General features: G+C 42.6%; 1 protein-coding gene across 1 annotated transcript; it reads right to left on the bottom strand.

The window, feature by feature from the left end:
- Positions 1-19,470: 19,470 nt before the first annotated feature.
- On the bottom strand, positions 19,471-23,261 carry LOC147434088 (uncharacterized). The gene is made up of 2 exons (XM_086490701.1): positions 21,121-23,261; positions 19,471-21,045 (listed from the first exon to the last, which is right to left on the bottom strand). Exons 1-2 carry the CDS (start codon positions 21,363-21,365, stop codon positions 20,958-20,960), a joined length of 333 nt encoding a protein of 110 aa, XP_086346827.1. The 5' UTR covers positions 21,366-23,261; the 3' UTR covers positions 19,471-20,957.
- Between the last annotated feature and the right edge of the window lie 48,828 nt (positions 23,262-72,089).

The raw sequence follows: 72,089 nt of genomic DNA, 5'->3' as shown, positions 1-72,089 counted from the left end.
TTTGTGCATGCTTTCCTTGTTTTTGTTTTGGTGTTGGATCTTATGATTTGTCATTAGAGATCTTTGTCTTCTTGATCCATATCTGTTTTTGGCTGATCTGGCTTTTTGGTATCCAGATTTGTTGAGCTTTTTGGCTTTGACTTGTTGTCCTTTTCTTTTGACCTGTCATGGTTGTTGCTGAAGGGGTTGGTGATAGTGATGGCCTGAGTTGATGATAGGGGATGTCGTAAGATTCATCACTATCGCTACTATCCTCAGCAAGGTTGACTTCTTGTACTTTCCCTTGATTTTTTGGCTGGTAGTGGAAAGTTACTATCTACTTGCTCGTGGGTGGTAGTTTCTTGGAGGACTTCTCTAGCCCATTGATTAGAGCATTTTTAGCTCGTTTCTCTGGTCGTATTCCTCCTAGCTGAGTCTTTTCATCCTTATTAGGAGCCATGTATGAGGATGCTTGTGGTGGCTGTGTCTTCACCGAGGACTTTGGAATCCACTTTTGATGCACTTTATTCGTGTAGCGATGACATTATTCCTGGGTCGTTGATCTTCTTGAAGCTCGAAGTGTTCTACAGAGTCATAGAACTCGTTGTCTTCTTCATCTTTTGATTCTCCACATTTCTTTGTTTGCTCCTTATTTTGAGAGCTTGTTGAGGTCTGGATCTCTTCGTTTTCCTGGATTACACTCACTGCAAAATAAGAAACGACATCATAGCCATTTTCATCACAAAACTTTGTTGTGGGAGCATCCTCCACGGCGCACACGTCCAGAGTAGCCAAGATGTGTTCCCATCCAAAAGGCTCTAACTCTTCTTCAGGAAATGGTTCTGGGATATAGTCCCTATCCTCTATAACCCGCTCTAGGATACATTCCTCACGTTTCAAGCTACCACATTGTGAAGCTCCACACATCCACAGTTCTTTAGGCTTACCTAACCAAGCTGAAAGTTCTGATCCTGCTACTGTGGCGGAATCAAACTCCTCAACCGGTGTTCTCGTCACATCCCTATAGCTATGGTCCCTCAAGTTTACCTTTGTTATGGTTTCCATATGTCTCAGGTATATATGGTTATAACCCCAATCTTGGACCATTTTCAATTGTCGCATGAATGGTCTTCCTAGAATGATTTCATAGTTGTTCCTCTTTCCAAAGTCAACAACAGCAAAAGTTTGTTCATATTCAATGCCACAAGAAGTAACAAGTACTTTTTCTAGCAGTCCTAGGGGCTTTTCCTTGTGTCCGTCTGCAAGCTGCAGGGTCATTCGTGTGGATCTCAAGGCAGTTTTTCCCCACTTTTTCCAAACCTCTTTGGTTGCAATGGCCACACCAACTCCACTATCAAGGATTGCCATGGTTTTTACACCATTGAATTCCAAAGGAAGGGTGGTGTTTCCATCTTCTCCCTCGTAATACTCGCCTACCTTGTTTAATGGCACTGGCCTAGTATTTGGTTGAGGCATTTCAAGCTCTTTGATGCCTTTCTCGATTTGAGTCATTGAGGTTTTTACACCAAATTTCTCTAGACATTTACCCACATGTTTGGTCTTATTCTGAGCAACTCGACTAATATTATTGTACAAGTGACTGGGGTAGATAGAATATCTACTAGCCCCTTTGAATCGATGGCCTTGTTGGGAGACAGTCTCTGTGATGGGACTGCAACCACATCTGACTTGGTCTCGTACTCTCCCATGTAGGACGGTAGTGTTCTTAGCGAATGGGGTTGACTATCCATAGATTGTACAGATCCTTTCTCGTCCCAATACGATTGCACGTCTAGATTCATTTGAGATCCAGTCTCAAATTCCTCTATTGGTGGTAGAAACACTCCTCGTTCATCACCAGTCTTGTCTACTCGTCTTCTTAGGCCATCGGCTTCATTGGCCTCTCTGACTTGTTTCCACAATTCGTCAAGACCATCTATCTCTTTACAATCCTCAGGTATAGCTTGGTGAAATCCCTCAGAAGAGTTATCCGTGGTATTCAGTACTATCCTTGGTTCTAATGCTAGTTCTTTGAGGTTTGGTATGTGCTTATGACTAGAATCTGGCTCTTTTAGTTCCTGGTTTGGTGGGATTACTTGTTTAAGCATGACACGAATCACATCCTCAGGTTTTGCAACTGGTGGTTCTAGTAAAGCTTGGGTTGTTTGAATCATTATATGGCACATTTCAAACCTTTGCTTTTCTAGTTCCGTATAGGGATATGTCATCCACCTGTGTTCTTGGGTTTGGTTGTTTTTGAGCCTCGCATCATAGGCTTTCAAGAGGGCATCTAATGTCTCATTAACCTTCTCTACCAACACAGATCCTCCTGAACTAGCACTTCTCGATTTCTCATCCGTGGATGGTTCTTCTAGAGGTTTAACCATCTGTGTAAGAGAAGGTGCCTCCTTTTCCTCATGTTGTTTTATCTTCTCCTCAGCTTTGGTAAGCTTCTCAGCTAGGGATTTTTGCTCTCGTTCCCTGCGTGCTTTCATCCTAGTCTTTCTAGCTTTCCAACTATTTCGTTTACTCTTGGTTTTCTGACTAGGTGCGTCTGTCTTTGGTCCATCATCTGTCTTTGGATTCGTGTCACTTTCCGTGTTCTTTGTCTCTAGATTCTCATCAGTTTTCTTTTGAGCTTGTGCTCTCGTAACCACTTGAACTGGTACGACATTTTCATTTTCTGAGCTACTAGGGAGCTGAACAATCCCTGATACATTTGTCATGATTTTCCTGATTTGGTTTGGTTTTTTCGGGCAATCGGGGATCAAGTGAGTGATCTGTAGAGCCGCTCTCAGGCTACGTTTTGATATAAAAACTTTTCCAATCCGATACAGTTTGTAAAAGTTATGGCCAAAATAGTGAAATGCACTTTAGACTGGTCAAAATGAGTCCAAATTCAATTTTGAAAAAAAGATTTGGGATCTCTGTGACACTGTGAACACTTATGTATGGTCAAAAGTACAATTGGACCCTAAAACTGGCCTAGAGACATGCTACGCGTAAGATGTCTATATGCTCAGAATTTAACAAAATTTGGTTCATAGACTCCCCTTAAGTCCAGCAACACAATGGTATGCTCAGAATTTCATTTGGACCTAAAAATGGCCTTGAGACATCCTACGCATAGGATGTCCTTTTGCTCAGAATGACTTGAAATTTTCACCCCAGCTTCTCCTTGATGTGCTAAACTCACAGCTATTTTTACTTTTTGATTCTGACACCTATAGGTTGGTCAAATGATCAAGAATCTGTTCCAAAAGCTTGATGTCTGTTCTGATGAATTCCTAAGTCAAGTCAACTCCAAATTGGACCAAAATTGACTAGGAGGCTTGCCTAAGTCTATATGACAGCATGGTATGGTCACAGTAGAATTTTAGTTTCAGAATTATGCATTAGACATCCTACGCGTAGGATGTCTAACTGCTCAGAATTGCCCCAAATTTGAACAACAGACTCTCCTTAAGGTGCCGATCACTGTGGTATGCTCATAATTGTGTTTAGAGTCCAAAATCACACAGAAGACATCCTACGCATAGGATGTCTTTTTGGCCCGTTTGACCCCAGACTTGTCCCACAGCTTCCCCTTGATGTCAGCAACCCAATGCTATGCTTAGATTTGAGTTTGGATGTCAAAAGACTCCCAAAACTAGCTATTCTTGCCTTTTTCAATCAAAAATGCTAAAGTCTGTTCAATCTTCCCTTTCACTGACCCAAATGAGATGAAATTTATCACATGCACTCAAAACCCTATGGTTTGGTCTCAAAAATTATGCCTTAGGTACAATTTGGGTAGGATGTCTGGCACTTCTCGTCTTTTGGCTTTGATCTGTCAAAATTTGGTCAAATTTCCACTTTCCAGGTGAAAATAGGGTAAAACCTACCTTCTAAACACACTGGTAACCTCAGAATTTCAAAAAAGTGCCCAGATCACCCTGTAGACATCCTACGCGTAGGATCTCTACTGCTGATTTTTTGAGACTGAAGTGTCCCTGATGCTTCCTTATGCTCTCAGTAAGTGCAAGTATGCTTCACAATTGCAAAAACATGCAAAAATCACTCAATTTAAGCCTTTTCTGAAATTTTACGTTTTCTGACTCCGCCTTTTGGCTTTTGGTCAACAAAATTAGGGAAAAACACCCAAGTCAATATGTTACTAGGGTAAAACCTACCCTCTGAACCCACTAGTGCAGTCAAAATTTTTAAATTTGGTCTCCAGAACCCCCTTGAGACATCCTACGCGTAGGATGTCTATGTTTATAGAATTGCAGGTTTTCTTCACAGAATCCTTGCAAATGCTCTTTTATATGCACAGCATCAGTCAGTCATACTAAAATATCCACAAAGCTTGTTTAATGCATTTTTACCCTCAAAAGCACACTTTTCCGTGATTTCAAATGCAATCAAGCACTTTAGCAAATAATTCAGTGTTGAATAGCTCTAGATCATAATCGGATCACTTACCTAAAGCTACTCCTACAAATCATATGGGGTTTTGCATCTATGAGTAGAAAAACGCTTCAATGCCACACACGGACTAGTAAACGCTTTTATCCCCTCACAAATCACTCGACCACCAACAACTACTCTAATCCACAGATCCTAACTAAACCTATCTAGTCGCAAACCCTCGGCAAGACACACGCTTCCTGGCTATCCACTTGATCGTGGAATATCCTCTTTCGGATCCACTTAAGAAAAACACTTTCTTTAGCCGAAACTAAATCAAGCAACCATCACACGAGTGTTAGTGGGAAACCTACTTAGGTCTTTGTGTCCCCGACAGCGGCGCCAATGTTGGACGGGAAGCGACTCACACACCCATGAAGTGCATGCAACACTACCTAGATCAACATAATGTCAATCGAGAAACAGATGACACGATAGGCACACGGAGGAAATCTCTTTAGCTTTTCAGGCTGAGACCATCCTACACATACAACACTCAGGAAGGCCAACTAAACCACAATCAAGAACCTCACTGCTCTCAACTACACCACCTAACCACATACACACATGCGGAAGGTAACTCACCTAATCATGCCAGATTCATACGAAACTTAAGGAACACCATCCCCTCACTAGGATACACCTGTCCCTAAGCTTCTACACTCAAAACCCTCACTCTAAACCCATCTGCGGAAAACGCGTAGGACGACAGAGCCGAATTTTGAAAGTGCCCGAAACTGAAATTTATGAGTACCTATGCGTAGCTTATGTTGCCACGATTCTATAGACTACTAGCACGCAGAAAACAGACATCGTTTGATACACTTACGGCCACAAATAGCTCGTAGATGCGTCGGCGTGTGCGCTTCGTCTCGCGTGGAATGCTTGGCGTCGTCACGTAGCTCTCCTCGAGCCTACAACAATGGTGCAGTCGGATTTCCAATGTGTTGAGCGAGCCGGGTGTAGCGAGAGGATGAAGCTCACGCTCGCTCTCTTTCTCTCTCACACACAGTAGACGGCAGCGCTAAAGTTTTGATTATGATAAAAGTCTTTTTACAAAATGACCTAGGTACCTTATATACTAAGGCTACCTTAGGTTTAACCAAAAATGGGGTTGAATGGGTCAAATGGCTTTGTATTTACAATCTGGAAGTGCCATTGCACCCCGGCTTCTGAAACTAGAATAACTACTCATTACAAATGACGTTTATATCCATAATCCGAAGCATTTCATAACTCGCAAAAGATAAGACTTTGGTACGAAACTTGAGTTATGTTGTGTTGTTGACCTAGCGGTCAACAGCATACCTCTATGTAGATGGCTGAGACAACTTCACTAAGTGGGAACGTTTTCTTATGAGACGGGCAGCAAATTAGTTAGTAATTACTATGGTAAACCCAAGGTGTATAAATAGGGCCCGTTACATTGTAATCGGGTTAGCATTTGGTTGGCATTTGGGTTAGCATTTTGGCAGCATTTGTACTTGAGTTGTCAATCATTGGCAGTTGTTGTCGGCTGTATTCTCTCTGTAAATCAAATCATACTCACTATAATCTTTTATCTGTAATTCCAATCACGGAAAATATTCTAGTTACACTTACTCTGTGTCTAGTACTCTGAATATTATTCTCAGTACATAGTCTGATTCTCATTCCAATAGATAAATTCCAGTTTAGTTTCTAATTCTCTGTCTAGTCGACTGTCTAAACTAACACATCATCAGTAGCCGAAATCTTCTAACACTCGAATTAGCTATCTCAAGAGATCAGCTCCAATTCCATTTTGGCGATCACGGTGGCTTGAGCTGAAGCTCGTTGACTAAAAGCCTCTTCTCCCAGTTGGAAGTTTTCAGCAATGGTACCCATATCCAGTCGTGGCTGGAATTCCACCATCCGTGTTGATCCTATTCATGAGGAGTCAGGAAGAGAGTCTGACCCTAAGCAAGAGAAGATGACTGACACTGAGGCTCAGGAGGAGCATAGTCAGGCTGATGAGGCGCAGGACTCACAGCAGTCCAATCATTCCCGACGTAGACTAGCAGAAAGGGAAGCACAGAAATCCAAGAGTTCTCGGTCCCGGCAGGGGGATGAGGGTACCAAGGGAAGTAAAGGCAGTCACCGCACTTCTAGCAGACAGGCCAAAGAGGAAACTGACACCGAGACAGAGACAAAGATTGATTGAGATGCTAACACTGACAATTGCAAGAAGACTTCCAAGCGCCGTTCTGAATCCAAGAAGAGAAGCGGCAGGATCAGTGGTAATCGGAATGATTACACAGCTTCCCTGAAAATTTCTTTTCCAATATTCAAGGGAGGCAAGAAGGATGATCCAGACGTTCACATACAAGCTTTTGAGCAGTATGCTGAACTGAAAAATATTGATGAAGATGATTGGGGGGAATACTTCCAGCAAACCTTGAAGGAGGCAGCGAGGAAATGGTATTACCATTACCCCGCCTGTCAGCTCAGATCATACAAAAAATTGCTTAAAGCCTTCAGACTGGAATATTCCGACAATAGGGGTGATGAAGATATCCTCTGTGAACTGGATAAGATCAAGCAACGGAATCTATCAGTTCGAAGTTATGTGGAAAAAATCAAGGAGCTAACTAGGCAGTTTTTATAGGAAATGCCATCTGAGAAGAGGTTGAGGGCATGGTTTCTGAATGGTTTCAAAAGCAAAAAGCTTAGGGAGCAGAAGGTACGAGCTCCTACCAAGAAATTCAATGATCTGGTCCAACGGGCACTGAAGCTAGAACAACAGTCCAAGAAGGAAAAGAGCCACAAAAAGAGAAGGTCCAGTAGCAGTAGCTCTGCTACTGAGAGTTCTGATTCCAGTGAAGTGTCCAGAAGCTCTGAAAGAAGCTCTAATGAATGATCCAAGGAGAAGTCAAAGAAGGGATCTTGGACCAAGAAAATTGAAGAAATGGCTAGACAGATTGCCGAGATTAGCCACACTAGACAGCCAGTTCGGAAGATGGAGACTTGGTGTTCGAAATGCAAATCCAAGGACCATATCTCCAACGAGTGCCCACAATGTACCTACTGTAAGGCTTTTGGTCATTTATGGAACAATTGTGGTATTAGGATTCATCACTTTAAGAAGGGCAAAGACCTGTCAATGGTCGCCTATACTGAACATGTGAAGGTAGAACCCGCTAAAGTATCTCAAGAGGAGAGACCAGGTACCAGTGGTACTGGTCAAGGATGTGGCCGATTCCAAACGGGTATGGGCTGAGGTAGAGGGTGTGGAAACTTCCAGAATCGGAGTATGAATTGCTACACTTGTGGGAAGTATGGCCATTTTGCAGCCCAATGCCCAGACGCACCTGCAAACTACTACTACTCAGGCTAAGGCACCAGAGCCAGTCCCAGTACGGGTAGTCACAAGAAGCAAGGGCATAGTAATTGAAGAAATTCAAGATACTTCAGAAACACCAGTCACTACTAACAACAACAAGTGGGATCAACAAAGAGAAATTTGGAAGGCCAAGGGGAAAGAGAAGGTGGTAGATGAATGGCAAGAGTAGAGAGAACTAGCGGCTAAAATCACGGAGGATTTAGCCAAGAACCTGCCAGAGCAGCCAGAAAGTTCTGAAGCCTGAGTCATTCAGAAGATACCAGCCCAATCAACTGATAAAAATCAGTCAATACCAGGCATACTTGAGACCTTGCTGGCTGCGGTACAAGGAATGGCTTATGAACTGAGAGTTGATGGAAGGATTGGAAGCACTGGAAGAGAGGAATGGTAGTGTGAAGATACAACTAGCTCTTCGGGTTCTGACAATCAGTCTGACCAAGAGAAAGAAGAAATCCAAGTTAAAATTTATGATAGAATCCAGAAGTTGACTGTAGAGCTAATCATATCATACTCACTGTAATCTTTTATCTGTAATTCCAATCACGGCAGATATTCGAGTTACACTTACTCTGTGTCCAGTACTCTGAATCTGAATCTGAATATTATTCTCAGTACATAGTCTGATTCTCATTCCAGTAGATAAATTCTAGTTCAGTTTATGATTCTCTGTCCAGTCGACTGTCTAAACTAACACACCATCAATAGCCGAAATCTTCTAACACTAGAATTAGCTATCTCAAGAGATCAGCTCCAATTCCGCTCTAGCCTGCTCATTTTCAGCCCTTTCCTCATCAAGTACATCATGTACATCTACATCAGTAATAGGCTGATCTGTAACATTTTCAGAAACCCCCAAAGGCTGTACATTTGCCTCATTGGAATTTACATTCGAACTTCCACCACTGAAAAGAGGTAACAAAGTGTCATAAATGTCTTGTGAGCTGACACTACTATCTCTAGTACATGACGGCAAGGGCTAAAATAAATCTTCCACAAACACAACATCCCGTGAGACCAAGATACACTTTGTTTGCGGATGATACAACCTCTAACATTTACTTTCAGAACTATAACCAACAAAAATACATTTGATAGACTTATCATCCAATTTTCTGCGCTGTGTTTGTGGCACCAAAGCATATACCAAACAGCCAAAAACACGTTGCATGTGCTCAATAGAAGGCTTTCTATCATGCCATGCTTCATATGGAGTAATAGACTGCAAGGATTTCGTAGGACACCTGTTTAGTACAGAAGTGGTACACATGATGGCCTCAAGCACAAAAGAATGTGGCAAATCTTGACTTTTGACCATACATCGTGCCTTTTCTATAAGTCACCTATTTTTCCTCTCAGCACACCATTTTGCTGAGGCATATAAGGCATTGTACATTGGTGTTTTATCCCATGACTAGCCAGAAATGCATTAAATTCATCAGATATATACTCTCCCCCTCGATTGGAACGGAGGGTGCCCATAGTACATTTTGAGACATTTTCAGCCATAGCCAGAAATTGTTTGAATCACATAAAAACATCAGACTTTTCTTTAAGCGGAAATACCCATGCATGCCTGGAGTAATCATCAATGAAAGTCACGAAGTAAATGTAATTTCCCAAGGACGGAGTTTGCATGGGCCCACAAACATCACTATGCATAAGCTGCAACCTGCCATCCTTTGAAAACTTAGAACACTCCATCTTACCCAAAATACAGCCTTCACAAACGTGTTTGACAGTACTTCAATAGGTGGCAAAGAAGCAACCATATCAGATTTTTGTAAACGCAGCAAACTGGTAAAATTCAGATACCCAAAATGTGCATGCCAAAGTTTTGCATCTAAAATAGCCTTAGAATTCACAACTACATTTGCAAAATTCTACCCACACTTGTCATACAAAGTGAGCTTATACAACCCACAACGTAATATGCTAGATGTAACAATTTCATCACCAAAACTAAGATCATGTACTGTACATCTGTCATCCACAAACTTGACTACAAGTCCAAGTCTAGCAAGTGTAGATACTGACAAAAGATTCTTCTTGATCCCAGGTACATAAAGTGCATCAACAAGTGTGAAAGAACTGCCATTTGCAGCAGTAAGCACAATCTTTCCAACTCCCTGAACCGGATAAGAGGCATTGTTGACAGAAGTGATTGAATTCCCATGAGGGACAAACTCGAGAGAGGTGAATAATTCACGATGTGAGGTAATGTGCAACACCACTGTCGAAATACCACACATGTGAATCTGCAGCAACTAACATGCATGCATCATGGGTAGCAGGATTATAGGTACACTCTACACTAAAATCCCATTCTGCATCAACATCAACATCAACATCACAATCTCCTTTCACAGAAGACTCAACAATAGCTGCATTTGTAGTGGATCCAACATTTGCAGTGGAACCACCCTCTTTCTTCTTAGCCTCTTTGGCCTTCAACTTAGGACACCGCTTGATCAAGTGATCATTAGCTTTACAATAATGGCCACGCATCTTCTTTTTCCCGTTATCACCAGAATTCCAGACGAATTGTTGCCTGTAGAAGCATTAGGAACATGTGATTTTCCACTCGCAGAAGAACCATAAGAAGTGGATGCATTGTTGTTACCACCCTTTCTTTGAGAAGCAATAAAGGCCTATTCAACTGCACGCTGTCTAGTCTTGTTTTTTTTGGAAAGTGATTCTTACAACAGCAATGTGTATAATGCATCAAACTTGACAACTTTAGGATTTCCTTGGGTCATAAGTCTCCAAGTACTAGCAAAAGTCTGGTAAGAATCTGGTAAGGCATCAAGAACAGTCTGCACAAGGAACTGTCTAAAAGACTTCACCTGCAGAAATAAGTTTCTCATTGATATTCTTGACACCAGCAAGGAAAGTGTCCATATCATCTTCCTCATGCATAATCTTCGACCCCAGCTCTTTACGTGCAGCAATGCAATTTTTGCCTCATTGCGGCTTGCATAAAGACCAACCAAAATATCCCAAGTCTATTTTGCAGATTTCTCTAAATGAATGTGAGGAGTAATGGTGCGCTTCACAGGCAACACAATCAATGCATGAGCCTACGCATCCTTTACATCCCAACGAGCTTGTTCTACCGTAGGCAAAACAACTCTGACAGCAGCAATCCTTGCAGTAAGACCTGCAACATCCTCAACATCACCTTCATCCTCAGAACCAAGATGTACATCAATGCCCTGCACAATATTCCAGACGCCCTTTGACACAAGAACATGTTGCATCATGTAAGCCCACATAGGGTAATTGTCCCCATCCAATCTATCCTCGGCAACAAACATCTTGAACACATGTGGGGTAAATGTTGCACCTGATGTGAAGACTGCCCGAAAAGAGGAGAAATGAAGCGGGAACAACACGTGCTATATAGCACAAAACGTAGAAGATTGTAAGGGACCTGTTATGCAAAAAATGGCACTAATAAAATTTTTGCATAAAATGATGAAATAGCCTGTGCAAACTGCTTGTAGTGGAAACGGAGGCCGAAATGAGCCTGAATTAGAATTTTTTGTCAACCTACGAATGCTCGCCAAAGCTCATTGAAATTGGACAAAGTGAGCAGGCGTATGCTGGAACTAAGCCCGAGACGATGCAACCTAGTCTAATACCAATTGTTGGAATTAGGGTTGCAGGAAAACACACACAGCTTGGAGAAGATGAAGGAAGCTCAAGGCACACAATAGAGAGTGTATTACTTAGTGTGCAATGGAAAGATAGATAGCCCTAGAATGAATGGGTGTATATACAATGCATGGGGGAGGAAACTTCCTAAAGAGGGAAAACATGTCGTGGCGGTCCTAAGTATATTCACACACATCACTACCACATGTATATGGTAATACCTCACATATCCTCGGGGGGTGCACATGTTATCATGTTAATGTATAACGTGAGTTCGAAAGGAGGGGTTTTAAAATGCAAAAAAATTAGGCAATTTAACAGAGATACATTAAAATAAGAGGTTTTTAAATTCAATTTTAGAAAAAAAATCCTAAAATGAGGGGTCATTTTATTCATTTAGACATGTTAAAAGAGGGGTTTTTTTAATACCCCGCGAACGCACGTTATATAGGGGGGTACTGAATGGTGAACCCCCCGAGCACATATCATTAATCTTAAAGCATAGCATGGCATAGTAATGGGGATGAAGAAGATGGTAAGCATTGCTTTGAAACATGGCTCTTGGTTGGATTTACATTCCATAGCCAAGAGGAGTTTGTGTAGGCTCTCTACTTCTTGAAGGAGATGAAGTACTTGCTCAACACTTGAGAGAGTATATGAGTGTGTGTAAGAATGTGCAAAAAGGAGGGCTCCCCCTTGCCTTGGTCGACCCCTCTCCCTCTTTACTCTAGCTTGTACCCTATTCTTCCATGCCAGGCTTGGCCAATCACAAGCTATGGTCATATCAAGCAATAGGGGTAGCATTTGGACAAGTGTCCTTCTTTCCTCCTTTGACAGAGAGAGCTTTATTAATTAATTAAATGCATCTAAAATCTCATTGGACCTCCCTAAAGGCCATCCAATAGGATTCAGGCACACTATGAGGAAAATAGGGCTAGGGGCTTGACATATTTCCTTTATGCCTCTTGAGTTTTGGAGTGAGTGTGTGTCACTGTGTGTTCTCTCTCATCCCCTACTCTTAGGGATCTCCCCCTTCTTTATAGGAGTCATGATTGACTTGAACACCACAAGCACCTTGGTCATCAAGCACCTCAAGCACCTTAGTCATCAAGCACCTCAAGAACCTTAGTCATTAAGAATCTCAAGCACCTTAGTCAGCTCAAGCATGACAAGCACCTCAAGCACCTTAGATAGCTCAAGCAGAACAAGCACCTCAAGCACATGCCTAGATCGCCTAAGGTGTTAGACAAGGGGAACTAGAACCTAGGAGTCCACCTCCCAACCACCCACTATATAGCATGGCTCCTAGCCCTTTGCCCTAGTTGGACTCCATTTCCACACTCTCTAGCCCGGCCTTGCCCTTATCTAGTCCGGCCTTGCCGTTGTCCTGACATTACTCCCTCCTTAGAGAAGAGTTTTCGTCCTCAAAAACAAAAGTGGGGAACTTCTTCTTAAGAACACTAATGTTTTCCCAAGTGGCCCCTTCCTCAGGTCGATCTTTCCACTTGATTAAGGCTTGTTGACGTACATGATGACGCGTACGTAAATCATGATAGTCGAGAATATGTTCAGGTTCATGCGGTAAGGTAGGAGGTTCAACGAAATCAACCAAAATCTGTTGGTCAATGACATCATTAGGAAAATTTTGAACTCATTTTTGGGCCTTTTAAGAGTGCCACATCATCAAAGTTGTACAAAAGAAAGCAACCCGGTAGACCCCTCTAAATATTGCTTAGAACCCTATGATATGACCTATCATTGGAAAGTTCTTGAAAAATGGATTCTAAAGAGCCAAGGGCCGAAAAGTTTGGATGACTTCTATGAAAGTTATGCCATTTTTTTTCAATCAGCCAGGTTTTGTTACCGTTATGGTAATCTAAAATCACCTTTTTCTAGATCTACATGAAGGCAATGTCCGATACATGCATGCTATATATCAATAGATAGCATTTGAAGAGTAGATTCTAAATATCCAACCTCCGACAAGTTTGGATCTTATTTGCAAAAATTTTACCGATCCCCACTTTTTGAAAGCTATGCCACATCAACAATTCTTACAAAGCCCATTTTTTAGTCCAAACTTTTCCTAATGTTGTCGTCCCCATGTAACCGCTTACGTAAACAGAAACACCGGATGAATACAAAAATGTGTAGGTAGCAATAATTTGTAGGCATGATCACCTACTCGCTTGAGTATTTTGGAAGGCCCACAATATCGTGGAGATAATTTAGGGGTTGGCCCAGTTTTCAGACTTTTTGAATGTTCTGGCACACGTAAAAATACTTCCTCCCCTTCCTCGAAGGTAACTTGTTGACGTTTCTCATCAGCGTACTTCTTATACCGATCCTGCGCTTGTCGTACATTCTGACGAGAGAGTTTTTGCATATCCATGTGGTCTTGGAGAAAATCCTTAACCCGTTGGAGCTTTTTGGTTGCCAATCCCACCATAACAGGTGATGTAGGTTGAAACCCATACATGAGCATGAAAGGACTAAATCCAATTGTGACATGCTTAGCACTATTGTAGGCAAACTCGAGAAAAGGTAAATATTCTTCCCAGTCTGACTGTTTCTTGCTAACGTATTCTCTTAGCATATCCTCTAGCACTTGGTTAACTCGTTAAGTCTGACCATCTATTTCTGGATGATCGGTTGTACTGAGGTTTAGTTGTGTACCCAATCGTTTGAACACAGCCCTCCAAAAATGACTATTAAACTTGGGATCATGATCACTGACAATGTTACTTGGCAAACCATACAACTTGTATAGATTATCCACAAATAACTTGGCTAGTTCTGGAGTGTTAACTGTTGATTTGGCTGGAATAAACTTACATAGTTTAGTTAACCGGTCTACGACCACCCATACCGAGTCATGACCTCGTACAGTGGTTGGTAAACCCACAATAAAGTCCATAGAGATACTTTTCCATTTTCCATTGGGAATCTCCAAAGGATGTAAGAGTCCTCCTAGTTTCAGGCGCTCTGCTTTGTTAACTTGGCATTTTTGGCAATGCAAGACATAAGCTTGAAAAAAGCCATGTAGACCTAGCCAGTAAAATTGTCGTCGTACGAGAGTGTAAGTCTTTCTAATACCCGGGTGCCCTGCACTTGGACTATCATGACATTCATAAAGAATTTGGCGCCGAATGTCTGTGTCCATCGGTACACAAACTCTACCCATTGCCGATGGTGAAATGCTTCCATCGTTGTAGTTCATCACTCGATAGAGGATAACTATGTGTGGAGGTTAATGTTACACTATCATCATTGGAGTGAGAAGGATCCCTCATTTGTACATGGCTCCACACTTTGGAATATGCTTCATCATGCTCATATTTTCCCTTTAGAGAATCCAAAAATTCACTACGAAGTTCCGTGAACAAGAGAGAATTGATCTCCGCCATACGACTTAGAGCATCAGCCACCACATTGTATCGTCCTTTACGATACCGGAGCTTGGCGTCATATTCTTGAAGAATCTTGGCCCACCTGGCTTTCTGACCCTTCAAATCCGTTTGTTGTGTAAACCATTTAATGCTTTCATGGTCAAACACAATCTCAAATTGAGCACCATACAAATAATGCCGCCATGTTTTTAAGGCAGACACTATTGCATAGAGTTCACGCTCATAAGCAGAGTAGCTCTGCTGAGCTGCATCAAGATTCTTGCTTTCAAATGCAGTTGGTCGTCCGTCTTGTAACAGGACTGCTCCAATAGCACGGTCACTGGCATCCGTTTCCAAAACAAATGGTTTCAAAGGATCTACAATAGCTAGTATGGGAGCTGTAGCTAATGCATCCTTGAGCGTATCGAAATTGTGCTGTTGAGCGGGTTTCCACTGAAAATCTTTTCCTTTGCCTTTCAGTTGATCCATCATGGGAACAACAATATTAACATAGTTGTTAACGAACCGTCGGTAAAAACTTGCAAATCCTAAAAAAATCTGTAACTCTTCAATATGTTTAGGAGAAGGCCACTGCCGGATTGTATCCACTTTGGATTGATCCATAAATAGCCCATTAGCTGAAATAACATGCCCAAGATAGTGAATTTCTTCTTTCAAAAAATCACGCTTAGATTCCTTGGCATATAATATATTTGTTCGTAACAATTCGAACACCTGCCTCAGATGTTGTACATGTTCTTCTTCAGAAGCACTGTAGACTAGAATGTCATCGAGAAAAACAATGAAAAATTTACCCAAATACACTATCCATAAGTGTCATGAATGTTGCGGACGCATTGGTTAGCTCAAAGAACATAACCAAAAACTTGTAGTGTCCACACCTTGTTCAGAATGCAGTTTTGGGTATATCAGCCAGTCGAATACGGACTTGGTGATAGCCTGACCGCAAGTCTATTTTCGTAAAAATGTGAGCATGAGTGAGTTTGTCGAACAACTCATCCACTTGTGGCAATGGGTACTTGTTCTTAACAGTAACCGCATTTAAGCCACGGTAGTCTACGCACATGCGCATACTGCCGTCTTTTTTCTTCACTAATAGGATAGGAGAAGCCCATGGTGAAGAACTGGATTGGATAAACCCTATGCTAAGGTAGTAAGCAAGCTGACGTTCCACCTCAACAGCTTCAGAGTAACACATATAGTATGGCGGTTTACCGCGACAGGTTTACTACCTACAACCACATCGATGCTATGTTGCACCGATCGTGTCAGCGGTAATCCTGGTGGCAAATCATTAGGAAAAACATCTTGAAATTTCTTTAATAATTTTTGTAACTCACTAACAACATTTGCTTGTTTGGAAGTAGCCATTGGTGGAAGAGATGAGAGAGAAGCATGCGGCGTTGAGGAATGTTCAACGGATTCAATGTTAGAGAGAAAATGAGACAATGAGTAACACAATAAAACTTGATCTATTTCATTATCAGAAACGAGATGCATAAGCTCAGTTGTACATATCAATGGTGAAGAAGGTACATCCTTCTCTCCTAACAACAACACATATGCGCCATGGGATTCAAGCATCAAGTTGTTGTGCTCATAGCTACACTTCAGTGATGGTCCTAGGCTATGCAAACATTCCCTACCAAGGACCACATCTGCCCTCTCCATGTTCATAACCTGAAAATCCAAAGATGTGGAGTAACCTTGTACTTCCAATGGAACAGCTCTGACTTGAGTATCCCAGATTTCGGTATCATGTCCATTCATCATTGCTACCTTGTAGCGGTGGGTATTCGGAGTTTGAGGCAATTTGAGTTTTTTCACCGATCCGTAATTGATAAAATTATGAGTAGCACCATCATCTACCAGGATGCGCACCTTGTGTCCTTGCAGAGATCCGTGCATACGTACTAACTCATGTGGTCCGAAGGTCTGTTGCCACATGGAAGCTATGAGACAGCATTCCTGCACCACCTCGGTGTGTGTTACGTCCACTGTATAGAAGCGTGAGGAAGACTCAAGAGGCAGTAGTTGCACCGTGTGCACTGCTTTCTCCTTGCCATGAGCAGCACATTTTCCCTTGGGACAATCCTTTTTCCTTCTCTTTCTTAGCTTTATCAAAGTCCTCAGGAGAGAGAGGACCTCTGGACCCCTTTGGTTTTTTAGATGCTTCTGAATTGGCTACTATAAATTTCCTTTTATTGTGCCCATATTGTGTACGTGTATTACCATGTGTATTAGTAGCAGGCACGTGATTATGATGTGATTTCTTTTCATCTGGGTCATCATAAATATGTGCTTTCACTATGGCTTCCTCAAGTGTTTTAGGGTCTTGGGTCTTGACGTGCTTCTTAAGCTCTAGTGTCAGACCACATATAAACCCCCGTACTTGCTGAAAGTTATCGAGGCCTTCCAACTTGAGGATAACATCCTGATAGTGAGATATATATTCAAGTAATGATGGGTATTGGCGCATGAAACACGTATCCCAAGCCGTCCAATTCCGATCTGCCTCATTTGTAGGAAAAAATTCTTTGAGAAACATAGCTTCAAAAACTCCCAACTCTGTGGTATGATATTCTTCTCCTTGAGAGACATCCACCAATTGTAGGCCTTGCCTTCCAGAGTTCAACTTGTTTGCAGTGCTCTGACTGCGTCCGGAGTACGCCATAAGGCATGAATTCCCTCCCACTTGCTAAGAAAGATATTCACTGCATCCTTATTACGATCGCGGTCCTCTCCCTTAAAAGTCGGTGGTTTGGTGTTTTTCAACAACTCATCCACCTCTTTTGAAGTGAGAGTGTGCAAAGTATCAGCAGATGGACCTTGTCTCTGATTAGAAGGGCCTTGCCCCTGTGTTGCAACATGCTCATGCATGTGCGTGTCAGCAGGACCCTTGGACTGCTGTTGCATTAATTGGAAATTTAGTGACGTTTTCATTTAAAGATTTAAAATTTCCTTCCATGACTGATATGTGTGTCTGAAGTGCACGAAATTTTTGAATGTCGAGCAATTCATAAGTGTCGTCACCTGCCGTAGCGTCGTGGGCACTCTCCGTGAGAGCATCCAGTCGCGAGCCATCATGGACAAGATCAGGCGTATTTTGCTCGAAATCAAAAGTCATATTGATATCTAAATCCATGGCGACATAGTGCAGTGAAAGGACTAGCAAGAAAAATACATGATGTCGAGTAGATGTAGGATGTATCGCAATCGGTAAATATCGATTAACAATCCCATTGATACCGGTAATTAGCCTTGCTAATTTCATTCGTGCTCCAATTGCCGCTGAGGATGTAATCTTGCTCCTGGTTCCAAGAAAACAATCTGATAGTGTAGGTGTGCTTGCCTTGAGCACCCGTACTGCACTCATCTTTGTAGTTTGGATAACTTGAAGACGACTTGAATGAAGTTTTGAAAAATTATATGCAGTATACGCAGCAGAACATGAACTTCTGCTTGGTATTTTCCCGGCCTTGCCCTTGCTTGGCCCTGTCAGTATGGCAAGCCTTGCCCGAAGCTTCACAAGAGGAAGGGGGGGTACCCTGCTATGGGCACCGTCTCTTGGTTGGGAAAAAAAATATTGTAGCCACTAACCCCAAAGGGTTGGGCACCCACTGGGTGTGAAAAAAGAACTCAACACAGCGATGGCGAGCTCGCAGGCAGCGTGAGGTGAGAGCTTTTGCTCACCCCGCCTCGTGTGGCGGTGGAGATCACCTGCCACCACAGGCACGGGACTTGCTCAGAGGGGTCGCGCGATGCCGACAAGCCCGCGAGGAGGCAATTTGGTGCAGACCCCGTGTCGGCCCCTTCCCCTCGCAAGCGGTGTTGTCCACTCCGTCTTCTTTGTCGTCCTCCTCACAGGGGGTGAGCTCCACGGTCCTCTTGACCCCGATATGCAAAGCACGCAAAGTTTTGTGTGACTCTCCAACACCACGCCTGTCCCTTCCCAAAAATAAGAACCTTGCTCCTGATACCAATGTTAAATAAGGGGAACTAGAACCTAAGAGTCCACCTCCCAACCACCCACTATTTAGCATGGCTCCTAACCCTTTGCCCTAGTTGGACTCCCTTTCCACATTGCCTAGCCCAACCTTTCCCTTGTCTAATCCGACCTTCCCGTTGTCCTGACATAAGGTCTAAAGTTCCTAAAGGTCCTAAGTCTAAGGACTTTTAATACTTAACCTTTGGAGGTCTTTAATAAAGCTAACCCTAAGGTCTTTTAAGCTCCATTATCTACTCATTGCTCTTTGGTAGACCATCTCCTTTTTGAACCCTCAATGAGATGTAGCCTTCTCTTCCTTTGGTCCCATGCTGAGATAGATCTAAAAACACATATCTATATTCTAACTCTTGTTCCCATTCATTTTTGCACATTAAATGATTAGTTCAATATGAGAAAATCATTTGGGATAGGTAGATATTAGGTTTTAAGAATTGTACTTAATTCTATGCTCAAAAGAAAATTCTTGGGCGTATATATTAACTAGAGTGCTTCGTTAGCCATATTTGTAGTGAATTGAAGTGGGTCCAAGGGTAAGAGAAAGCAAGAACCTAGAAGAGAAATGCTGTGAGAGAGAGAGAGAGAGAGAGAGAGAGAGAGAGAGAGACATGTTTGACGATGCACACGTTAGTGATAGCATATGGAGAAAGGTTGGAGAAAGGCCCTTGCTTTGCATGTGCTAAAAAAAGCCCAGACCTTGCTGGCCCGACCATTGTTGGGCATACCCTGCAATCATTGCGTTCCAAAAGATGACATCTCTCACAAGAGCACCACATCTAGCATACATATCGACCAAGTCATTGCCAAACATGGCAATTATTTGCGACAGCCCCTTACTAAAGTTTTGTGCTTTTTGAAGTGCACCACATTCAGCATACATATTGACCAAGCCATTGCCAAGCACGGCAATTTTATGAAAAAGCCCTAGTGAAAGTGTCCCACAGTTGGCGTACGTATCAACAAAGGCAGTGCCAAGCACGCTATCTCTTTTAGAGAGCCTCTTGCATAGAGCCACAACCCTACAAGATGCACACGTAGGTGGTAGCACATGGAGAAGGCCCTCGCTTCACATATGTTCAAAACAGTCCATAGCTTCCTGGCCCGGCCATTGTCGAGCATATATTGCAATCAGTGCATTTCAAAAGATAACATCCCGCACAGGAGCACCATGTTTGGCGCACAAATATCAACCAAGGCATTTCCAGGCGCTACAGTTTTTTGAAGCAACCCATGACTAACATCAGAGTGAATTTTTAAGCCCATATTGAGATCTTGCGTATAGACACATGCCTTGTAGATGAACGCGTATGTGATTGCATTCGGAGAGAGGCCCTCACTTTGGATCTGATAAAAACAGCCAAGAGTTTTGTGCTCCTATTGCACGTATCCTGCAATCAATGAATTCCAAGAGACAGCAGTGGGAATAGGAAGCTCCTTTTGTGCTTTATGAATTGCACCACATTTAGCATATGTATCAACCAAGGCATTGCCAAGCATGAAAGGTCGGAGAAAGGCCCTCGCTTTGCATGTGCTAAAAAAAACCCAGACCTTGCTGGCCCGGCCATGGTTGGGCATACCCTGCAATCAGTGCGTTCCAAAAGGCGACATCCCACATAGGAGTACCACATCTGGAATACATATCAACCAAGGCATTGCTAAGCATGGCCATTGTTTGCAACAACCCCTTACTAACAATATCAGAGTTTTCCAAGCACGATAATTTTTTGTTGAAGTGTCCCACAATTGGCATACATTACCGCAGTCAATGCACTCGAAGAGACGGCATTCGGGACATGAAGCTCCTCAAGCACGTTTTGTGCTTTTTGAAGTGCACCACATTCATCACACGTATCGACCAAGCCATTGCCAAGCACAACAATTTTAAGAAAAAGCCCTAGTGAAAGTGTCCCACATTTGGAGTACGTATCAACAAGGCAGTGCCAAACATGCCATCTCTTTTAGAGAGCCTCTTCCATAGAGCCACATGCCTTCAAAGATGCACACGTAGGTGATAGCATCTGGAGAAGGCCCTCACTTCACACCTGATCAAAACAACCCATAGATTCGTGGCATGGCCGTTGTCAGGCATATCTTGCAATCAATGCATTTCAAAAGACCACATCCCGCACAAGAGCACCACATTTGGTGTACATATCAACCAAGGCATTGCCAGGCACAACAGTTTTCTGTAGCAACCCATGACTAACAACATTAGAGTGAATCTTTAAGCCCATATCGACATCTTGCGTACAGACACATACCTTGTAGATGAACGAGTATGTGATTGCATTTGGAGAGAGGCCCTCGCTTTGGATCCGATGAAACAGCCGAGCTTTCTGTCCCTGCTTTGGATTCGATGAAACAGTCGAGCTTTCTGTCCCTCGCTTTGGATCCGATGAAACAGCTGAGCTTTCTGTCCCTCGCTTTGGATCCGATGAAACAGCCGAGCTTTCTGTTTCTGCCACAACCCCTGACTAACAATATCATAGCAAAATTTTAAGCCCATATCGACATCTTGTGTAGACACACATGGCTTCAAGATGCACGCGTATGTGACTGCTTCTGGAGAGAGGCCCTTGCTTCGGATCCTGTGAAAACAGCCGAGAGATTTCTGGCCCGGCTCCTGCTGCACTTATCCCACAATCAATGCATTGGGCCAAGAAGCTCCTCAAGCTCGTTTTGGCTTTCTGAAGTGCACCACATTCAGCATACGTATCGACCAAGGCATTCCCAAGCACAACAAGTTTTATAAAAAACCCTTGCTGAAGTGTCCCACATTTGTCATACATAATGACCAAGGCAATGCCAAGCACGCCATCTCTTTTTGAGAGCAATTTTCATAGAGCGACATGCCTGCAAGATGCACACGTAGGTGACAGCGTCTAGAAAAAGGTCTTCGCTTTGCACCTCTTGAAAACAGTCTCGAGAGCTTGCTAGCCCAGCTGTTGTTGGACATATCTTGCAATCAGTGCGTTCCAAAAGACGACATCCCGCATAGGAGCATCACATCTAGCATACATATTGACCAAGGAATTGCTAAGCATGGCAGTTTTTTGCAACATCCCCTTACTAACAATATTCGAGTGAATTTTTAAGCCCAAACCAGTGTCTTGTGTGCTTTCAAGATGCACGAGTATGTGATTGCATCTAGAGAGAGGCCCTTGCTCTCCATCCGTACTGAAAACAGTTGAGAGCTTTCTGGCTTTGCTCCTGTTGCGCGTATCCTGTAATCAATGCACTCCAAGGGACAACATTCGGGACAAGAAGCTCCAAAGGCACGTTTTGTGCTTTGTGAAGTGCACCACATTTAGCATACATCTCAACCAAGTCATTGCCAAGCATGGCATTTTTTTGCAACAGTCCCTAACTAACAATATCATAGTAAATTTAACAACCCCTAACAAGAAGCTCCACAGGCACGTGTTGTGCTTTTTGAATTGCACCACGTTTAGCATACGGCTTGACCAAGGCATTGCCAAGGATGACAATTTTTTTGCAACAGCCCCTGTCTAACAAATCAGAGTCAATTTATAAGCCCATGTTGGCATCTTGTGTACAACCACATGCCTTCAAGGTGCACGCTTATGTGGTTGCATCTGGAGAGAGGCCCTCACTTTGCATCTGTGAAAACAGCGAAGAGTTTTTAGGCGCTGCTCTTGTTGTGTGTATCCCGCAATTAGTGCATTCCAAGAGACGACATTCTGGACAGGAAGCTCCTCAAGTAGTTTTCGTGCTTTTTCAAGCACACCACAGTTGGCATACATATTGACCAAGACAATGCCATGTATTGTATCTTGAACTTTTTGAACAACCCTTGACTATAGCACTCTCATCATGAATTATCTCATGCATGTGGAGGCTTCAAAGTACTTGCAGGTCTTTGCTTTGAATCTTGTGAAAAGAACCCAAAGCTTCCTTGCCACAGCCATGTTGAGTATACCTTGCAATCAAAGCAGTACAAGAGACATCCTAGACATATCGAGCATGCATACTCTCATCCATGTCAACGTCCTGCCCATCATATTTTGTCTGAAAATGCTTAACGATCAGGTTTTTGCCAATAAGCGAATATCATGAAAATAAGGCACACTCTCTTGAGGGTCCCAACACAAGGCTAATTCTTGCTGAAATTAAACCATAGTGGTTCTTAAACGTGTAAAAATGTAGATTTCCTGCAATGTTAATTCAGATACTATTCCAGGAGCAAGAAGATCCTGTTCTTGCCTGCATCACATATATCTACAACTCATAATTGGGTGCAAACCCCGTTGGTGGCCATCATACTTGAGTTGTAGCATTTGAGAAGCTGTTAGACTGATTTCCATCAGTGTGTAACTGCTGGAAGGTCATCCCATGGTCGCTAGCAGATCCATTGGGGCACATTCCTCTGGGAGGAGATCCTTTTATTCCGTTGTCAAATGTGTATAAAGCAAGGTTCTGGAATCGGACAGACTCCAGATGCCTTCAAGATGCATGCGGCACATTGCTCTGGGAGGGGATCCTGTTATTCCATTGTCAAATGTGTATAAAGCAGGTTCTGGAATCGGACAGACGCCAGATGCCTTCAAGATGCATGCGTAGCTGATTGCATTTGGAGAGAGGCCCTCGCTTTGCATCTGTTGCCGAGAGGGAGCAGTGCTACCTGTAATAAAGCGCGCACGACCTGTTAAAAATAAGTATGCAGTATTGAAGCCGTTTGAAAAAGCGATGCCACGTGGGTTAACGAGAGGGCAGGGATCTGAAAGAGGCTACTACGCTAACAAAGTAACGATAGTCTTTGGTCAAGAACTGATTGATGTTTACAAGAGAAATAGGTTCGTTGTCTAGAAACTTTTGTACCTTGTGCAAAATGGGTTCACCTAGCAAATATAGTGTTTTTGGTCACTTCTTTAGCTCTTTGCGACCATTAGTCAAGAGTATGTCATCTACAATCTACAACGCTCCCTACCTGTCAACAAAACAGGCGACAAAGATCGACCTGGTGTGCATAGTGTTCGGGAAAAATCAATTTTCTAAACATACAAAATTCCTTTTTTTTTAATTTTCCAAGAGGAGATTTTAGAATATTAGATTTATTTTTTAAATTTTTACACTTCTTTTCTCTATTTGGGACGTAATTTCTCCTCTTCCCTTTCCCTCAACCGGCATTTTTGAAATTGAAAACGACACGATATTAAGACACATTTTTCCCGAACACTGGGTGTGTAGGGTAGATTCATTCAAATTGAGATGGTGTAGGCCACAAGCGCACCTGATGAGAGTTAGACTCTTTAAAGTTAAAAATAAATAAACTCGGCTTCCCCTGCTCAGCCTCTTGCTTGTCTTCCGCTTACGAGAGTTCTGAACTACCCTCCCCTCCTTCACCATGCCTTTGCCCCCCCTTTTGTGCCTCCTCTTTAAGCGACCTTTGCTCCCCCATTGCACACTCTTCTCTCACGCTTTCTTTGCGTCCGAAAGCGAAGGTTCTCTTCCAATGAGTGATTTTCTCATTTTCCGCCAGCTCGTACCCCCTACTCCAATGAACGGCCAAAATAACTAGTCTTGCTTGGTGGGCCTTTGCCGTACATACTCTGATAGATTTTGGAGCGCAGCTGGTTAATTGGTTATTTGGTTTTGATTACTGTCGCCTTGGGTTTTGTTGTGGTGACACGAGAAAATGAGTAGAACCAATTGATAGGCACCAATAATAGCTCAACTTGAGACTTGATAATCATTGGGAAGAAGCAAGTTGTTTACCATAGTGCTCCATATACGACAAATGGCTACTAAAGAGGGTAATTGAATCGAGCAAAAGGGTTGCAACTTAACCTACTTGGGTAGTTGTTTGCAGATTGCACCATTCAATCTAGTAATATCAACCATTTAGTATTTAAATCGTGGAACCATCTTTGAGACACCCATCTTATTCTCAATCAAGCATAGTCAATTTTCCTTTATTTCAATATATAGGTTGAATTGCCACATTGTGAGAAAAGAAATGCCTGTCTATTTGATATAGAGATACAATGATCGAACTAAGCATGCACTCATGAGCAAAACATATGGCTAAACTAAACTTAAGGAAGCTTTGACAAACTCCAAAATACAAAAAGCATAAACAAAGTATAAGTATTGAACCACACTACTGACCTCATAATCGTGTACGAATGTCATCCAATTGTGCAAGCTGGAGGACAATGTTTGAATCAAGCTAAAAAAAAGCAATGTGAATAGTTAAACATATCGTCTTGCAATGAAACGTCACATACTAAAACTGCAAAGTATTTAGTGCCCGTCATGCAGAGGTGCCATACAAAAGTATGGTGGAGAGCTGGCACTGTGGTCTCTCCAAAATTTATAAGGAACGAAAGCCGTGCCCTGCCCCGTAGCGTTTATGTGTTGCGCCAAGAAAAAAAATAGTCATGGGGTGCTAGATACAGATAACGAACCTTGTAGTGTTGTCGAGTTGGAGTCGCGCTTGTGCAATTGAAACGTCCAATTTTGTGAATATATGTCCGAACTGCTGCCAACAAAAGGTATTAATGGAAAAGAACACGTCATGTTGGCATCACACGAACCTTCATCACAAAGGAGCCAGTATCCACTGCATAAGCCCCTAGTTGCCAAAGATACAGGATGTCTGTATCATACGTCACCAAAACCAAAGGTCGGCGACGTTGACAGCCATGGAGTCGCTTAGCATGGCCTCCGACTCTTGCGCACGCTGCCGCAGGGATGAGGTGGCCTTCATCGAAACCCTGTTCATCCCATTGATCGCTCTTTCTGCTTCTCTTCCTTGCACTGCTAGCAAGGGCGAGTCTCAGAGAGGATTGAAGCCACATCAAGCAACATTTTTCCCATAGAAGAGGAAAACCAGTGATTGATTTTGCCTTTGTCTGCTTCATCCTTGAGGCGTGGAAGCTCTGACTCAACTCTTTCCAAGAGACTTTGCATCGCTGACGGCACCTCTGTTGGCCACATGAATCCCAGGCTTATCTTCTATTTCCACATACGCGACCTCATACTCCATACTCGGAATCCGTGTAGGATGTCAGGTTTGGTGGAACACAATAGTATCCGATGGGATATCTCCAACTCTCTGATTGAGAGCCAAACATTAGGATTGAGCCAGTGTTTCAAGACACGGTATAAGCAGCACATGCTCTCAAGCCTAACATCTTTGGATGGAATCATGGAGCTGAGGCTAAGAGGACCGTTGTGTATGGCATCGCAGGTTTTTGTGAAGGTGTCAAATCCTTCCCTCTCTATTTTATTCACCTGGAAGAGTAATTCCGCATAAGATTGGTCCCCTACTGCCCCTGGGAACTTATGCTCCTACGGTAGCTGCTCATACCTTGCGCAGAAGTCCACGATGCTATCGAGCATGGAGTTCATACAAACATGGATCCTCCTCCAGGCGGGTCGCTCAGTAGGACCCATGTCACTCAGTAGTTCAAGTCGAATACACGTTGCCCCATAATCTCACTAAGGCACTGTCCAAGCACAAGACAAAGAATATGTCCTTACATGAAGATGAATAATTAATTCACACCCGCGAAAGCAAGGCACTTTTAGTGAGTGAAATCTTTGTGTGCTGAGTGGCTCACACCTCTCGAGTCAGTAGCGCCCAGATGGATGGGGGCCTTCACGAGACTTGAGGTTCTCATCTTAGTTCGGGCTTGTTCCGAGACTCATTAGGAAAAAAATGGACTCTCCATGGGCCTTGTAAGAATCCCTAATTTAAAGGAAGCCTGCCAAGATTAAGGGGGACAAAGGCTTTGAATGGGGCTATTTTGGTAGGGTCTCCTCCACCTTTGACCCCTAAAAAGGTAGGGGGAAGGGGGGGGGGGGGGGGGGGGGGGGGGGGGGTAACCACTTAAAAAGTAGGGAAGGGGGGGGGTAAACCATTTGAAAAGTAGGGGGGTAGGGGGTCTTCTCTCTCTACCTTTTTGGCCAACTTGTAAGTGTCCTCTTAACTCTCCCATGCCACCTAAGCAAATCCGTGGGTCAAAGAGGTCAAAAAATGACTTTTTTCAAAAACTTTCAAAAAAACTCTATTCCCCCCTAAAAAGTACCCCCAACATATACACATAATAAAAAAAAGATTTTTAAGTTAAATTACTCAAAATTCAACATTTTTTGACTCCCTACAAACTTTTAAAAAATTCCCCCCAAAATTGAAAACTCTCTCTCCTAATCTAAGCTCCTCTCCTACACCCATCCCCCTTGCACCTGCACCTGCTGCTGCACCTATGCACCCATCTCTCCATCCTTCAAGCTCCATCTCTCCATCCTACAATGCCTCTTGACGACGTGACCAATGTCCCAGCAAGCTCTTTACGCGGTAGGTCTCCAGGGCTTTTCCTACGCCTACCTCAAGAGTATGTTCCAACAAAGAAAACATGCTTGGGTACATTACCTTCAACCAACGAACGCCGTGCTCAAGGGGAGAAGAATGTGGATCTCTGGACAGACGGATGCTTGTATCCAAAGGATCCTTCTCTCAATGTTCATCCGTCTTTTACAAACATTTCATCACTGTTGCAATACGTTGGAAATGGAGAGCAAGGTTTGTTGGTCTACTGCAAGAGACTCAACAAACACGAGATTGCGCGGTCCGAGATCTACTTGCGTCATTGGCAGTTGCTCAATGGGAGTTTCCACAATCTTCAAGCTCAAATGCAAACAGCTACTAGTGCGCTTGAGGAGGCAAAGAGCACCATCACAACCAAGGAAAATGTAATTAAAAAGCTTGAGGATACTCTTTCACACATGAAGAGTACTTCCATGGGAGGTAGGGTGAGGAAACGAGAGTTGTCCGAAATTCAGACTCTTGCACCACGTGGAGGTGCAAGAAAACGAAGGGTGACAGCTATGAGGTAACATGTTCTATCCCTCATGTTGTTTAAGTTTAATACGGCTCATCATTGTTGTTTTGGGCAATAGGAACTTCGTCCAAGAAACGTGCGGCGGCGAGAATGCGCCAGCTAGGGCTACTTTACTTCGTTCTTGTTTCAACAAAGAGGATTTTATTGGGATGCTTGATGCTCCAGAGGCAAAACACTTGAAAGACGCAATCACTAAGAGAGTTCTTAGAGATTTTTCTAATATTGTCACTGATCTAGATGTTCAGGATATTTGTGATGCTGTTAAGATTAGTACCAAGGGCTATCAAGCAATACATCAAGTGTTAAAAGATGCATTAAGAAGTCGAGGAGTCACGGAAAACCTATTCCCACTTCCTCACAAAGTGCAGATTGCCAAGAAGGTGTCAAATGAAGATGTTGTTCACCGATTAGGGGACTACTTGTATATTGAAGACACGATGCCTCTTCAGCCGCTCCGTAGAAAATCACAAGGAAGGAAGGGCCGCGGGAAGAGAAGCGGTACTGTTTCTAACAGTGTGTTGCGGACCAAAGGGTTTGTTTACACCAAATTCAACAATATCTTTGTGGACTTGATACGATTGCAGCAGTCCATGGCTGTTTTCTACAATTTGAGTGATGCAGGTTAGTTTAGAGTTTCCTACATGCTCTATGATGTGTCATAACATGCATTCTGAGGCTTTATGTTGTTGGCAGTTCTTGAAGGCAAGCTTGTGTTCGTGCTGAAGTTGGATGAGTGTGTAATTGTTAAAGGGAGAAAGTTGGAGAGAATGAGCATCACGCTTATGAATGAAGCCCTAGCTTATGCCAAGCAATCTTGCAGTTCGAGTGAAGCGACAAAGCCCTCTTTTAGTGTGCAATCACAGAAGGATATATGGTGGCTTGGTGCAATTGAAGTTCCGAAAGAGACACATGAAGTCCTTGCATGGATTTTCAGTAGAATCCCATGGGTCACAGAGGTCATTAAAGCTCAAATAAACGGTGAGAAGCTCATGGTTCCAGGATGTGGGGAGTTTGATGTTGAATGGCATTTAGGTGGTGATCTAAAGACCATAAAGTGCATTCTTGGATGCAAACAAGGTGCAAATTCTTTACTTCCCTGTCCATTCTATACGAAAGGGCACAAGACAAGTCAAGCAACTCAAGTGGAAGGTCAGGACGATGATAATGATGACCATATAAATAGGGAGTGGCAAAGTTCGGTTCTTTCATGTGATATGCTGCAAGTGCCCAATAGGGATAGCAACGATCCTGGGTGGAACCCCATAATTCCCTTCTCCCTCAACAATGTTCACTTTTGCACATTGCATGCGTTTATGCGAATATTTGATAGGATCTTAAAGCATCACATTGATTATGCTTTCACAATGAAGCCCCTTCAACGGTCAAAAGACTCCTTGCAGGGGGTGGAGAAGCTCCTTAATGAGATTGGATGTCACCGATCAAGGGTGAACATTGTAGCAGAGACTTGTAGGGAGAAGACATATAAGGTGGCACAGAAGGTTTCCATGAATGGAGCCAAAGCACGTCGATTTTTCAAGAAGATGTCAAAGTCTTCAATGCAGGTATCCAAGGCAAGTGTCGATCTAGCAAGTGAGAAGCTGTGGGAGTTGTGGAAATATTTGTGTTCATGCACGACGGACAAAGATCCCAGTGTGGAGGTTGCTAACCAACACAAGCTAGTATGGTCATCCTTTCAAAAGGTTGTGCAATTGATGAATCTTTCAAGCACCACCGTTGAGCAGCGAGAGGAGTTCAAGAAGGTGCTTTATGAATTCACAAAGGCCGCTAAGGACGGATGGTCTAAAAGCAAGATTACACACTACATGGTTTGTTTTAACGGACTTAATACATATGCAATGTTTGAAAATGTAACTTTTCTATTCGCTTATCTCCTTTTTGGTTGTTTTAGCACATTCTCTATGCGCATGGTGCATACTTTATGGACCGCTATGGTTCGCTTGATATATGGAGTACACAAGGCATGGAGAAGTCCCACTATCGAGAAAAAGGAGTCTACTTCAAGAATACTCGGCATGGTGGTGGTAGTTCACACTCCAACTACCTCCAAGAGATGTTTACTTGGTTTTTTAGGCACACCTTTGGGAGAACTCGTACTATTGAGAAAGAAAGAGAATCGATGTTAGCAAAGCAATTATGCAACGCTTCCCGTACTGCAGCATCCGAGAAGTGGAAACGCTCGCGAGCGTCCCTCGGCCACGAAGCTTGGAGTGCAACTAAATATCGAAAAGGCAGCGTTTGGGCATTGTGTCAGCCGTCCGCATGATCCTGGTTTAGTTGTTCAATTCAATTGCTTTATTTGAGTTTCACTCAATTGGCCGCATAGTGTGAAAGGGCCCAAATCTCAAAAAAACCTATTTAAAGGTTGAAGGGGCTCATTTTGTCATCTTCCCTACTAGGTGCAACCATGGCACGAACAAAAAAAACGGCTAGGATTGCATATCCAGAGGGGCCGGATGGCCAACGACTCAAAGGTACAGCAATAGAAGCTGGAACTTCACAAGCTCAAGGTGAAGTCCACACAGAAGAAGCTGGAGCTTCAAATCAGCATGGCCAGTCCTCTACAGTAGCAAAAGAGAGACGGAAGCATCGTCTTGTTGTCTATTCATCGGACTCCAACGATTCTGATGGCAACAAGGAGGATGAGAGCGACCAGGGCAAAGAAACAAATAGCCAAAAGCAGCCGTCAGAAGGCTCCGAAGAGACACAAATGGATGAAGATGCCCCATGGGTTGGCGTCCAAATACAAACTTATCAGGCTCACATGTCTATTGGGGGTAAGACACTTCCTAAAGGGAGTGGACCTACACCATCACATCCGATCGATAGTGAAGAGCACGAATCAGATGGAGAGTGGGTGGAATCCGATTATGAGGTGTTGGAAGTGCCTGTGCAGAAAAAAAAGAGAAAGAGCATTGTCTACAAGAAGAGGAAGCAAGATGCCCCGACTCGTGCCAAAAATGCACCTCCACGTCAACCTCAGAAGGTACGAAAGCGCAGCCGTGCTTTTGCGGAGATTCGACACTATCAAAAGAGCACCGAGCTCTTGATTCGGAGGGCCCCTTTTGCAAGGCTATGCAGGGAGGTTTTGCAATTGTACAACACTCAGTTTCAGATGGGCACCGTGGCCATAGAGGCAGTCCAAGAGGTAGCAGAGCAATATTTAACTGGCATATTCGAGGATTCTAACCTCCGTGCCATCCATGCAAAGCGTGTAACCATTATGCCCAAGGATATGCAGCTTGCTCACCGTTTGCGCCATGAGGAGTAGCTTGTAATTAGGCATCAACCTTTTTGTATTTACGGAACTCCAAGATTGGGAAGAATTTGAATACAAGCGTCTTTTGATTCTATATCCCACTCTGTGCATTGTATTGGGAAGAATTTGAATATAAGCGTCTTTTATTGTATACCCCAGTGCGCATTGTATTGTTTTAATTCTGCACCATGCAATGTAGCAGTGGTTCAAGTTTTGTCTACCTTCTATTGTATGTATGTAGCCATTAGCTTGTTATTGTGAAAAATTGCCTACGTTTAGCACCTTGGCTAAGTGGGGCATGCACTTCCTGATGTATCCATGCTATGTGACTCACTATTGCATGGCAAAAACATCTACAAAGTGTTCAAAATGGCTTGGAATGCCCCCAAGTTGGCTGCCACAAGGGCGCGCATTTGGGGCTTCCAGAGGCCTATGGATGGACATAATGCGCGCCCTTGTGGCAGCTTCTCCTAGTGCTTTGCTGACACTCTCCAGTGGTTTCCAAACAATTTTGACAAGCAATAAGTATGTTTTGTTTGCTTCAATGCTTCAATTAGCATAGATGCTGCTGGAATTCATCCCCCCTTAGTCCATGTCAGTCCTAAACTCCAGAAAGGGCTTAGATATTGCCACAAAGTTTACTCTTGTGGTTTGTTAATACAACTTTAGGTATCTGGGGCAAGATGGGCTTAAGGTTACCTGGGTATCCATGTCTTCCTGTTTTGCAGCTGGGTATTATTGTCTTCTCACTCTGTTTTGTAACTGGATATGCTCCTATTCTCCAAGAAGGGTTTAGATATTGCCACAGTTTTGTGGTTTGTTAATACATCTTTAGGTATCTGGGGCAAGATGGGCTTAAGGTTACCTGGGTATCCATGTGTTTCTCTTTTGCAACTGGGTATTAATGCCTTGTTACTCTGTTTTGTACTTGGGTATGCTCTTAGATGTGTCCAATTTCATCTGCCACAAGGGCGCGCATTTGCACACTTCATTTGCTGATGGAAAGCCCTAATGCGCGCCCTTGTGGCAACATTTTTTAGGGACTTCCAAGCCCTTTACTAGGCACATACATAACTTTGGAAGCCTAGATATAACAAAGTATACATTTTTTAAATTTTAATGCATGCCAAACCCTTTAGTAGTCATAGCAAAAATTATGGTGCTTCTCATACACAATGGAAGCCCAACATATAAGAAATTCAAAACCTTGCAAGAAAGAGAGTCATAGAAAGCAAAAAGTAGTTTCATTAAAGAAATCAATGCTTTACATGATATCCGGCTTTTGCTTTAGGATCTTTCTAATTACAATTTTCTGGCGCTTGGCCTTTTGGGGTGGCTCCCTGTTAAGTAAAGTGGTTGTGATTTCTTGGGTGTCATTAACCCCTACAGCTTGGTTCATGCCGACATGGGCAATAAGGTGCCCGCGAAAGTTTACACCCAAAGTGGATATTGCAAAATCTTTCTTTACAAGCACTACAAGGTTGGCCGTTTGGGCAAGTGTTGTTAAACACAACGCCTTGGAGAGTGAACGGAGAGCAAAAATGTTGTAGCGACCATTGGGAGAGTAGTCGGCATGGACAAACACCACGACACCAGTGGGAAGTGTGCCGAGGTAGTGAGCAAGTGCCGCTTGAGGTCCGAACGGCGTCCTCCTCCCCCCTAACCGCTGCGCCCAGGCGTCAACCTCCAGAACATCCTGCAGAACATAGGTTTTCTGAGATATGGCACAGAATTATGATATAACATTAACAAAATCATTTGTAACAATCAAATGTAAGTGAGCATCTATACCTCTTGTCTACGATCCTCCTCATCGGCATCCTGGTGCAAGTAAAGATCCACGCTTGACTTCCCCTTTGGATCAAGCAAAACAGGTGTTGCAGCAGGTGGTGGTGAATCCACTCTTGCGCGATTAGCCAAACACATGGCTTGCACGGCCACAAACTCCTCCTCAGAGACCTTGGCCTGCTCGGCCGCTGCCACCTCGGCTTGTGCGATCGCCACTGTGTCCGCCAAAGTATTCCCCATGGGCAGTAGGAGATCATCGTCATGGGAGGTGGTGGTATCAAGCTCAAACTTTCCATGGGCATCGAGGATGGCGAAACACTCATCCATGCGAAGCTCAAAGGATTTCTCCAGATCGTGCATAAACACAAACTCCTCCCCACCCACCACAATGGAGAAGAAGCGGGTAATCTCTACCTCAGGGATGGCATCCCAAGTGGTGGTTCCTTCTGGCGGTCCCGAGGATGAACCGACTGATGGAGAGGCCTCCAAGAGGCCTTGAATCCCTACAGGGTAGGTCAAGGCAAGCGTCCTCTCCTCTGCGGATGAGTCAATGGCCGCGGGCTTGGGGTACTTCACATCATCCAATACCCCGCCGATCTGCAAGTGAGGTAGCACTACGTCATGGCCTGCTGGGCACTCGTGAAGGAGGAAGATCATTATGGCCTGAACAGAGAAAAAAGTGTTTCCGATCCTTCCCTTACGCATTGCTCGCACATCATCAGCTTCAAGCCGCACATATTGTCCGGCGGGTTGTGCTATGGTGGCAAAGCGTGCAAGCCGCTGATGAAATGGCCTGTCCCCTTGGTAGATGTGGTGGAGAAGGCCTTCAGGGACCCATTGCTCTGGTCAGTTTGGTAACTCAACAATGAATCTCCCCATGCACGTGGAAATGTATGAAGTAATGTGCTCAAGAGATTGAGAGTGGAGGGTCAAGGTGGTTTCAAAATCGGGTTGGGTTGTGAAAAATGCTTGAAGCTCAGAGCGATTTGCATGCCCAACCTCAGTAAGGAATGCATCTAAAGCACTAGTAGCAGCCATGTCTTCTCTTTGCGTGATTGGGTATGCTAGGTCTCTCTGCAATGCTGGGATGAAAATGGTGAAATGAGGAGGTGGTCCTCCTTATATAGACATATTCTATCTCGAAAAAAATAAAAAATATGGATTTAAAAAATAAATTTACACCACCTTAAAACTCAAGTACAAAATCAAGTACAATACCTTAAAACTTTTCAAAATCTTTAATAAAATATCCAATATAAAGTTACAAGCCAATTCACTTAGACAAGATGATTTCGTCTGTAGCCCAATCTTTGTAAACAAGCATAGTGGCCTCCATCCGCCTTCCAATCTATACAACCAAAAATGGGCAATCAAAATACAAAAACCCACAGAAAATAAGAAAAGGTAGCTAAGGAAGCACAAAGCAGACCTTGCGTTGTTCTAGTTTGAAACTTGCATTACCGACATCCTCGAATCCCATTATGACAAAGTGTTCCCGAAGATTGGCAAGAGTCCAATGCGGATTCACTGCAACCACCTCCACCTCGTTATTGGAGATGCGGACACGAACTTCAAAGAATTGAATCTCTTCGGCTGTCAACTGCAAGGGTATCCATTTGCCACGTTTGTGCATCCACCTCTCATAGCTAAACCGTGCATACAAGGTGCACCTTGCTTTCAAATACCGAAGGCAAAGCTATGTGGGGGACACATTGCACTTATAACGGTCACTATCATGCAAACTGTCAACATAGCCCCAATTGACACCTAGAATGGTGTCCATTGCATCTATGTCAACTTCTTTGCAAACAAACATTGTTGGTGTTTTTACAATCGGTAGAGAGCGGAATGCATGCACAAACAAATGAATGGGACAATGCCAACTGAGACCCACTGATCTGGTTGCCTTACCAAACTTTAGGGACCCTTGGAAATCTTGCAGCACCTTGCGCTTGAAAGAAAGCAAAGCCCAATGGTCTGGAGTTGGCCATTCTGCACTCTGCAATGAGGGTGTCTCCACGGCTTCTAACCTACCATAGCTTTGGCTTGACTTCGGCACCACGTACTTGTGGGAGTACATGAATATTCGCTGCTCGGTAAGTTTTTTCGATGAAACATTAGGAAACATAAGCTCCCCAATGTGAGCATGCACAACCATGAACGTGCCTGAGAGGCACTCAAGCGGATGCTCCTCAACTAAGCTGGATGGAAAAACATCTTTACAAATGTCCTTAGTTAAACATAATGATCACATAAACGTAAACATGACATATGCATGGGATAGCTAAACCATGAAAACTTACAATGAGGTGCAAATTGAGTAGAAGCTCTCTTGAGGTGGAGCTCAGCTGCACTGTAGACGTGTTGCACGATGGCCACCATTCCGGACTTTGTTTCTTTGAATCTCAATAGCCGGCCCTTCCAATGACGTTCCAATACGCCTCGACACCGTACGCGATGAGGTCCAGCACGTGACGGTTGCATGTAGATCCATGTACCCTTCTTGAACACTTGTGGGATCCATACCCCCTATGAGTCTTTTGTGTTGTGCAACACAATCTCCTCTATCTCTGGTTTGGGACGTCTATGCGTGGACATGCTGGGGAAGTTGGGCTTAGGAAGGGATTTGAAAGAGTTAAGTATTGTGGAGAGAGAATGAGGAGCTGAGGGGAGGGTGAGGTGAGCTGCCTATGGTGGCTTTGACAGTGGAGATAGAGAAAGAGAGGAGTGAGAGGTAGAGAGGATAGTGGAGTTGTGGGCTATGGAGTGTGGGACTGTAGAGGGTTGATGGAGGTGTGAGAGAAGGGGGAGCTATGGAGAGAGAGGAAGAGAATGGTGGAAAGCTTTTGGCTATGGCTGCCTTGACTGTAGAGAGAGAATGGGAGGAGGGAGAGTGTGGGAGAGAAAAGTAATGAGGGAGAGAGAGAAAAGTGGATTTTGGGGGGAAAAATTGACTTTTTAAAGTTAGTTTATGTTTTTGGGCAGTTTTGGAGGCAAATGGGTCAACTTTGGAACTTTAAAAAAAAATTCAATTTTTTGGGTTTTTAAGCATGCGCGTTTTTTTTTGTGGGGTCCCTCCCTCTTTTATGACACCTCTCTCCTCCTATTTACCCCCCCCCCCCCCCCCCCCCCCCCCCCCCCCCTAGCCTACCTCCCACCTCTCTCTAAGAACCAAGCATTGAAGAGGGAGACAATTAGGCTGCACCCCCACCATTCCTCCCCCTCTCGGTGATATCCCAAGAGCCTTCTCATTGGTTCTCCCTTAAGCCTTCACTAATCAAAAAGGCCCAAGGAGAGTCCATATTTTTCCTAATGATGTACCCTCCTTGTTCTTCAAGCTATAGGGTGGGGGACGCTTACACCGAGTTGCAGTAGAGGCCCCACAGGTGGCAGCGTGCTATTTTCAGAGGATGTGAGTGGTGGGCATTGTGGTAGGACTTGTTCATTGATCCTGACCGAGCAACTCTTGCGACTGGACACTGGAGACTGTGGGCTTGGAAGAGCTGTCCACTGGCACGGGTGCAGTGGGACCCTGGAGAGTGGTTTTGGAGGGACCCCTTCTCCTCAGCAAATCATCCAGGCGTCCCATTTTTTCAGTACACTGTTCAGCTGGGATGTCACATATTGGCAGCGCAGAGAGAGGCTCGTCCTGCTGCAGCACCTCATTGGCAGGAGGAGGGTCTCACAGCTGAGTTCTTGGCAGCTTTTGGGAGAGGTTGTGGGACTCCAAAAAGCCGAGGCAAGTCATGCTGTTCCAGTGGCTGGTTGCACATTGAGCTACAACAGTTGGGAGTTGGCTGGTACATAGTGGTCTATCGGCAGTATGTGCATCTTGTGACCATCTTGTGTACCGGCACTGTCTTTGGGACTGTCCTCAGGCACATGGTGGGTTCTGGTTTAGGGGCATCTTGGGGCCGAGCTCACAAGGGCTTCCAAGTTTGCAACAGGCCCACATGGAGATGGCTTTAACTCTGGAAAGTCCATTGCTGCGGATTTTCAAGCTTCAGATACTCATGCCTCACAAAAACTACATGGTTTACTCCCTCGAACATGCTCACCCTCTCCAAGTTCCAATCGATTGGTTCAGTGCGCATCGAGCATGTTCTCTTTCTTACCCATGACAGACCTGCATATTGCTACACCCAAAAGCACATGTCATGTCCCCTAGACCATAGAACAAAGCATGAAGAATGGCAGCATGTTGTGTCTAGTGTGTTGCAGCAAGTCCATCACCTTCACTTTCAGCGGGCTCTACCATAAGAGGCTTTACATGAACTCCCGTCTTCATCATGTGTGCAACTTGAGATGCATCTATGCAAAGGAAAATTCCCTCAAGAGTCAAACATCTTCGCAATGCACTTCAGATCGGCTACTGCAGTGTTTTGCGTATCATGATTTACGAGTTTGTTGAGAGCAGAAAGAATCCTTTGTTTTAGGTCAATGAGCAGGACTAGCTATGGCGTGGAACTTGTGAAAGAAACTGCACTGGTGACAGCATCTCTGACATGCAGGTGGCAATGCATGCCTTCAAGATAGAAACGTGGATGATTGCAGCTGGCCTCTCTTTGCACCTGGTAAAAAACAACCCGCAGCTTCCTGGCCCTGCCACTGTTGGGCATCTCCCGCGATCAGATCAGCCTCACAAGTAAAACGCAGCGCTGTTTTTCTTTTTCTTGGGAGACTCGTGGCCATGCGATTTGAGTTGTGGGCAAAGACTTGGATCATGCCAAGTGGCCACCTGTGGATTCAAAGATCCAGAAAAGGACCTTTGGCTCACCAAGTAAAAAGTGATTTGTCCCTTTTGAAAGGGGACTTTTAGAGTGTGAAAAAGGAATTGTTCAACACTGTTTTAAAGGAGACATGACGGTTCTGTTTTTGGTAATACGGATACCTTTTGCGGTTTGAGAGGAATTGTCAATGAAAGATCAGCTTTGTGCTGTGCACACTCTCGCCGACCCTTCAGTCATACAAGGACACGTGGATGCTTTGTGAGCCGACGTTTCAACTGGGGTTTGACACGTGCCATCGTGACAACGATGATCAGATTTTCAGGCAAGTCGCGGTCCAATCAATGATGCGATGAACGTAGTGCCTAGAGAACGTCGAGAGAGAGACAACCCTGCCTCTGGAAGTGTGCACAGAAAGCGGAGAGAGAGACCCAGTCCTCACTCTCTATGTCGCTCTGGACGAGACCCTCATGTGCGAAAATGAGGTCAAGGCATTTGTCTTTTTCTGTTGCTGCGAAGAGCAGGGCAGATGAGTGCAGGGAGCTGTGCAGAAAAGGGTGCCGAGGGGGAGGGGGGGTATGGGAGCACTGTACAAGAGCGAAGGCATTCTTGCTCGGTAAACCAAGGGATAGGAATCCTTGGAGATTCTATCTAATGAAGAGCGAGTAGGGAGTAAGTAAGAGAGCAAGTAAGTTTGCCAAAGTGTCTCATTAAGGGAATCAACAAAGATCCTTATCTCTCTCTCTCTCTCTCTCTCTCTCTCTCTCTCTCTATGCGTCTCTCTCTCATTGCGCCTGTAAGTCGGGTTGGAGGAGCTGGGGAGTGGGAGAATGTGGTGATGAGCATATGAATTAGATTTATGGTATTGCGGAATTTAACCAGCTCTATCAATCGACGGGGCAAGTTGGGAGTGGAGGGGAAAGATCGACTCGCATGCAAAGGAATGCACTCTCTCTCTCTCTCTCTCTCTCTCTCTCTCTCTCTCTCTCTCCGTTGAGTGCACGGCAACAATTATTTTTGTGTGTGTGCAGGCTGGACGCATGCAGAAGTAGGGAGGTATGGTGTAGGCGAAGACGACAACAAGAGAGGAAGGGGGGGAGGGGACTCTTTAGAGAGGGAGGTGGTAATGCACGTGCACGTGACCTTGGGTTTCTCTCTGCTTACTGGCATGCGTCATCGAAATGTTGTTAGGCGCAATGGTGTAACACAAAGAGAGAGCGTAATCCGTGGTGACGGAGAGAGAGAGAGAGAGAGTCATAGAGAGAGAGAGAGAGAGAGAGAGAGAGAGAGCGGGGGGGGGGGGGGGGTGGGGGAGTGTGCAAGGGACGATGGGATGTCATTTTCTTTGGGAAACTGGTAAGTGGGGAAGTAATCTATCTAGATTCCAGCTATTTGAAGAGTGTAGAGCGAGTAGGGTAGAGTGTAGATAACTTTTTATCCGAGTCTGACAAACAACTTGAAGAAGAAGAAAAGCTATTGTCAATTTTAAGGTTAGTGACTCTTGTGGCGAGGGAAAGATTTATCCTCCCAAGAGTCCTTGAATTCTATTGAGGAGTCTTACACCCAAAGTAGTAAGCAGAGGAAAATTTTAAACACATTCTTATGCTTCATGAAAACTGGCCCTTAACACTACAAGAGGCTCTTCATATTAGCGACGCTCACACAGCGACGCTTAAAAAAAAAATTCCCGGCGTCGCTATGAGCGTCGCTATAAGCGTCGCAAATTTCTTTGTAAATTTGCGACGCTCATAGCGACGCTTATAGCGACGCTCATAGCGACGCCGGTTGGAGTAAAAAAATAACCGAGCGCGCCCAAAAACTCAGATCTCAGATCTGAGTTTTTCGGCGCCCTCAAGCAAGGAGTAGATAACGCTCTCCCTCACTCTCTCTCTCTCTCTCTCTCTCTCTCTCTCTCTCTCTTTTTCTTCTCCACACACACACACACACACACACGAGGAGAGGAAGGAGAGCCAGGTATGCTCCTTCCCTCTCCTCATTCTCATGTTCCCTTCCCCTCTTTCTCTCTCCCTCTCTCTCTCTCACACACACACACATACACACACATAGTGTTTTTGAGAGAGAGAGAGAGAGAGAGAGAGTACAAACAAAAACAAAAACGCACACACACAGACATAAACAAAGAATGCACACACACATTGAGAGAGAAAAAGAGAGAGAGAGCATGCATAAACAAAAAACGCACGCATTGAGAGAGGAAAAGAGAGAGAGAACATGCATAAACAAAAAACGCACACATTGAGAGAGGAAAAGAGAGAGAAAACGTGCATACGATCCAAAAAAACGCACACACATTGAGAGAGAAAGAGAGAGAAACTAATTTAACGTCGTAGGAAACTAATTAAAATTAAAAGACCTAAAGATCTAGCCGACGAGGAGTTGAACTCAAGACCTATTATTCAAGAGGGAAATGGCATAATCAATCTATCATACTTGGCATGGGTGATAGAAAGGTTATACCATTTATCTCTTTTTATTGGCACACACATCCACACACGCGCACACACACAAGAAGAAGAGAGTTATAACGTCGTAGGAAACTATCTTAAAAGACGTTAAAGATTAGGTTATATGTAGACTTACATTAAATTAGATTTAGGTTTATTTTTAACTAGATTTACGTTTATTTAAGCTAGATTTAGATTTACGTTATATTACATTAGATTTAGGTCTCCATAGACTGCGATGCCTGCATGAAGCGGGTGAAGAAAGCCCTCAATGGAATATAGGGTATTGCTGCCTTCACTCATGGTGGGCTCCGTCGATCCAAAAGTACTGGTGAAATGTCTTCAGAAGATAGGGAAGAAGGTGGATCTTCAGGGCGGCAAGAGTCACTACATCCCCGACACAATGACCATCTAGACAACCTCTAGTCATTAGTCTTACATTAAATTAGATTTAGCTTTATTTTTAGTTAGATTTACGTTTATTTAGATTTACGCTTATTTACGTTAGATCGAGCTAGTCCACGCAAGAATTACTTACGGTTTAGGGTTTAGAGTTAGACGAACAGTGAAAAGATCTACTGTGAAAAGATGTTAAGATGAAGTGAAGTGCTACAGCTAGAGAAGAGGCAAAGGGGTTTTGTCCACTACATGCAGTATCATGTAGACGTGGGTGTGTAGATTTCTTGTACCCACAAATATAGGTATTGACCAATAAAGACGAGATTATAACCCGGTGGTTCTGATCTCCGTGCACCTCTAGACCGAGGTGTGCGGGGATTGGACATGACTAGAGAATGTGAGGTAAAGAGAGAGAGAGAGAGAGAGATAAGACGAAGAATGCCAATAGAATATTAAATTTGTTGTCCAGGTTATAAGTTTTTTATCCTCATTATGAGTAGCGACGAGGATGTGGGACCGTCCAACCGAAACACCTATGTCTCAACGAGGGTCTTATGTCCTTGTAATCAATGCAAGCATGCTGTGCGACGGACAAGACGTGTTTCTTTGCAGCACGTTCGCGAATTTGGCGAGTTCGATCCATCTATTATAGATCGAGTTGTTGCCAATTATAACTCGTCGGACTCTGACGCTGGCCAACAAGCAGCAATCTTGCAACCCAATAGACGTGTTCGCAGGCGCTTTGGTCAAGCAGCATATGTGAGGCCACAAGATGTAGCCTCTGACAGCTCGGGGGATGATCATGCAGAGCACATTCCCAACGAGGCAATGTTTGAGCCCGAGATTGATGAAATGATCGAGACGATCATGGATTCAGAAAGGCTTATCTATGATGATATGAAAAGTGAAGCCGATACGCCATTGTATAATGGAGCACGTATGTCTAGATTGAAAGCACTCCTGGTTCTTCTCAACATGCAGGCAAAGTTTGGATGGAGTGACACTAGCGTCACAGCGCTTTTCAGGTGATCTATTACAATTAGTTTACTTTAATAGAACTCTAAATGTATAATGATCTGATAGATTTTTACACGACTGTATCATATTTTTATGTTGTGTAGATTGCTGAAAGAGCACATACTACCAGCTGACAATGTGATGCCAGATTCCCGAGATGAAGCAAGAAAGATTTTGCGAAACTTGGGGATGGATTACAATTCTATCCACGCTTGTCCTAATGACTGCATTCTTTTCAGAGGGGAATACATAGACATGGAGAAGTGTCCGAAATGTGATTCCGAAAGATATCGAGTAGATCTCCACGGGACAAAAATTCCACAAAAGGTTTTGCGACATTTCCCTCTGCTTCCTCGCATCAAGCATTTCTTCGAATGTAAGTCCATGGCCGCCCTAGCATCATGGCATGAGGAGAATAAATCTTTGGATGGTGTGCTACGAATTCCTGCAGATTGCGTAGCGTGGAAACATATAGATGGAACATGGTCGGATTTTGCCAGGGAAGCTCGAAATTTGCTCTTAGGCCTGGCTATGGATGGCGTAAATCCATTTGGTCAAAGATCAACATCTTACAGTGTATGGCCCGTTGTCAACGTCAACTACAACATTCCCCCGTGGTTGACTACGAAGAAAGGGCACCTATGGCTAAGATTGATTGTGCCAGGGCGATATAAAGTGGGGAATATGGATGTGTATCTTCGTCCACTATTGGAAGAGCTACAACAATTGTGGATTGGCATAGAGGTGGTGGATATGAGCCGACACACAGGACGACGGAATGCTTTGATCAGAGGCATTCTAATGTGGACCATGCATGACTATCCCGGGCTAACAGAATGCTCAGGTGATCTATTGACACTCCTCACTCAGACACTGTAAATCTTGTTTTTTCCCATAGTTGATCTATTATCATGTGTATACATGCAGGGCTTCAAACAAGCGGATACAGAGCATGTGTCACATGTGGACCTAGACTAAATGCACGTAGGGCACCCTCACTGAAGAAGCAAATCTACGAAGGTCATCAAGCGTATCTTCCAGAGAATCATGTGTTACGCGACGGCTTTTTGGGAAGAGAGCCACCAAGGATGTCTGCACAAGCATGGTTAGAGCAGAAGGAGATGTGCGATGACGGATTGCCTCCAGGGATGAAGAGACTATCTCTATGGTACGAGTTACCATACTGGCCCCGACTCATGATCAATAACTTGCTCGATCCAATGCACATATTCAAGAATGTGGGTAATCTACTATGGGACCATTTGACCGGCAAGAAAGACACTTTGGGAGCCAGAGTTGACCTTAGAAATGTGGATCGTATGGAGCAATATTGGCCGCAAACAGCGTCTGATGGATCGATAAAACTCCCTAAAGCACCATGGATTTTCACAGGAGCCCAAGAACGCAAAGTAAAAGAGACCATTCGATCTTTGCGGACCCCCACTGGCGTAATGCACTCGCTCCGAACGTGTTTTACTAAAGAAGGAAAGCTTACCGGTTTGAAGTCACACGATTGGCATAAAATGTGTCAGGTACGTTCATAGTGGACTTTAATATCATTGCATAAAATGTGGACTTTAATATCATTGCTGCACATACTTTACAGTTTATTTTACCGGTTGCCATTGAGGGATGTTTGTCTCTCGACATCCGTAACACAATCTACAAACTTGCAAAGCTGGTGCAATGGATCTCACAAAAGGAGATCAACGTAGACTCCATACCATTCGCCAAACTAAATGCTGCGGAGCTTGTGTGCATGTTTGAGAAACATTTTCCTACTACAATGCTAACCATTCAGGTGCATCTTCTTGTTCACATAGTTGATGAGGTGGAAATAGTTGGCACAGTTCATTCCAGATGGATGTTCTTCTTAGAGCGTTTCATGAAAACGCTTAAGGGATATGTGCGTCAAAAGGCACGTCCGGAGGGTAGCATGGCAGAAGGTTGGTTGGTATCAGAGTCCCTAGTGTACATTGGAGAGTGGCTAGACGGATTTGATAAATCCCGGGACACGCTATGGCAAACCATAGATGATGAGCGCATATCTGGGATTGTCATGTGCAATCTCGGTGTTGAGAAGAAGATGACGGAAGATCTAGAGGCTAAAATCAACCGATTTTGCATGCTTCACAATCCAGTGATGCAAAAGTGGATTTCACAATATGAGGATGCAAAGCAAGAGCGACAAAGGGCACGAATCGAGTGGAGACGGGGAAGACGACCACCGATGCACTATCCAGCGGTTCTGGAGAGCCTACCAACCTTCATGAGCTTAAGACGGTTGCACAACCAATTGAAAAGCGCACAACAATGCGGTGACGAAGTGACTGAAGAAGAGTGGGAGTACTCTCGGGGTTGCGCGACCAAGGTAAGTTTGCAATGTACGACTAGCAAGTGACTTTATTTATAAACGTTTGAACGGCCACTCATAATCGTTGTTCGTTGTAGTAGAAGTCATACACAACAGCATGGTGTAAAGGTCGACATTTTAGGGTGGAACGAATCGACAAAAAGCGTTTTACTCAAGATTGTGGAATCATGGCAAAATTTGAACAGTCTAGTCGACGACGTTCCTCTGATGCAGATCCTGTGGTGGCGGAACTCACTTACTTCGGCACGCTGCAAGAGATTTTGAGGATCGATTACAGAGGATTTTTTGTCGACTTGTTCGACGTGCAATGGTTCAAGATAATCATGGAGGGTCGCAACGCTACTGTGCGTAGAGGAGAGTCTGGTTTTCTTGAGGTGGATTCTACTAAGAAATGGACTGACCTAAGAGACACTTTCGTACTACCCGAGCATTGTGAACAAGTAAGTATGTAAATAGTTAACATCCCCCTTTTACAAGTTATGTGCTTGAAAGCTCTCATGTAAGTTATGTGGCTCTGGCAGGTAATATTTCATCCTACAAAGTCTACATCAAACTGGTGGTACGTCATAGAGGTAGCCCCTCGTAGTGCAAGGACGTATGAAGGCTACCATGTGCCAATCACAACGACATCAATGGAGGAGATCAGAGAAGATGCTCAATCAGAAGCCGCTGCGGTGGTGCCAGACGAGCATCAAGATGCTACTACTCTATATGGGGTGCATGCAGAGGAGCTACAAAATGAAACAGAGGATATGTGTTTAAACGGAGAGCTCTATATAGATATAGGAAGTTATGCTGAGTTATGCAAGGATGAGAGAGAGATCTCTTAAAGCCACAAATATTGTATTTGAACAATTTTGCTCCGTGTTGTAAAAGCTCTGGCTCTCTAAGTACCTTCCATGGTGTATAACGCTCTTTTCTACTCGCGCTCACATCTTTTGATTGAAAATTCTGAGTTTTCGACTTGCCTCTTCTATCACTCGATTCATTGCGTCATTGTATTTATATGCGTCATTACGTCATTGTATTTAATGGTCTTTGCGTCATTGTCTACTCTATTCATTCAATATTAAGTTTAAATATTCGTGTGTTTAATGCAGGTATGGATGATGAGGAGTTTCTTTGTTCTTTGTCACCGCAGCAGAGACAGTGGTACGTGGAGCGTCATCGCTCTGGCGCATCATCGCGCGTTCCTACTCCATCCGCATCTCCCTCTCTTTCGGAGCATTCGGCGCGCTCCGAAGCTTCGGCGTCGACGAGATGAGCTTCACACTCGTCTAGACACCGGCGCTCTAGTGGTGGCGGTGGCGGTTGTTGTGGGGATTCCGCCACCGATGCCTCCACACCGCCTCGTGTTCGACGAGGCTCTTTACCCTCCCCTTCTTTGCCCGCCCCCACACCAGCCACAGCATCGCCATCTACGCCAGGTTTTGCACGGCTGATTGTTCCTAGAAGCTACACACCTCTACCTACTCCGCCAGGAGCCACCCCACTCGACACTCCTCGCTTCGGGGCCCAAACGCCGGTGGAGACACCTGACGTCCATACCCCCATCGACACGCCGCTAGAGACCCCTGCCGGGACACCCAGGTTCACGCGTCACCGGCCAGAGGGCTTGCCTTACTCCGTCGACATCAGCGGCGGCATCATCATGGATGATGACGGCAAGAAGGTGATCTCGCGCATGCGTGGTCTTTGCTCTCAGCTGTTTAGACACTACATACTAAACAAATGGAGTGAAGTACCAAGTGATTTAACAAACAGAGTCATCAGCATACTTCATGATGAGTTTCCCGTTCCAACACGGGATCAGCGCTTCAATGAAGACCTGATGAAGATTCGAATGCGCGAATACTGCAAACACAAGCGTTCCGAAGTGCAAAAAGCAATTAAGAATGGGTGGAACAGGCCAGATTGGCTGGCCAAAGAAGATTGGAAGAATGCGAAGAAAGCAGCGCGCGAGAATCCCGACAAGTGGAAGCAACAAAAGGATGCAGCCAGAGCGCGAGTAGAGGCAGGGAGCTCGCACCACTTGGGGAGCGGTGGATGGGCATCATTTGAGGCCGATTTTGTAAGTGTTTTCACATTGCTCTTTATGCATGTTCGATAGTTTAGGGTTTATGAGTTTTTTAGTTCTAACATAATGAAATCTTTGTATGTTTTGACAGTGGTCGATGACAGGACGTGATCCCACACCGTACGAGCGCGAGTACGCAGGTAGGAAGGGCTTAAACGCCTTGATGGACATTCTCAGTTCTCGCGGCGGCATGGTTAGTATTAGGGTTTACTCTTTTTTATTTTTTGTATTGTTTTATAAATGTCGTTATATGTTTATACTTACTGAAAGCTGTCTTATTGTCTTTTTTTGCAGAATTCGACAGATACGCCGCTTGGACGTGATGAGACGTCTGACTAGACGACGTCAGTTTAGCCGTAGCTAGATAGCATTAGTTTAGGGTTTCTCATAGCTTATGTATCATGAGACGGATTTTATACGTCTTTTTGAACCATGTATATTATTACATTTGTCACCGCAGTTCCTTTTGCCAATCAATTCTTTATGCCTATGATGTTGTACAATTGTCATTATTACATTTTCCAATCAATTCATTTTGCCTATGATGTGTACAATTGTCAATTTTGCAAACAATGCGTCTTGTGGGTGACTATTTTGGGTCTATTATCTACCTTTGCACTTTTTTTAAAAAGTGAATCAAGTACAATATGGTTGATGGGTGGAATGTCCTGCCACCAAAAAAAAATTCTCTCGGGCGTCGCTATAAGCGTCGCTATTTATGGCTCTGTAGCGTCGCTATGAGCGTCGCTATAGTCTTCTGTGTAAACATCGCTATAAGCGTCGCTATATGCGTCGCTATATAGCGACGCCTATAGCGACGCCTATAGCAACGCTCTCGTAGCGACGCTCGTAGCGACGGTTTTAGAGACGTCGGGGGTTATAAAAACCCAATGTATTTCCCTTGCTAACAGCGTCACAAGAGCACACAACCTCTTGTAGTGTAAGAAGGGGCATCAAAGGTCTACACATGCTGTGATATGAACGTGCCCTAGTCGAGGAAGGGGAGCAACAGAGAAGCATGCCACAATTGAAGGAGGGGATCCGCATAGAAGCATGCATGTGATGGCATCTATACTATGAGCACGACATTGGTCATCTTGGTCATCACCACCAATATGACACAATTACCATCATCATCACGGCCGCCAAGCTATGCCATCATCTAGGCCATTACCATTTACTAGCTCTCAATAACATCACAAATTGTCTTGTCGTTCGGGACATTGTGGGAAACTCTCTTTTATTTTATTTTCATTTTATTTTATTTTTTCCTGCATGAAGTAGGCGACTTTCTATTTACCTCCATCATAGACTAGATGCAAGTCAGGCCGCACAATAACTAGCCCTGCTAGAGCTCTTGTCCTTTGCATGCTGCCCCCAATTTCTCTCCCTTTATCTATCAATCTATCCCTGCAACTCTCTGTTAGCTTTTCGGTGCAACTTCCTACCAACCAACTCCCTCTCGATCTCTCTCTCTCCCTCATTTGTTTGTGGGCGCTCCTTTTTAGCGGCCGTCCGCCTCGTCACTATATGGCACGGTTCTGGGTCAGAGGGGATCTATGGCACAAATGGGGGCGCAAGGCGGTTTTAATCTCCGTCGTCGGATCAAAAAGTGAACTAGGGGTGGGTGAACTGGGGGTGAACTGAGGATGAACTAACGGTGAACTAGGGGTGGGTGAACTGGAGGTGAACTAGGAGCGCTTAAACTAGGGTATGATCATGTGCCATGCCAACATGGACAACGACGCGTGCTAACGTGGTGGTAGGGCATTCGTGTGGTAATCGAGACATCCCAGGTTCTCGACCCGCACCCCGGGAGGCGGGTGAACTAGGGGTGAACTAGGAGTGAACTTGGGGTGCCATTTTTGCCCCGAGTTCACCCCCAATTCACTGCATGATCCGACGACCGAGATTAAAGCCGCCTCCCGCTCCCAAATTTGGGCCCTAGATCGCCCCTGCCAGAGCCGTGCCATATAGTGACGAGGGGCCGCCCTGGTGCCAACACGCCAGTTCATAGCCACCCCTCTAGTCTCTTTCATAGAATTGCCTGCCGCCACCATGCAATCTCTTTCTCTCTCTGCCTACTGGCGGGCCGTACCTGTTATCTTGCAGCCTTGCAAGGCACTGAACCGTCAACATTCCAGTTGCATCCAACTCTCTTTCTCTCTCTCTCTCTCTCTCTCTCTCTCTCCACTTTCCTACGTCCTGCAGCAGCAGCACAACCTCCATCTCCTCGCCTCTTCACTCGGCTCAAGCTGGTCGTCACCTCCTTCCCTATCACACGCCCCATCGTGCCTCCACCGTGCATAGAAAATGCATCATTTTGCCGCTGCGAGGCTACCCTGCCATTCACTTCCTTCACATAAGCAATCACAGTTGGCGCATATGAGCTTAACCAATGGATGGGCTTGCGAGCTCTCATCACGGCATCAATAATATTAGGCAAGGAGTAGTAACAACACCCCTCAGCAGACGTGCAGCCGGCCAGCCGACCCTCCTCCCCCCACTCAGGGGGCCTCTAATGACAGGCGTAGCTTATGCCCACCGAGTTCGACTCGTAGAAAGAGACGCTTTTGAAAGAATGCAAGGATGGACTATCAAAACAAGGAACTCTAGAGAAACTAGCCATGCTTATGATGAATATGCTCCCCCAATTCTCACGGGAAACTATTTGCCAACTTGTATATTTTGATATGATGTCCAGAGAGGAAGATCCTGATAATATTTTGGGAAAAGTAACGCTTGGGTGCGCCCTGAGATAGAAAGTCCACACCAAAATAGCAAGAGCATACACATGGTTGATGCTCACAAAGTCAAGGTAGCCAAGGATGAGCTTTTCGGTGTGTCGTGCCTACACAAGGATGTAGATGCAAAGGTGGAGCATGTCCAGATGATCGAAGATAGACGCTTCCATGAAAGATTAGCACTTATCTAGCAAGGCTTGATTTTCCATCTTCACCAACTTTGAAGGATATAATACCCGCAAAGCTACGTAAAAACTCTTTAATCTTTCCGTCTTTCACTTTGCTTCCTTTTATCTTTGAACCCCGGCATTCGTTTACAACCCCAAGGATTTGGTCTCATAGGTACTTTTGGCCTTTTGACGACGGTTAATATACCCTTTCATTTCCTTTCTACCTCTCTTCCCCCCCCCTCTCCCCTTTACCTTTTGGACCATGATTGATCTCAATATTGAAACCACACTGAGGACCCTATCTTTGTATTCGATTGTCGACAAGTTCACAACCTCACAAGTCGATGACCTCTTGCAACCTACACACTCAATATACGCGCGTGCGCACACACACACACACACACACACACACACACATATACTTTGCGTGTTCTATATGGTCTTTCATTTCCTTTCTCCCTCTCTTCCCCCCTTCTCCCCTTACCTTTTGAACCATGATTGATCTCAATACTGAAACCACGCTGCGGACCTTATCTTTGTATTCGATTGTCCACAAACTCACAAGTCGATGACCTCTTGCCATGCACACACTCCCCACTCATCAATTCGGATATATACGCGCGTGCGCGCACGCACACACACACACACACACACACACACACACACACACACACACACACACACACACACACACACACACACACACATACTTTGTGTGTTCTATATGGTCTTTGATAGCTTGGACTTGATGTTCGCATGATCATTGTCAAAATCGTGCAACAATACAAATTTTTTTTTGCTAAGGCGTAAGTTATTCAGTTCTATCCGAGGAGACTCACGATTATTTTCTTCATGTTTATTCTTTTTGTAAAGCAATGGATATAGCGACTCTGTTACCAAGACCTCAGCTAGGGGTTGATAGTCAAAATTCTTTTATGGGTTTTGGTGTCAAGTATGAGGAGCTCACGTACTATTTAGGACCACATCTGGTGTCACGTCTTCTCTCTTTTTCTCTATCTCCCTCTCTCTATCTATCTATCGCTGCTTATGACATCTACATCATTCATTTCAAAGCGTCATACTGACAGAATCTGCACCACTTTTGTGAGTGACACCACTCTTTACACTTTAGGGCTTCCTGTGTATAGTCAAAGAAGGATGCATCTTGGTCGACGATCGAAATTCCCTCACAAACTGACAAGCCAGATGGTCAAGGAAACATGTCTACGAACCAAATTTTTCTTTGAAATTCGTTATTCTTTGAGATATTACCCACACAATATCTACGGGCATATGTCACCTCTACATACTAAGATATTTAAAAACTGACATTATAACTACAACCTGTGTGAAATGATAGGTATCTATCATTGGGATGTATTTTCAATCACCTTAACTATTTTGCACATAGTCAAGATGTGTCCGGCCTAACTATTCTAACAAGTATGACCATATGAGACCTCTAACTAGATACACTTCTACCTACCAAAACTTAAAGTGAGTGCTATCCCGACAACAATTTGCAGATCCAATTATGTAAGAAACTATATACTATAAATGAGAAAATTACTCTTTTATCACTATCTGTATTTTACGCCATTACGTATGTAATGTAAGATTATATCCATTAGCAGTGATGCAATGAAAATCAATTTTTAAATTGATTGCTCTATTTTATCTTTAATGTTCCATCATATGGTATAATGATAGTGCAATTTTTGTTATATATTACTTGATATAGTTTCATTTATTTGCTTTTGTATGACATCCATGCTATTGTTTCTAGTACTCCTCCGTAGCTGATTAAGGTAAACCATGATGAATATAGGTCATATAATTAGAATGAATTTTTATTTTCATTTTCAAAATTTATTTTCAAAATAGTTTACAAAGTCCCCTTGATTAGTTTCTTAATTGGACCTACTATTCGACCTTTGTATTGTTATCACACAACACTAATCTCTACTGACACCCATCCCTACGTTGTTCACAACTCTCATTACAAACTTTTAACATGTTAATACAATTAGTGTGTGCTTCAATTCATTTTCCAATTGATAAGAAGTCATTTTTACTGCTTTGCCTTTGAAAATTACTCTTGCAGCTAAAGCTACGTGCAATGGTTTCACATAAAAAAACCTTCAAGTATCATTTTTTTTACACAAACCCTTGGTCACACTGGTTGAGACATGGTGCATTGTCAAGAAAGGATCTTATGGGTTGAACTAAATTGGAATGGCAAAATTTCTACACATGTTAGAGCTCTTATGCTTGAATAGGGTAGGACTCTCCGCTCCACACCTTGTTTTTACGAAAACTTATGGTTATTGACACGTGTATTAGAGTGCCTAAGCCTCATGAGGCAGGACTCTCCGCTTTGCAATACTGTTATGAATTTTTTTGGATGTCTCTACATGTGTCCTAAAGTGCCTACGCCTGGAGAGACATGGCTCTCCACTTTGCAATAATGTTATGGAATGATACGGTGCCTACGCTTGGTACGATAGGACTCTCTGTGGTTACATTATATGTGGAACTGGCCCACCACATTTGGTATGGATTGATATGAAAGGATATGATGAATTGGTATGGCAAGGTGGAACGGTGACAGATGGTGGTCTATTTGGGACAACATATTTGGACAATATTGCACTCCGCACCTATGTACATTTACTTCATTTTATGAAGTCCCATCACACCTTACACATTTTTTTCACTTTTCAAATGCTTCCTACTCATCCTTGTTGCTCTTTTGGTTTTTAGTTACTCATTGTGCTTTGTAGGAATGTACCTACCGTCTTGTACCTCGCACTTGACTCTGCCACTTATGTACCTTGCAAACTGAGGGCAGTTGCTTTTTCAACCCCGGAGTATGTTATGGATATGGGATATGTACATTTATTACTCAAGTGCTCATTACGAGCTATAGTCATTTTATGCCAACCGGCCAATGTGTATTCATTTATGAGCATTGAAGAATCTATAGATGAAATACGTGCAAGAGGGAAATGCTCACTCTTGCACTGGGGGAGATTGTACCCAGTGCTTGTGTGTTTCTTCTCTCGTCTCCTCTCTACTCTCTCTCCGCTCCGGCGTAGCACTCCGCTCTAGGAGGTGCGCTTGCAAGCTTTCTTTCTCTCTTTCTCAATCTCTGTCTCCCTTTGTTCAAGTATGGTGTTTCATACGCGCTATGGGTTGTGCTAGGTATGCCGATTTGTGCTTTTCATGGATTGCAACGTGTTTTTTACATATTTTGTAGGGTCTCCACGCCTCCGTTTGTAGCACTTTTCCCCTCACTTAGCCTTGATTGTTATGTGTGTGTTTTGGAAAGGGAGATTGAGTGGGTGTGAGTTATTTCTATTGTGATCTTGTTTAAAAGGGGAAAGGGGGGACACTTGTCTCAAGGCTACCCTTGTTGCTTGTAATGCCTCCTGCTTATGATTGGCTAGGCCAGGAGGGGTCCAATGAGCTTCAAGCATGAGCTACAAGGGGGGGTCGACCCAAGCAAACTAGGGGGTTGCTTAGGGGGTATACTCACACACACACACTCACAAACACTCTCATTGTGTGCTAGGAAAGGTGCAAGAGCTCCATCTCCTTCTCCAAGCTCCTTGAGAAGTTGAGAGCCTACACCAACACTCTTGGCTATGGAATGCAAATCCAACCAAGAGCTATGCTTCAATGCTTAAGCTTTCCATCTTCTCCATCTTCATTACTAATGCTATTGTGTATGCTAAGCAAGAAGAGTGATGATAAGTAAGGAATTATTTCTTTCTCCTATGGAATACTTCTTCTTCCTCTTCCCTACCCTCATTCTCTGCTAGCTCTCTCCACCTTCGAAGGTGTTTGAGGTCTTGGGACTAAGGCTTGGGATAGTTAGTGCTTTCTACAAAGTGCATGTTATGCTTATTGCAAGAAGGCTAATGGTTTATTGCAAGTAGATTAGTTACTTAATGCAAGTAGATTAATTGTATTGCAAGGTAGATTAATTGTTGCTTTAGGTACAAGTTGATGCATAAAAGTATACATCTTCATGCACTCAAATGATTTAGGGAACACAAAGACTAATGATGTTCACGAGTTCTTGATTGTTTTCAAGCTAAGATTGATTGTTGATATTATGCAAAAGCTTGGTATATGAAGCTTCCATCTCCATAATGCCAAAGAGGTCTCAAGGAACACAAAGATTGTATTGTACCAAGTCTCTCTTAATGAGAGAATCTATAATACAAATGCCTTTTGGAGGGGGGACCGGCTCCACATAAATCCGGTCCTCAACTGTTGTCATATTCTCTAAAATCTCTCTCTCTCTCTCTCTCTCTCTCTCTCTCTCTCTCTCGCAAAGGTATTGCTCATGCCTAGTTAATTAAGTGTTATGATTAAGTTGCTACTACCAATTAAGTCCACCATCTATGCTCTCAAAGTTGTTCATTCTAATTCTCTTAGTTTTGCTATTCTCTAAGTTCATAGGCCATTTCCATTACATTGGTATCAGAGCATTTGGTTTCTCTTGTATTGCTTAAGAAGAGAGGTCCTTAAGTAGCCTATAAATGGTTGATGTTGTTAATTACATTAGGTTAAGTGGAACTGGGATTTAATCGGTTTTTTTGAGGCCACTATGTGGGATATGGTGCACACCTCGGGAGCTTTGGACTTAGTCGGGAGCTTTGGACTTAATAATGGAGTCTTTTTAGACTTGCATACGGCTTTACCATTATTGAGCCATAAGAAGTCCGAAAGGAGCTAACCCTCTGCAACTCTGCTATGTTAGACCTATTCCTCTACTCTCTATAATTAACCATTTTGAGCCATGGGTGTAGATACTTAAGAGCCGATTTTCAAAGGTTAAAAGGAGTGGCAACTAAGGTTTTGAATTGCCAAAGCATACATTAACTACATACATAAATTTTGTTAACATAGCTAACAATAATAAGAGAGTAGAATGAACATTGATAACTTTGATTTTACACATGAAGGTGCTAATGATGATGCTCCCATGTTTATCAATTGTCTTATTTCTAAGCTGCAACAAGCTATGGGAAACCCATCCCTACAAGGTGAAGTTTTCCAACAACTTCATAGTTATGAGATTCTCCAAACTCCCCCAAAAGAGAGAGCACCTGAGAAGTCTCTTCGAGAGATTTCCAAGAGAGGGCTCTCTACGGTGAGAGTAGAGGAGAACCCATACGAAGTGCTTAAATGTTTACTAGCGGGCTTACCTCCATCCAAGAAGAGAGGTGAAGTCTCTACTATAGAGCCTTCACCAAGGGAAGGAGAAAGAAGCGAGTCTCCCAATACTTCCGAAGATGTGGCTCCAAGAAGACGGCAGCCTCAACAATCTCCAACTTCCCCCACGAGGGAAAGATTTCCGCAAAGTCCTCCTCCTCGTTATCACAAAAAGGAAGAGAAGTACCAAAAGAAGGAAAAGGAGAGAAAGAGGTCACACTCTTCTCCATCTTTCATCACCTTCCTCATATTCCAATGAAGGTAGCGGCTCTTCTCTCAAAGAGCCCAAAAGGAAAGGCCATCGCAAGTCCTATCCGGTATGGAGAAGGTCCAAGAAGCTGAAGAATTTCAAGGAGGGAGGAAAGGACACCACTTTTCTTACCTATGATGGCACCTTTGCTGCTACGGACAAGATCTTGGCCTTCATCCAACAGTTTGATGTGGCCTTTGGTGATGAGGACTTCATGGAGTCCTCTAAACTGCGTCAGGTATCTATGCATTTTCAGAGCTCCGCTCGTCAATGGTGGGCTAGCCTACAAGCCCAAAGGAAAGCTCCAAGGACATGGAAGGCTTTAAGAGCCTCCATCATGAAACAATTTCTGGCAAGCAACACTAAAGACAATGTCCTCACAGAATGGAAAAGCTTGAAACTCTCTCCCTACGAGTCTATCCAGAAGTATGTAGATAAGTTTTGGGATTTAGTTCTCAAAGCCAGTGTCTACAAAAAGATAGGCTTTGAGGAGCAAAAGCAACAATTTTGTGCGGGACTTTTTGAAGAGATGGCCGAGTATATTAACTCACAAAGGCCTAATGCCATATCGGCAGTCATACACCATACTATGGTCACATCTCAAATCAATTTCCAACAAGGGGTTAAGAGAAACTCTAAGCCCATGGAAGTGAAGGATCAAAATGATCCTAGAGGGAGGAATAATGCTCAAACTTCCTCCAAAGGCAACTCTAGCAACACCGATAACAAAGCTAAGGAGAAAGGAGTCTACAAAGGTAAGAATAGACTCTCTCCAATAGAGCTAGAGTGTTATTGTAAGGATAACAAATGCTACAAGTGTGGACAACAAGGGCATGTCTATCGTGCTTGTCCCCAAAGAAATGCACGCAACAACCCGCCTTGAGTTTCTATGCTGGAAACTCCAAAAGAGGATGCTCATAGCAAAAGGTTTTTGTTTTTCCTAAGCTAGGAGATATGTACATACATGTTTATGAGTCGGGTAGTATCCTATCCCTTGTAAATATGCATGCTTTTCACAAGTTAATGAAAAAATATATATTCATATACATGATTTTTGTTAGAAAGTCTGTAAATGAATTCAATGTTTCAACCAATAACAATAAAAAAAAGACGGGAATCAAGAGGAATTAGAATTTTATACATTCCTAAATGGATTCCAAAATGTTTTTCTTGATGATACCCCCGTGAGCTATCTCCACAATGAGGGCACAATGACCATGCAATGGAGCTTTTACCACAAAGATCACTGCCTAATAAGCCTCCTTATTGAGCTTTATAAGCTCCACAAGAGGAGTTCAAAAGGCAATAGCATGAACTGGTAGGTTTTGAGAGAGATTAGGCTTTCCTCTAACCAAAATAAAAGTGGATTTTTTTAAAGAGATTCAATAATTAGGTCACATTATCTCTAAAGATGGTATTTGTATGGAATCACAAAAGGTAGAGGTAATAAAAAGATGGCCTAATCCAAGGAGTCTACATGAGTTGTGAAGCTCTAAAGGTATGAGTGCATACTAGAGATGCTTCATAGGAAAAAATCATGCTTATAGCAGGTCCAATACATGACTTAACAAAAAAGAACGTTAAGTGTACATGGACTACAAAGAGAGAAAAATACTTTTGAAAGTTCAAAGAGAAAACTTATCTCTCAACTTATGCTTACACTACGGGATCTCTCAAAGCTATTTGAGGTCCAATGTAATGCCTGGATGCATGCCTTCAAGCAAAAATTTGCTTCAAGAAGAGAATACCATAAAATACAAGATTCAAAGACTCAAATCCAATGAGCGAATGCTGGACATATACAAAAGGAACTACAAGCTGTTTTACATGCCGTTGACACATGGAAGTACTTCTTGCGGACTCCATCCATGATACGAACCAAGCTCTTCGACAATCAAATGAGGTGGGCAAATTTCTTTTTGCAGTTTAAATTTTACATTGCTCACATTGCTGGCAAGCACAACATGTAGCTGATGCACTTTCCCGATGGCCAAGGGTAGATAGGGTATCAATAGCAACTTACAATGAACTATGTTTTATGATAGCTTCTAACCCAGGCTTTAGGGATATGATAATAGCCTTTACAAATGGAAGAAAAAGAACCACTCACGTTAGAGGATGGTTATCTTCCATACCTCAATAGGCTATATCTTCCTCACTTCCCATGCTCCTCCCATATGCGGGGCAAAGAGGAATTTGAATTTACTCTGCTAGGAGTAAAAGAATACTTGTATTGGCTTACCAAGAAACGAGAACATACAAGAGTATGTTTTATAATGTATGGTATACCAAAAGATGAAGTATGATAGAAGGACCATGGCTTGCCAACATCTAATTGTGTCGGATAGAAATCCTACCATGACCACTAATTTCTGATAGAGTCTCTATTAGAACTAGAGTAACCCTCTTATGTTGGCCTACTATTCCAACGGATGGCCAAAAGGAAAATTACAAAACTAATGATCCTTGATCTACTAAAAGCTTGTGATTCGAGGTAGATCATTGCTCAAAATGGGAGAAGTACTTACCCTAACAACAGTATGTCTCTAATAACATGAACATACTTCTAAGGGGAAATTACCTTTCGAGGCTAAAGACGGAAGATCCAAAAGTCCCTTGTAGCTTAAGGTACCTGGGAAGATCTTCATTGAAAAGGAGTATAGACGAGATCAAAACGAATCTTTTTGGAAGATTAAACAGGCTATATTCATCTATTATCTAGGCAAAAGAGGCTCCTGCCATTAGGCACAAAAGAGCCTTGTCCTTTAAAGAAAAAGAAGAAAAAATTGGGTCTTACTAAAAAAAAAAAAAAAAACTTCCCCAAGGCTCATCTAATGTAAATTACACAGAAGAATCCTGCGGGCCATTAAAGGTATTATGCTAGGTCAGCACAAAGATACTATGGCCCCTTCTAAAATTTCAAGCCCATTCATCAGATGGCTTATCAATTAAAGTTGCCCAACTACTGGCTCATATATATCATTTTTCATGAGAGCCTATTCGAGCCTTATTAAGGAGATTCACCAATAGAGGCTATAAATGAAGACCCACCGGAGATCGAGGATGAAGCAAACGAGCTCCAACCCAAGTTCATCCTTCGACACGAACACAAGGTATTAAGAAATGGTAAGACTACTGATAGTATCTTATTTAAGTTAAGAATTATCCTTTCAAAGATGCTAAATGCATGCAAAGAACATAACTTAAGGATGATATGAACCTTGTTGATGATGCTTACAACGACACAAAAGAGTAAGCAAATGTAAAAGAAATGCATTTTAAATGATCCATGTTTTTGTCTTATAAGACTCTCTTTTATGTTTCGTGCACAAATTTTAAGAAGTATGCATACTTAGGATCATGTTTGTGGTGACTACGCCTCCCAAACACCAAGTAGAACTTGTCACTCTACTTTGGAAGTATGATATGGACTAAAAAGAGCAGACATGCTTGCGGCAGACAATTTCTTTCAAGCACCAAGTGGATTAGTCATCCACTCTCGAATGATGTCGTAGGGTAAAAATGGATCCTCTACCCGCTAAGACCAATGGACTAATGGGTGAGACTTTACCATATCTACCTCATAGTTGAGGACGACTATGATTTCAAGAGAGAGGTAATGTCATAAAAAATAATATCTAACCAACCCAAATGATTTTCTCATATTAAGCTGATCACTTAATGTGGGAGAATAAACGGGAAGAAGGGTTAAGATATAGACATGTGCTTTTAGATCTATCTCAACACGGGGCCATTGGTAAAGGGGACCAAATGAGAGATGGTCTATCAAAGAGCAAGGCTAACCAATGGAGCATAAGACCTTAGGGTTAGCTTCATTGAAGACCTCCAATAATATGTGTAAAAGTCCTTTGACCTTAGGTAAGCTAGGGCTGAGCTTAAGGCGCGGGAACCCGACCCAGCTCGAGGTGCTTGTCATGCTTGATGACTAAGGTGCTTGAGGTGCTTGATGATTGAGGTGCTTGAGATGCTTGAGGTGCTTAATGATTGAGATGCTTGAGGTGCTTGACATGCTTGAGATGTTAGGGTTGCACTTGAGGTGAGAACCCAACCCAAGCTTAAAGTGCTTAAGGGCCAAGCTTGTGGTGGGAACTGGGCCTATGCATGAGGGCTTGAGGTGTCAAAAAGTCAAAGATTCAATCCCTACAAGGAGGGGGCGAGCCCTACATGAATGGGGATGAGAGAGAACACCCACACACTCACACAAGGCATGCATGGTACAAAGAAAGAAAAAGGGACACTTGTCAAGTTCCTCCTCATGTTTCCCTCATTGTGTGCCTGAAGCCTATTGGTTGGCCACCCAAGGGGTCCAATGATAATTTAGGAGATTTAATTAATTGATTTTGCATTTATCTAGCCCTCTCTATCAAAGTGGAAAGGGGGGACACTTGTCTCAAGGCTACCCTTGCTGCTTGTAATGCCTCCTGCTTATGATTGGCTAGGCCTGGAGGGGTCCAATGAGCTTCAAGCATGAGCTACAAGGGGGGGTCGACCCAAGCAAGCTAGGGGGTTGCTTACGGGGTATACTCACCCACACACACTCACAAACACTCTCATTGTGTGCTAGGCAAGGTGCAAGAGCTCCATCTCCTTCTCCAAGCTCCTTGAGAATTTGAGAGCCTACACCAACACTCTTGGCTATGGAATGCAAATCCAATCAAGAGCTATGCTTCAATGCTAAAGCTTTCCATCTTCTCCATATTTATTACTAATGCTATTATGTATGCTAAGCAAGAAGAGTGATGATAAGTAAGGAATTATTTCTTTCTCCTATGGAATACTTCTTCTTCCTCTTCCCTACCCTCATTCTTTGCTAGCTCTCTCCACCTTCGAAGGTGTTTGAGGTCTTGGGACTAAGGCTTGGGATAGTTAATGCTTTCTACAAAGTGCATGTTATGCTTATTGCAAGAAGGCTACTGGTTTATTGCAAGTAGATTAGTTACTTAATGCAAGTAGATTAATTGTATTGCAAGGTAGATTAATTGTTGCTTTAGGTACAAGTTGATGCATAAAAGTATACATCTTCATGCACTCAAATGATTTAGGGAACACAAAGACTAATGATGTTCACGAGTTCTTGATTGTTTTCAAGCTAAGATTGATTGTTGATATTATGCAAAAGCTTGGTATATGAAGCTTCCATCTCCATAATGCCAAAGAGGTCTCAAGGAACACAAAGATTGTATTGTACCAAGTCTCTCTTAATGAGAGAATCTATAATACAAATGCCTTTTGGAGGGGGGACCGGCTCCACATAAATCCGGTCCTCAACTGTTGTCATATTCTCTAAAATCTCTCTCTCTCTCTCTCTCTCTCTCTCTCTCTCTCTCTCTCTTTCGCAAAGGTATTGCTCATGCCTAGCTAATTAAGTGTTATGATTAAGTTGCTACTACCAATTAATTCCACCATCTATGCTCTCAAAGTTGTTCACTCTAATTCTCTTAATTCCGATATTCTCTAAGTTCATAGGCCATTTCCATTACATCTGTTCACTTAAAAAGGGGGAGGGGGATGGCTTGGTTTCCCTATACTTATAGGATACTTACAAACACACCTGAGAACACTTAACCACCTTACTTTTTTATTTTTTCATATGTTTGTACATCCCTGAATATATCGGATAAATTATCTTACTAAAGGAAAGTGTATTGCTTACTTTTACCACACCATATAGGATTGAAACTGTTTTTGTTAAAGGATTGACCACCTAGCTGTTGGACATTTGCTAGTTGCATTGCTTAAAACACTCCGTACTTCTGTCTCAATCCTAACATTTGTGTTCAAAGACTCTCATCTTATGTGATCATTTAGGATAAAATAGTCTGCCACTTCTCATCGCACTAAATGATTGGTTTTCTAAAAGCACTTGCATATTACTTATAGATAAAACCTAGATAATTTTAACACCGTGCTTGGTGTTCTTACATTATAATACAAACTTATTTATACCATTACTTGCTTGCCTAAATACATCTTGTAAAATATCATATTTAGGGATAGATTCATGCTAACTTATACCATACTTTGACTACTTACCCGAGTGCCATATTTCTCTATTATGATTAATCCCTTATGGCTATAAATGAAAATTATGACAGATATTTTGGAGCATTTTGTTACCTTGATGAATTTACATGATCATAAATGAGGCAAAATAACAAAAAAACTATCACCTCAAACATCTATGGGACTATGATTTTGTTAAGACATTTGGATCAGAAGGGGTAGTGGCCTTTTGATCAAAATTTACTATATTTAAATAAATATAAACTCTTTTCTAACAAAATGGGATCATTTACTATCTTTATTTATAACCTATGATCTCATTCAATGAAAACTAAAGGAGTGATGACAATCGATTCATAAAAAAATTGAAAATAATGAAACCCTCTCAAAAAAATCAAGTGACAAAGAAACAATATTGGATGGTAGGTTTAAGGTAAAAAGATTTTAAGTAGATATGGATGACAACTTTTTGGCTTAAAGCTGAAATCTCCCATTGGTGCACCTAAGCCATTTTTATCATAGACACCACTACTCTTAATTATCCAGTGTACAAAAACATTAGAGTGATACTTCATTCTCATGGTAAAGTGCAAAGATGAATCAAAGACCGAGTCGTTTTTGTGCTTCTCTCTTTTCTTTTTCTAAAGCTAGATTTCTTTTGAGCTGATATGTTCTATTGTGTATAAGTATTAGTTTAAAATAGCAACACACACACACATACACACACATTAGTATATATATATGTGTGTGTGTGTGTATGTGCATACATTGATACATAGACACACACACACACACACACACACACACACACACACACATGCATGAACCAAAGATTTGTCACATAGATCTTGAGGCCTTTTGCTATTGTTCTAGTACAGGAACTATGACTTTTAGCTCCCCTCCCCCCCCCCCCCCAAAAAAAAAAAAAAAGAAACTCTCTCTCTCTCTCTCTCTCTCTCTCTCTCTCTCTCTCTCTCTCTCTGTGCCTTTTGCTATTGTTCTAGTATAGGAACTATGACTTTTAGCTCCCCTCGCGTCCCCCCCCCCCCCCCCCCAAAAAAAAAAAAAAAAAAAACCTCTCTCTCTCTCTCTCTCTCTCTCTCTCTATATATATATATATATATATATATATATATATATATATATATATATATATATATATATATATATATATATATATATATATATATATAGGTTGAATCAAATATTTATCACATAGATCATGAGGCTTTTTGCTATTGTTCCAACGTAGTAACTATGAAATTCAAAATTTCTATGCCCCCCTCAAATCCCCCGCCCCCCCCTTCTCTCTCTCTCTCTCACACACACACACACACACACACACACGTGTGTTGGATGGATAACAGCTTGCTTGGAGCTCATGTATGCATACACATATGACTTGTTATCTTGTAGTAGTAGCTGAAAAATTGGCACAGTAGTTGAAGAGACAACCCCAAGTCAATGTGTGGACAGGGAGAAAGATCTCCTTTTCCTCAAGCTCTTCAAAGAAAAGTATAGATGAATATAATTGGTCTCTCTCTCTCTCTCTCTCACACACACACACACACACACACACACAAGCCTTGATAAGAGGACAATTTAAAACGTTTTAGGAAAGATTTTGTGGATCTCAAAGATCTAGTTGATAATCTAACGTTTTAAATTGTCCTCTTATCAAGGCTTGTGTGTGTGTGTGTGTGTGTGTGTGTGTGAGAGAGAGAGAGAGAGAGAGAGAGACTTAAAAGATAAAATGTGAATATTCTCGCCCAAGTTGTTGGATATATCTTTTGGGATTGTTCGTATGGAATTTTGTTTCTTCTTCTTCTCTCTCTTTCTCTCCATAGGTATTCATATATTGACAGCTTGTCATGTAGAACTTTGGAATGAGTTGAATACTTATGACAGCTATTCCGGTTGGTTAGTTAGAGTTAGTTGAGATCAAATTACAAATTCAAATTAGACAAGACTGGAATGAAAGAGGGGTTTCAATTAATGAGCAAAGAAAACCAAGCGAAGCCAATTTCCGAGAAAATATGAGCAACACCATTGAAAAAGTGATGCAAGTGCAAGGTATATTGAAGAAAATAAAGGGTCATACTTCTAAAATTTCCACAAAGTAATGGAGGCTTCAAAATATTAGACCTACTTACATGTTGAGGCCCTAAAAAAATCCCAAGGCACAGAAGTACAAATAAAGCTGTTAATTATGGGGAAAAAAAAAAGGACTAACAAACTTCTAGCAAGTCTATAATGAGGCCACTTGGGTACCTACCATGGCTTGAAACAACTCCATCTTCGTGAGTGCAGCCTGATGCACAAACTCATGGGCATTAATGGAGTCCAAACCAAGGATGCAAAAGAACACAAAAATAGATGTGTTTGCAAGGCACATCTATAACATGTTTTTTGTTCTGCCTTTAGAAATCCTCACAAGAGCAATGAGGGCATTTGGCAATGGTGACAACATAAGTAACCCCTTTCTCCAATTACTTAGTTTTACTGACATGGAACACATGTGTTGCATGGAGGACCACGATTACCTCCTTGCACTAATGTGACTTGTATGCTTCTTCCCTGTGCAATTCTATTTTGAAATTCTCTTGTTAGTTTTGATCTCCATCTAACAAGCTTTCCATCCTTGAACTCGGGGCAAAATGTACATGGTTTGGATCCATTAGATTTCACATATTTGCAACTATACTATACAATTGCATCAATGTATTTAAGGACAAACTCTTTGTACGGCAACATTTCAACCTTGGCTAGTTTCCGATTAGTGCCTCTACCACTACCCAAGTTCTAAGTGTTGTTGCTAGATGACCAACAATCATGGCATCCACATTCCAATTAGTATGACTATTACTACTATTGAAAAACCATACAAACTCCTCAACTAAACCTCCTAGATTGAATCCCTTAGTGGAGTAGGTGCAACTACCCCAAAAGCATGGTGCAAGGACTCCATGTCTCATAGTTGCTACCATCTCATTTATGAACCTACCACAACTAACATTTTGCTTTGCAAGAACATTTTCCTCTACAAGAACACAAATGACCATTTGAAAAGAACACAATGTAGGTGCAAATATCAACTTTTACACTTGAGGGGACGAGAAAATAGCTTCCTTTAACTCTTTTTGGGCTTGGAAACTCCAACTTTAATGTACCTATCGTAAATGCTTATGCATCAGCAGACACACATACACACACACACACACACATAGCAATGTGTGTGTGTGTTTTTTTTTTCTTCTTTGCAAGAGTGAGACACTGTGAGATCAAATGGCTTGAATATTGAACGAGCATGGCTTGTACAAGCTCTCATACTTTCTCACTAAATTTTTCTAAGGATGGCATAGATAAGCCAACCCAACTATCTTAATACCTTTTTGCTTACAAGATACATGGCTATGGTGCCTCTACATCATCATGCAGATTTTTTTTGCCTCTAATGAAGGAAGGAGACTCTAAAACCCAACTTTCGTGGTTTACTCTCGTATCTAGTCTTCCACCTCTTTTTAAATATTCTGACTAGCACAAACCTCTGCTTCCTCTGTGTCAAATTGTCAGCATGAACCTATGCACTCTTGGAGGAATGGCCAAGGTCTCTTTGAGGAGGGTTGGGCTTCCTCCCATGATCCACATTGATCTCCTTGAACACCATGGGAATCATGATAGATGGGTTTTTCTCTAATTTTCTAGATTTTCTTAGGGAGCTGGGCTATAACAACCGCATTAAGAAAAGGATGAGCACAATGAACACTTCAACGATGTGGATGCCAATCACTATCCAAAGCGTGAACCCCAAAATTAAGGTCTTTTTGACAACGATGTGTCTACGAAGCCGCCACGCATGCATGCTAGTGACAAGGGTGAGAGATCAATGCACTGGACATCTTGAGATTGTGAGATGGACAATGATTAGACCTTGGCTTCCAATGCAAGTTGTGTGCATGAGTGCCTACGTGTGTGTGTGTGTGTGTGTGTGTGTGTGTATAGGTGGATGGCTAGAAGGGACTCATGATCATGATGTCACCATGGAAACAACATTCACAGAGCAAGTGCATGTTGTAGCCAACTGTGCTATTTGGCGACAAGGGGCAGAAGATAGGAATGTAGACTCCAAAGGTCTTGTTAGGTTATGCGATTGTAAGAGAGGTGCATGGGATTGAGAGGAAGTGGGACAAGGCTTCTATCTATAGATGCCTCTTTCTCTCTCTCGTTCTCTACTGTCTAGCATGCACAAGGTATCCTGTGTTATGCAGCATGGGCTTTGGACATGAATGATGATGATGCCCACCTCCCCCGTGGTGCACACTGGTTTAAAGAGGTTCAACACACTATATACGATGCAATTTTGTGTTTGTTTTAATAAAATTGATGTCCCACACCACATTGGAAACACATTTTGAAAAAGGGCTAATAAGGAACAATCCTCGGGGAGTTCATCATTCAGTAACTGGCCCATATATAACGTGCAATCGCGGGGTATTAAAAACCCCTCTTTTAACATGTATGAATGAATAAAATGAGCCCTTATTTTAGGAAATTTTTTCAAAATTGAATTAAAAAATTCCTTATTTTAATGTATCTCTATTACATTGCCTAAATTTTTTGCATTTTAAAACCCCTCCTTTCAAACTCACGTTATACATAAACATGAATACATTGTGCACCCCCGGAGGAACAATCTTTGTAAATTGCGTAGGCACCTAAATATCATTGACATATCACTTCCAAGTGTAGGGGTCATGGTGATGGCATTGCATGGTAGGAGGGAGAGGCACAACCAGGCAAGTTGGCTGAGAAGGACAGAAGGAGGCGGGCACTTGGAGAGCGCATGCTACGCACGTCTTATTATTTTTTATAGTGATGCTACAAAAGGGAGATGTTGCACAAGATTACGCAAGTGGTTAACTCTTTTCACCTTCGGCCATGACAAGGGTTCAATTTCCATATTTCCTAGACCTTATATTAAGATAACCAAGCAAGAGACCTTGAAGGAATCAAAAACTTGAAGGAATCTCTCGCGATTCTTACTAAAGAAATTGAAAGTATCCAGTATCTGGTATGTGGAATTGGCTCCGGTAGGCTATACAAAAGCTAGATAATCATCACATATGGCCTTGGTGAAACTAGTCTAAACCAATCCGCATTGGTGCAGACTGGTTCCAACACAGGGCGGCACCACTGTCGATGATAGTGGATTCAGGTGGTGCTACGGTGGGGTTGAGTTGTGCTGCATCAAATTTTTGTAATCTTTTAATAAAATCTTCTTCTTGGTTAAACTCAATCACATTTGTATAAAAATAGGCATGTTGGAGAAGCCTGAATGCCGGGTCCGCAACACTACAGACTTGTTCTCGCAGTTGTCCACCTTCTCCAAATGCTCGAGGGAATTTTTTTCATACAAATGAGATACAATTTAATTATTCTTCATTTATTAATACATTCATTTAAACATGTTCACATTATTGGAAAATTGAAAGTGTATGTCTCATACACATAAGTATAAAATAATGAGACAATGAGGGCATTTGAATATTTAGTCTAGCAATTGGTTATGGTTCCCAAAGATGGGGAAGGGATTCCTTGACTCATGATCCTCTCTACAATGGTCAAGTATGTCTTCTGTCATCAAAGATTTTAATAGTTATGATAATTATGCTGATGAGAGTGAAAACATTGGATTGACTAAATCTCTAGAGATAGCTAAGCAAGAAGCTACTTTGGAGCTTGTGCCTTTTCACATAGCACCCGAGGTTACTCCATGTGTGGATAAGGGGGATGATAGCCACTTACATGTGGGAAGAGTGGAAAATATCCTAAAGACCACAAGAGTCTTCAAATGCTTTGAGTGCTTGGGTGTTCCTTTATGCAGACTTATTCCATATGCACGTGTTCGTGGTCTCAAATTAGATGTTTTGGGTCTGAAGGCAGCTTTTTCCAAATAGGGTTACATTAGAGAGACATGATATTTTATAGTTTCAGTGCACACATGTCAAAAGGAGAAAACCCCATTGACAGGTAATCAATATAAGAAAATTGAAGTGTTCTATGAATATTTCACCATAGTGTTCTTGTTTTGTTATTATGCATTGCGTTACATAGATAACATTATTGAGACATCTGATCCCTTGTGGAGAGATATTAAAAAAGAATATGAAGATGAGTTGGACTTGCAATCATAGCTAGAGTTAATTATTGTTAGGAAAAATGTTTTATGTGTGGGAAGGGGACCACTGGACATTGGCATGGCAAGCAATTGTAACAAAAATGCTCCCTCAAAATAAAGAAAAGCATTGTAGGGTCCTATGCACAATCATGGACCCTGTATAGGTTTGTAAGGTTGTTTTGCTTATAAGTTTGCATGAACTTGTGAGTAAATTTTCCTAGTTTGTTCATTGCTTTTACACTTGTTATTGTATCATCAAATAATCCATTTATGTTTTGTTTAGTATGAATACACATCCACTAGTATCATCTCATCTTTGCGATGAGTTGATGAATTGTGCAAATGTATGTGGTGCTAATTATGAGGACTATCTCCGGGCTTTGACATAAAGGGATCAAAAGCTCATTGATACTCTTTGCAAAAAAACCAAAAAAGGAGAGGGGCCATTGCTACCAAAATAATAATAATCATATGGGTGTCTTTATTGGAGGCTAGTAAGACACACATGATTTATATGGATTCGTGTGAGGTGATAACAAATTCCATGGGTGGGTGTCTCAAAGGTTATTTGGTTCTTAAAAGTTTGTAAGTGTGTACACACCTGATTTGAATAATTTGTTTCAAATTTGGCTGAAAAGGGAAGGATACTTGCGTAGAATCTTAAATAGATCTAGCAAGCTCCTTGTTGACTATTTTGATGTGCTTGGAGGGATTGATCCCCTATAGTTGCACCATGGAGATGTACTACATAGAGATATTTTTGGAGGGTAGAGAATATATTTTTCCATGTGAAATGACACTAAAAAATAAAATGAATAATGTGGAGCTACAAGCTATGAAGATTATTGACTTCTACCACATGGCATCTTAGTAACTATTTTACAGGTGATAGACAATCCAAAAAAGTATAATTAAATCCACATCTTGCCCATTGATGAGAAAAATCTTCCTCAGAAGCATAGTAGTCTTCAACATGTTTTTGAAGTCTCCTCAATGAAGCCCATGCTTGAGTCTATTGTTGGAACTATAGAGAATCTGTTCTTCAAGGTCTTGGAAATTTGGATATATGCGTCTTCAATCTAAGAAGACTTACTCCAAAACCATTGCTCAGCGTTGCCTCTAAGGCATAGCAACCAAAAATCCCTTTCTCACTGTCATCCCTTTTTCTAAGGATATGGCAAATCATTCTAAAATCATTAAGAAAATCATCAATATCTTCTTCTAAATTTCCAAAGAAGATTGGGATATCCTCAAAGGTATAGTGAGTCATAGTCTCTAAATGCTAGAACAACACAAAGGTTAGTTAAATTATTTTTGCTCATGATATACAATAAACCACACAAAGTCTTGAAATGACTTACAACATAACTTCTAGATCCTTGCGTGAAAATGGTTTTTTTTAATGTTATGCCAATCCATACCATATTCTAGATCAATTTTTGTTGTCTTGAAAATAAGCTATGCACTCAAAACTATTTTGCTAAGTTGTGTTAGAGCAAGATAAAAACATGTATGTCAAAGGATGTTTGATAGCTATAGCCAAGAAGAGGTAGGATGATAGGGTTTGGTGATGCAAGAATTCCTCCTACTCTTTGAGCACCAAACATGAACACCATTTGTTGTTGAAAATGGATCTTCCTACTAATTGTTCTAATGTGTGGAGTGAAATGGAAGGGAAAAATCTCTATTCGTGGACCATTATCCATGAGCTATGCATGGCAAAACTCTTAAAATAGAACAAAAATATATACGTCCAAACTAAGGTTGTATCTAATAAGAGGCAAAATAAAAGGATTTACTGAAGCACTTATTTTGGCGAACCTAAGAGGACCCAAGATTCTACGCATTATACATTGAAATTGCAACTTAGTACTAACAATAATATGCATTGTTTTCCTTGCAATGGGAACAAGCATCATACAAGTTTTCGTGATTCATATGATCTACTTGATTATGCTAAAATCCAAGCATTCATGCAATACAAAACATATCTTGAGTAAAATACATCACAACACACCACAAGACTAGCCACCCCAATCACTGTCTTAGTCCAGAGGAGTCCTGTCCACCTTGTCATTCTTTTACATCACGTGGGATTTATGGACAAATCAACAACAACACACCACAAACAAGCTATCAAGAACTTAAGTTAAAAAAAACACCAAGAGACTTACAAATCATTGTTCTCCATGACTTCATATTGAAAGAGAGACAAGGCAGTCATTCTTAGTTCAAATCCACCTCCTTGATTCAACAAAGCGTTGTGCTTATAATTGGAAGGACAAATCAAGGCTTCCTACTCTCTATTGAATGATCATTTTCTCTTACAATGGCATAAAACTCCCTTGTTAGTCACACCCCTGAGTGGAACACATGCATGAACATAAGTTAATGAGATTTCACTCAAGATCTCCTTCTCAAGAGATTGAGATTGGCTTCTAAAGCTATAGCATGGTGCTCTTGATTGTGGATTGTATCCCTTTGTGCTAGCTACACCCTCCTTTTATAGAATTTTTGAGGATTAGGGTTACTTCTCTAACCGTGGTTGGGTTATATTTTTAGCATTTTATCTATTTTATTGATTAGAATTATCAAGAAGGTGGTGGGGATAGGGAGATAAAAGAGAGAGAGAAGAGAAATGAAGATGATATGACTTTACATAGTAGGGGTAGTGTTACCAGATTAGTAAAGTTAGGGTACTTTTTATTGATTTACAAATGGATTTGGATATTTACAATGAGAGTATCCATGCAGGATACAAATAAGAAAGATAAATGGTTGAGAGGTAAGAAAAGATGGATTTCTTACAATGTTGATGCTCCAAGAACCTTGAGTAGGCCAATTTTTGACGCTTGTTGACGGTCCATTAACTTTGACGACACAATTTCTCTTCATTCTTGACCTTTATTGGGAACCAAGGTGATTGAAGATGAGTAAGCCATCACCTTGATGCTGTTCTTTAAGAGAAGAGGCTCAATTTTGTGGATTTTTTGATAGAAATTGATAATTTGGAGGAGAACAAATAGGAGGTCATTTTTGAAATAGAGAAGTGTGTGTAAGAGGCATGAGTTCACCATAGTTTCTCTTCTTCTTCAAGGTTGAGGAGAAGGTGAGTATGGTGCAGAGAGGAGAGGGGAAAGAGATGGAGATGATGAGTGGAGAAGTGTGTGAAAAAGAGGAAAATGATAAAGTGGAAGAGAGTATGGTTGCATGGCATGGGTAGGCTGAGATCCACCAATTAAATCATATCTTATAGCTTAGCTCCAAAAATAAATAAAAAACTTGAACTCACGAGACACAATTCTTGTTTTTATCACTTTTCCAAATTTGGAGAGGAAGCGTCCGCTAAAAATTCTATAAAACCAATTGTCTTCTTCAACTGCAGAAAGTCTTTGTGGAGTCCCTCTTTGGATGATTCTTTGAATGCCTCCAAGAGTGAGCGCTCTATAATGCAGTCATGCATGCCACATATCCTTGATCTTATTTTGTGGGTCTATAAGTGAAGATATTGCTGAGATCATGATATAAGTGAATAATACAACTTAGGAATCAAATATTGAGGGGTCTAAAAATATGTACATGTGAAAATAAAATAATATACACTACAAGAGGTTGTGTGCTCCTGTGACGCTTTTAGCGACGGAAATACACTGGGTTTTATAACCCCCGGCGTTGCTAAGAGCGTCACTACCAGCGTCAATACGGGGACTCGCTATAAGCGTCGCTATGACAGTCGTTATATGCGTTGCTATATAGAGATGCCTATAGCGACAATTATAGCGACGCTGGAGAGCCATCTATAGCAACGCTGCAGAGCCTTATATAGCGACGACCGAGAGGAAAAATTTTTGGTGACAGGGCACCATATTGAATGTTTCATTAATTGATTCACCTTTGAAAAAAAGTGCAAAGGTAGATATAGACCCAAAATAGTCACCCACAAGACAATATAACCATTAACTCCATCATCCATAATATGTATTGTTTGCAAAATAAAGATACAAAGTGACAAGCGTGAATTGATGAAAGTAAATCAATGACAATTGTACACATAGGCAAAATCACTTGATTGTGTTAAACTTTGCAAATGTAATAGTTACGAACCATTGTCATTATTTAAAAAATATACATGGTTTTCAAAAAGACGCATAAAATTCGTCTCATGATACATAAGCTATGTCAAAAAGAAACTAATTCTATTTAGCTATGGCTAAACTGATGTCGTGTAATCAGACGTCTCATCGCGTCCAAGCGGCGTATTTGTCGGATTCTACAAAAAAAAACAATAAGACAACTTTTTGTAAGTATAAACATATAGCGACGTTTATAAAACAATACAACAAATAGAAAAGAATAAACCCTAATACTAACCATGCGGCCACGAGAACTCAGAATGTCTATAAGGGCGTTTAATCCCTTCCTGCCTGTGTACTCAAGCTTGTACGGTGTGGGATCACGTCCTGTCATTGACCACTGTCAAAACATATAAAGAATCCATTATGTTAGAATTTAAAAACCCATAAACCCTAAAATATCAAACATAGAGAGCAATGCAAAAAAACTTACAAAATCGGCCTCAAATGATGCCCACCCGTCGCTCCCTAAGTGGTGCAAGCTCCGTGTCTCTACTCGCGCTCTGGGTGTCTCCTTTTGTTGCTTCCACTTGTCGGGATTCTCGCATGCTGCTTTCTTCGCATTCTTCCAATCTTCTTTGGTCAGCCAATCTGGTCTGATCCACCCATGCTTGATTGCTTTTTGCACTTCAGAACGCTTGTGCTTGCAGTATTCGCGCATTCGAACCTTCATCACGTCTTCATTGAAGTGGTCATCCCGTGTTGGAACAGGAAACTCGTCATGAAGCATGCTAATGACTCTATCTTTTAAATCATTCCGTACTTCACTCCAGGTGTTTAGTATGTAGTGTCTAAACACTTGAGAGCAAAGACCGCGCATGCGCGAAGTCACCTTCTTGCCTTCATCATCCAAGATGATGCTGCCGCTGAAGTCGACGGAGTAAGGTAAGCCCTCTCGCCCAACTGATGCGTGAACCTAGATGTCCCGACAGGGGTCTCTAGTGGCATGTCAACGGGGGTACGGATGTCAGGTGTCTCCACACTGGAGTCTGATCCCCGAAGCGAGGAGTGTCCACTAGAGTGACTCCTAGAGGAGTAGCTAGTGGTGTGTAGCTCCTAGGAACGGAAGTCAGCCACGCAAAACCTGGTGTCGATGGCGATGCCATGGCTGGTGTCAGGACGGGCAAAGAAGGGGAGGGTAAAGAGCCTCGTCGAACACGAGGCGGTGTTGAAGCATCGGTGGCGGCATCCCCACAACAACCGCCACCACCACCATTAGAGCACCGGTGCCTAGACGAGTGTGAAGATCGTCTCGTCGACACCGAAGCTTCGGAGCATGATGAATGCTCCGAAACAGAGGGAGATGCGGATGGAGTAGGAACGCGCGATGGTGCGCCAGAGCGATGACGCTCCACGTACCACTGTCTCTGTTGGGGTGACAAAGAAGAAAGAAACTCCTCATCATCCATACCTGCATTAAATACACAAACATTTAAACTTAATATTGAATGAATAGAGTAGAAAACATGGACAAGTACATAGATAGAGAGAGAGAGAGAGAGAGAGAGAGAGAG

This window comes from Adiantum capillus-veneris, chromosome 19, assembly GCF_014529385.1.
Source record: "Adiantum capillus-veneris isolate H3 chromosome 19, ASM1452938v2, whole genome shotgun sequence".
NCBI lineage: Eukaryota > Viridiplantae > Streptophyta > Polypodiopsida > Polypodiales > Pteridaceae > Adiantum > Adiantum capillus-veneris.
The sequence above is the reverse complement of the archived record's forward strand: the minus strand, read 5'-3'. Positions and strand labels throughout refer to the sequence as shown.

What these genes read in the sequence shown, in the direction of transcription:
- LOC147434088 (XM_086490701.1), bottom strand. Translation starts at nt 21,365, where the DNA reads ATGGGCTTAAAATTTTGCTATGATATTGTTAGTCAGGGGTTGTGGCAG. An exon ending in CATACTCGTTCATCTACAAG is followed by an intron (nt 21,046 to 21,120) that starts GTATGTGTCTGT and finishes GGGTTGCTACAG; the next exon opens with AAAACTGTTGTGCCTGGCAA.